At 41.8% G+C, this 57329-nt stretch overlaps 1 protein-coding gene and 1 pseudogene across 3 annotated transcripts; one reads left to right on the top strand and one right to left on the bottom strand.

The window, feature by feature from the left end:
• The first annotated feature begins 6172 nt into the window (after positions 1-6172).
• LOC120026747 lies at positions 6173-6965 on the top strand (annotated as a pseudogene).
• A 3493-nt stretch (positions 6966-10458) lies between these two features.
• LOC120027311 (upstream stimulatory factor 2-like) lies at positions 10459-37652 on the bottom strand. 3 transcript variants are annotated; one of them, XM_038972234.1, is made up of 11 exons: positions 37254-37652; positions 21507-21547; positions 21275-21387; positions 20870-20989; positions 20527-20689; positions 19248-19335; positions 18925-18969; positions 18205-18263; positions 13950-14044; positions 13597-13725; positions 10460-13328 (listed from the first exon to the last, which is right to left on the bottom strand). In XM_038972234.1, exons 1-11 carry the CDS (start codon positions 37289-37291, stop codon positions 13239-13241), a joined length of 981 nt encoding a protein of 326 aa, XP_038828162.1. In that variant the 5' UTR covers positions 37292-37652; the 3' UTR covers positions 10460-13238. The 3 variants fall into 3 exon arrangements, with proteins under 3 accessions (XP_038828161.1, XP_038828162.1, XP_038828163.1); XM_038972233.1 differs by lacking the exon at positions 37254-37652 and having other exon boundaries at positions 10459-13328; positions 21507-21588; XM_038972235.1 differs by lacking the exon at positions 18925-18969.
• Positions 37653-57329: the final 19677 nt, after the last annotated feature.

Raw genomic sequence — 57329 nt, 5'->3', positions numbered from 1 at the left:
TCTGACCAGAGTACCTTCTTCTATATGTTTGGGGAGTCTCTTGGCTAACACCAAACGTGTTTGCTTATTTTTTTCTTTAAGCAATGTTTTTTTTCTGGACACTCTTCCGTAAAGCCCAGCTCTGTGGAGTGTACGGCCTAAAGTGGTCCTATGGACAGATACTCCAATCTCAAACTTTTGCAAGACACTGTATGTAAAATGGCCCCGGAGCAGAAAATGGCGGCGGAGCATTTTTTTGTTTGTTTATCTGCATTGTTTGTAACTTCTTTTTTTTACTATTTTTGTACATAATGTTGCCGCTACCATCTCTTATGACCGAAAATAACTTCTCGACATCGGGACTGCGATTACTCACCACGGACTAGCAGAATCCTTTTTCTTCTTTCACGACTCTGACCAGCCTGAGGTGGAGGATATATGGCTCCCTCGGGAACAGGCTGCCTTCTGAGGAGTAGGAGGCGATCGAATAAACCCCCATACCCCTCAATTCTGCTTGCAAACATGCAATCTTTGGACAATAAAATGGACAAGTTATTGGGAAGATTAAACTACCAACGGGACATGTGTGGAGCAAAACTCATGACTATGATTACATTTCCATTATTAGCAGCATCTAGGCTTTCCACTTTGAAGAGCTGAGACAGAATGGCTATATAAGGAATGGAACATATAGGACCAGGGCCCCGCTACCAATATAACCTATACAGCTGTCAGATGTGGGCGTTAACATGCAAGCTCTGAGATGAAAAGATAATAATGGAGAAAGGTCAAGGGAAGCTATTTTCATATAGAGGGAGGGGACTCTATACGTTATGCAAAGACAGAATCCTATAAAGGCAGGACTCTGTAATATAAGAATTGAGTCTCTTTCCATGGAGGGGCTCGGCTTTGTTACGTTTGTGATAGAGTCCTTCCATGGAAGGGCTCAGCTTTGCTACTTTGTATTAAAGTCTATATTGAATTCACAAGTTCTTGTAAGAGTGTTATATTTCTGAGACAATTTTCCACAACAGACATTAAAAACTGTAACATCTGGGCCTCCCGGGTGGCGCAGTGGTCTAGGGCACTGCATCGCAGTGCTAACTGCGCCACCAGAGTCTCTGGGTTCGCGCCCAGGCTCTGTCGCAGCCGGCCGCGACCGGGAGGTCCGTGGGGCGACGCACAATTGGCATAGCGTCGTCCGGGTTAGGGAGGGTTTGGCCGGTAGGGATATCCTTGTCTCATCGCGCTCCAGCGACTCCTGTGGCGGGCCGGGCGCAGTGCGCGCTAACCAAGGGGGCCAGGTACACGGTGTTTCCTCCGACACATTGGTGCGGCTGGCTTCCGGGTTGGAAGCGCGCTGTGTTAAGAAGCAGTGCGGCTTGGTTGGGTTGTGCTTCGGAGGACGCATGGCTTTCGACCTTCGTCTCTCCCGAGCCCGTACGGGAGTTGTAACGATGAGACAAGATAGTAATTACTAGCGATTGGATACCACGAAAATTGGGGAGAAAATGGGAGAAAATTTATTTAAAAAATAATAATAATAATTTTAAAAAAAATGTAACATCTTATGCTTCACGGAGTCGTGGATGAACGACAACAATATCAATGTACAGGCAGGATAGAACAGCGGCGTCTGGTAAGACAAGTGGCGGCGGTCTATGTATTTTTGTCAACAACAGCTGGTGCACGATATCTAAGGAAGTTTCGAGCCATTGCTCGCCTGAGGTAGAGTTTCTCATGATAAGCTGCAGACCACATTACCTACCGAGAGAGATCTCATCTATATTCTTTGTAGCTGTTTACATACCACCACAGTCAGAGGCTGGCACCAAGATAGCATTGAATGAGCTGTATTCCACCATAAGCAAACAAGAAAACGCTCACCCAGAGGCGACACTCCTAGTGGCCGGGGACTTTAATGCAAGGAAACTTAAATCAGTTTTACCTCATTTGTATCAACATGTTAAATGTGCAAACAGAGGGAAAATAACTCTAGACCACCTATACTTCACACACAGAGATGCATACAAATCTCTCCCTCGCCCTCCATTTGGCAAATCTGACCATAATTCTATCCTCTTGATTCCTGCTTACAAGCAAAAATTAAAGCAGGAAGCACCAGTGACAAGATCAATAAAAAAAGTGGTCAGATGAAGCAGATGCTAAGCTACAGGACTGTTTTGCTAGCACAGACTGGAATATGTTCCGCGATTCCTCCAATGGCATTGAGGAGTACACCACATCTGTCATTGGGTTCATCAATAAGTGCATGGATGACGTCGTCCCCACAGTGACCTTAAGTACATACCCCAACCAGAAACCATGGATTACAGGCAGCATCCGCACTGAGGTAAAGACAAGAGCTGCCGTTTTCAAGGAGCGGGACTCTAACCCGGAAGCTTATAAGAAATCCCGCTATGCCTTCCGATGAACCATCAAACAGGCAAAGCATCAATACAGGACTAAGTTTGAGTCGTACTACACCAGCTTTGACGCTCGTCGGATGAGGCAGGGCCTGCAAACCATTACAGACTACAAAGGGAAGCACAGCCGAGAGCTGCCCAGTGACACGAGCCTACCGGACGAGCTAAACTACTTCTATGCCCGCTTCGAGGTAAATAACACTGAAACATGCATGAGAGCACCAGCTGTACCAGAAAACTGTGTGATTAAGCTCTCCACAGCCGATGTGAGTAAGACCTTTAGACAGGTCAACATTCACAAAGCCGCAGGGCCAGACGGATTACCAGGACGTGTACTGCGAGCATGCGCTGAACAACTAGCAAGTGTCTTCACTGACATTTTCAACCTCTCCCTGACGGAGTCTGTAGTACCAACATGTTTTAAGCAGACCACCATAGTGGCTGTGCCCAAGAACACTAAGGTAACCTGCCTAAATGACTACCGACCCGTAGCACTCACGTCTGTAGCCATGACGTGCTTTGAAAGGCTGTTCATGGCTCACATCAACATCCTCATCCCAGAAACCCTAGACCCACTCCAATTTGCATACCGCACCAACAGATCCACAGATGATGCATCTCTATTGCACTCCACACTGCCCGTCCCATCTGGACAAAAGGAACACCTATGTGAGAATGCTATTCATTGACTACAGCTCAGCGTTCAACACCATAGTGCCCTCAAAGCTCAACACTAAGCTAAGGACCCTGGGACTAAACACCTCACTCTTCAACTGGATCCTGGACTTCCTGATGGGCCGCCCCCAGGTGGTAAGGGTAGGTAACAACACATCCGCCACGCTGATCCTCAACACGGGGATCCCTCAGGGATGCGTGCTCAGCCCCCTCCTGTACTCCCTGTTCACTCATGACTGCATGGCCAGGCACAACTCCAACAACATCATTACATTTGCCGATGACAACAGTGGTAGGCCTGATCACCGACAACAACGAGACAGCCTATAGGGAGGAGGACAGAGACCTGGCTGTGTGGTGCCAGGACAACATCCTCTCCCTCAACGTGATAAAGACAAAGGAGATGATTGTGGACTACAGGAAAAAGGGGACCGAGCATGCCCACATTCTCATCGACGGGGCTGCAGTGGAGCAGGTTGAGAGCTTCACGTTCCTTGGTGTCCACACCACCAACAAACTAATATGGTTCAAGCACACCATGACAGTTGTGAAGCGGGCACAACAAAACCTACAACCTTCCCCCTCGGGAGACTGAAAAGATTTGGCATGGGTCCTCAGATCCTCAAAGGTTATACAGCTGCACCAATGAGAGCATCCTGACTGGTTGCATCACTGCCTGGTATGGCAACTGCTCGGCCTCCGACCACAAGACACTACAGAGGGTAGTGCGAACGACCCAGTACATCACTGGGGCCAAGCTTCCTGCCATCCAGGACCTCTATACCAGGCAGTGTCAGAGGAAGGCCCTGAAAATTGTCATAGACTCCAGCCACCCTAGTCATAGACTATTCTCTCTGCTACGACACGGCAAGTGGTACTGGAGTGCCAAGTCTAGGTCCAAGAGGCTTCTAAACAGCTTCTACTCCCAAGCCATAAGACTCCTGAACATTTAGTCAAATGGCTACCCAGACTATTCACATTGCCCCCCCCCCCCCCCTCCCCTCTCCACACCACTGCCACTCTCTGTTGTCATCTACGCATAGTCACTTTAATTTACTCTACCTACATGTACATACAACCTCAATTAACCGGTGCCCCCGCACATTGACTCTGTACCGGCACCCCCCTGTATATATTGTTATTTTTTACTGCTCCTCTTTAATTACTTGTTACCTTCATCACTTATTCTTATCCGTATTTTTTTTAACTGCACTGTTAGGGGCTCGTAACTAAGTATTTCACTGTAAGGTGAAGCAGGTCTCTGGAGCAGGATTTCATCAAGGATCTCTTTACTTTGCTCCGTTCATCTTTCCCTCGATCCTGACTAGTCTCCCAGTCCCTGCCACTGAAAAACAGCATGATTCTGCCACCACCATGCTTAACCGTAGGGATGGTGCCAGGTTTCATCCAGACGTGACAGTTGGCATTCAAGCCAAAGAGTTTAATCTTGGTTTCATCAGACCAGAGAATGATGTTTCTCATTGTCTGAGAGTCTTTAGGTTCCTTTTGGAAAACTCCAAGAAGGTTGTCATGTGCCTTTTACTGAGGACTGACTTCCGTCTGGCCTCTCTACAATAAAGGCCTGATTGGTGAAGTGCTTCAGAGATGGTTGTCCTTCTGGAAGTTTCTCCCATCTCAACAGAGGAACTCTGGAGCTCTGTCAGAGTGACCATTGTGTTGTTGGTCACCTCCCTGACCAAGGCCTTGCTCAGTTTGGCAAGGCCGACAGCTCTAGGAAGAGTCTTGGTGGTTCCAAACTTCTTTCATTTAAGAATGATGGAGGCCACTATGTTCTTGGGGACCTTCAATGGTGCAGACCTTTTTTGGTATCCTTCCCCAGATCTGTGCCTCGACACAATCCTGTCTTGGAGCTCTACGGATAATTATTTCGACCTCATGGCCTGGTTTTTGCTCTGACATGCACTGCCAACTGTGGGACCTTGTATAGACTGGTGTGTGCCTTTCCAAATCATGTCAAATCCATTGAATTTACCACAGGTGGACTCCAATCAAGTTGCAGAAACATCTCAAGGATGCTTAATGGAAACCGGATGCATCTAAGCTCAATTTCGACAGTCATAGCAAAGGGTCTGAATACTTATTTAAATAAGGTATTTCTAAAAACCTGTTTGTCTTTGTATCAGTAAAAAATAGGGGTTATTCATAAAACTTCACCACAACAGACAATACACTGCTCTTTCCATGACATGGACTGACCAGGTGAATCCAGATGAAAGCTTTGATACTGATGTCACTTGTTAAATCCACTTCAATCACTGTAGATGAAGGGGAAGAGACAGGTTAAATAAGGATTTTTAAGCCTTGAGACAATTGAGACATGGATTGTGTGGGTAAGACAAAAGATGTAAGTGCCTTTGAACGGGTTATGGTAGTAGGTGCCAGGCAGACCGGTTTTAGTTTCTCAAGAACTACAACGCTGCTGGGTTTTTCATGCTCAACAGTTTCCTGTGTGTCTCAAGAATGGTCCACCACCCAATGGACATCCAGCCAACTTGACATAACTGTGGGAAGCACCGGAGTCAACATAGGCCAGCATCCCTGTGGAATACATTTGACACCTTGTAGAGTCCATGCCCCGACAAATTGAGGCTGTTCTGAGAGTAAAAGGGGTGCAACTCAATATTAGGTAGGTGTTCATAATGTTTTGTGCACTCAGTTTATTTATTTTATTTTGTATATTGTTAAAATTGAGTTAATTCTGAATTTATGCATCAATCCAATCTCTATTAATGATGTTACTTATTCAGAACACAGGTAATACATTTACATTAACTAAAATGTTATAAAAAGTCAAGCTGAGGCTTATATTTTTATACAGGTGAACAATCAAACACAAAATCAGACTAAAATATGGCTGACGAGTAGTGTTTCCTACTGATATGCAGACAGATAATGTCTGAAAATTAGTATCTCATGGGACATCACATGGGATATTGTTATGGGACATCTTTTTGGTAACACATTGCTGCAACAGTCCCAAAAGAGATATTACACATTCCAACACACCCTTTTCTCTTTCCAGCTGTGTTGAGTCTCCAAGTGTCTATAACTGATAGAGTAGGCTAATCGCCATGCCAATCATTCATCTGTTGCTGTCTGTTTACATTGTCACCTTCCTGATTGGGGTACCTGCCAACATCCTGGCATTCTGCAACTTTTGCCAAAATGTGCACCGCAAACCTGCCCACATTGACATCCTGCTACTCAACTTGGCCATCTTTGACCTCATCTTCCTCAACTTCCTGCCCTTCAAGATGAAGGAGGCTGCTGATGATATGAACTGGAACCTCCCCTTCATCCTGTGTCGTCACTAGTTTCCTGTTCTACTCCACCATCTACAACAGCACCCTCCTCCAGACCGCGGTGAGTGTGGAGCGCTAGCTTGATGTGCCCTTCCCTATCAGATACGCATCGTATGTTGGGTGGTGTCTTCACTGAACCTCAGCATCATGGACATTGTGCTATGCTCCCAGTGGATATACAATAATGGGACCGTAATGGATAATCCCCAGACAACGTGCTACCTGAACTTCACCCAAGACCAGCTCAGCATCCTTCTCCCAGTGCGTCTGGAGCTATTCCTGGTTCCTTTCCTGGTCTGCCTCTTCTGCTGTCAACTTCATCTGCATTTTGTCTCCGCTGCTCAACATCGAGTGGTTGGTGTTTGCCCTCTGGTTTGGGTCCTACAACATTCCCCATGTGGTGGGGTTCGTTCGGAAAGAGAGCGAGAGTTGGAGTGATGTAGCGTTGCTCTCCAGTACCATCAACGCCTGCCTGGACCTCATCATCTTCTACTTCTCTGCGTCTGTCAGAAGCATGCTCAGTCACAGCTGCAGGAGCTTCACTGCTGCCCCCCATTGGTAGCCTCCAAGACTGATAAATACAGAGAAACATGACCCCCTTGAGAGTGTGTATGAAGGTTTATGTATGTTTTTCGTGCAATTATGTATTCTGTATTTTATATGTATTAGGTGTATTCTGTTATGTTATGTAACTGTTGGAAAAGTTTGCGAAGTTAATTCATGTTATCAAAGTTCCTACCTATGATTGATTACGTTCCCAAAAGGAGTGCCACAATTATGGTACAACCATTACTCACGCATCAACAAACCACTGTATGTACAGTTCGAATAAATCGATCACCCTTATTACTTAAATTGTGCTCTAACCAGTAGGCTACATCCAATAAAAAATATACTTGCTTTATGGGGCTTGGAACAAAAAATTTAACCAGAAGCTGTAAGAGCCCAGAAGTGGGTGTGAAAGATGTCTAATATTGAGTTAATTTCATATAACAAGCGTGTAAAGCAGGATGTGCAAACATGGGGAGATTATACAGCGGTGTCACAGTGTACCAGGCTCCTCTATCCGGTGATAGGAACTGTAAACAAGACAGGGGTTCAGTGATGCAGAAGAACTGATAAGGACCGTTTGACATCCATTCAGCAATCATGAGCTCCCTCTCCAAGCTGTAATCCAAGCAAATAGACACCTGCACTCCTATGTGCTGGTCTAGATAAATACAGATAAACGCTCTTTATGAGTCCTCTATATTCAGTGAACGATGTATGTTGGTTATTAGTTTACCAGTTGTACACTCTAACATTATAGATACAATGGGATTGAATTCAGTTGGTAGAGAAATTAGTGCCTTGTTTGACGCAGCAGATTGGCAATTAGGGCTGACCCCATTTAATCAGTCAACTGGTCAATTGTTTAGTCAATAGACTGTTGGTTGGCAGATAATTTTTCGGTTGAGCTGTCGCATATTAATATTTTCTTCACGGCACACAAGACACCTGTCTGATTCGTGCCTGTCTCAGTGGACCAATCCAGTGACGGAGTGTGCCATCTTAGTGTGATCTCAAAGTCCATACAGTGCCTTCAGAAAGTATTTACACCCCTTGACTTTTTCCACATGTTGTGACTGGCCTACATACAATACCCTATAATGTGAAAGTGAATGATGTTTTTCAAAATGTTTACATTAAAAGCTGAAATGCCTTGAGTCAATAAGTATTCAACCCCTTCTGTTATGGTAAACCTAAATAAGTTCAGGAGTAAAGATGTGTTTAACAAGTCACATAATAACTTGCAAGGATTCACTCTGTGCAATAGTGTTTAACATGATTTTTGAATGACGACCTGTGGATGGAATTTATAGGTTTAAATGAATGATTAGAATACTCCACCCTGAAACCATATAATTGTATGAAATTGATTAGAATCATAATTAATTAATGATGGTTTTAGTCAGCAGAATTATATATCCGTGAGTGTAGTTTTTAGTCAGAATTAGGGTATAACAATATATCTGTACAATATGTCTATTATAGTATCTTAAAAACAGACTGTCTGAGCAAGGCTCGGTGCCGACCTTGGCTGGGGGCCACAGAGTACTTCCCAGGGTCACCCTATCTTGAGGGAGGACGGGGAGTGATTCTCACGGTATCCCCTAATCTTTGTCGGCTGGGTAGCAGGACAGTGTGTGCGTAGGATACCTAATGTTTGTGTGCAAATGTATGTGCGTATGAATTCTGTTTGTGTGCAAGAGTAGGTGCGTAAGGAGCTAGTATAAAATGAATGGTTTGTACAACTAACCAGCACTCTCGTAAATAAACTTTCTGACTATCGTAGCTGGGCCTCCGTCTGTTTCATTTCAACCAGTATCTTACAAATTCTGGGTCGCAGACTGAGTAGTTAATTGAATTGGGTTTATGAACATTGAGAACATAATTCTCGTGACACTACCTCATCTCTGTACCCCACACATACAATTATCTGTAAGGTCCCTCAGTCGAGCAGTGAATTTCAAACACAAAAGGGAGGTTTCCAATGCGTCGCAAAGAAGGGCACTTATTGGTAGATGGGTAAAAATAATAAAAGCAGACATTGAATATCCCTTTGAGCATGGTGAAGTTATTAATTACACTTTAGATGGTGTATGAATACACCCAGTCACTACAAAGATATAGGCGTCCTTCCTAATTCAGTTGCCGGAGAGGAAGGAAACCACTCAGGGTTTTCACCATGAGGCCAATGGTGACTTTAAAACAGTTAGAGTTTAATGGCTGTAATAGGAGAAAACTGAGGATGGATCAACAACATTGTAGTAACTACACAATACTAACCTAATTGACAGAATGAAAAGAAGGAAGCCTGTACATAATACACATATTCCAAAATATGCATCCTGTTTGCAACAAGGCACTACAGTAATACTGCAAAAAATGTGGCAAAGTAATTCACTTTTTGTCAAGAATACAAAGCGTTATGCTTGGGGCAAATCCAATACAATACATTACTGAGTACCACTCTCCATATTTTCAAAAATAGTGGTGGCGAAATCATGTTATGTGCATGCTTGTAATCGTTAAGGACTGGTGAGTTTTTCAGGATAAAAAAAGAAACGGGATGGAGCTAAGCACAGGACAAATCCTAGAGGAAAACCTGGTTCAGTCTGTTTTCCACCAGACGCTGGGAGATGTATTCATCTCTCAGCAGGACAATAACCTAAAACACAAGGCCAGATCTACACTGGAGTTGCTTATCAAGAAGACAGTGAATGTTCCTGAGTGGACGAATTACAGTTGACTTAAATCTCCTTGAAAATCTATGGCAAATCCTGAAAATGGCAATGATCAAGAACCAATTTGACAAAGTATGAAGACATTTGAAAATAATATATGGGAAAATGTTTCACAATCCAGTTGTGGAAAGCACTTAGAGACTTACCCAGAAAGACACACAGCTGTAATCTCTGCCATAGGTGCTTCTACAAAGTATTGATTTAGGGGTGTGAATACTTATGTCAATTAGATATTTCAGTATTTAATTGAATACATTTGCAAACATTTCTAAAATCATATTTTCACTTTTTCATTATGGGGTAGTGTGTAGATTGGTGAAAAAAAAGTAATACATTTTGAATTCAGTCTTTAACACCACAAAATGTATAATAAGTCAAGGGTTATGAATACTTCCTGAAGGCACTAATTGTGCTACTGAAATTGTATATGGTTAAGTTAAGAACAATGGTGTAACACTAATAAAAATATTTTATAACAAATGTGTTTTCCTGAATTGTATGGTGTATTACTAAATAACATATATGCCAAACATCCCCTTTCATTCAACTGTGTATCCGGCAGATTCTTTCCAGACGGCACACGCAAATGAGCCTAATCATAGCCTAAGATTTACCTATCGGTACATACAGTGGCTACTTGATACTCTAATTAGGCCTACTTAAGACCAACAAAAAGTAGAATGCAAACTGTGCAAATAGCGGTTTGCTCATAGTTCAACAACGAATATGACATACCACTTGAAAACAGTAAGTTAGCCTACTCCGTAGTTGAATTCTAAAACATTGACAGGTTTTATATGCTTGACAGCGGCCGCTGCAGTGGCACTCCCCAAGGTGCTTAACTGAATCTTCAGTGAGAGCTTTCTCCCGTGTTTTACTTGGCCTTCTCAAATATAGTTACAAGGCCTATTGTGTAGCCTATTACCGGCAACTTCAGGAGCGTAAAGGCAGAATCTGCAAAGGCCAGCAGCAGCGGGAGGAGAATCAGAACAATTTTTTCCCTTTTGGTTATCTTTATCTCTGGCTCCCTCTTGAGTCATTTGTGTCTTAAAGCATCAGACAAGCTCAGTGTATATAGTATATTTTATTAAAACACATTGGGTGTGTCTATATATGGAAAAATACACGTTTAAAAATGTTTGACCAATCGATTGGTCGAAAGAACAGCGGACTCTTGGTGGACCAAGAGTTTTTTTTCAGTCGGGGACAGCCCTATTGGCAATACAAGACTAATTGACCTACAAGTTCAAAATTACATGGAAACTATATTCTCCCTGCTAGCTCATGCTAATGAAACTAAAGTCTGTTGTCCATATTTGTTTCAGTTATATAGTATATTGTTGTCCCTATCCGTCTCAAAGGACCACTCTTTTTCATGGTCCTTCGAGCCAGAAAGGGATAATTATAGCGAGTAGTAAACATTAGGTTAGCCACTCCCCTGGATAAGGTGTTTTAAACAGACAAGATGCCCCCACATTTTTTTATAAGGGGGTAAAGGATTGCTTCACCATTTCTGAACAAATCTTTTTTTAATGTAAATAGTATGTTATATAAGTGTCCACTTTTTTAACGATTTCACTTGGTTCTGAGAAACTTAGACCACCCGCAATAGACTTCTCATTGCTCGTTCTGCAGTATAGGAGCTACGGAAAAATACATCCTTTCAGAAATGGCCACACTCTCAGTGTAGTGATGCAGGTCTTTAGATGTTGTACACTTCAGAATAACACAATTTCAACATTATATTCCATTTTATTAGACTCAAGCCATTTCCCCTACCAGCTGTACTGAGCGGGCTACATGGAGAAGCAGCATACTGCAGAACGAGCAATGAGGAAGTCTATTGCGGGTGGTCCAAGTTTCTCAAAACCAAGTGAAATTGCTAGCGTGTCTGGACCCCTCTACAACATGCCCTTTACATCAAAACAGATTTGGTAAAGAAATTCTGAACCAATCCTTTAACACTGTAGCTCAATTTTCCAAACCCACCTCTATCTCCAAGGCACTAGTATAGACCTAAAAGGATATGATGTAAGCAATACAGAAAATGTCACCTAGCCAATCAGAATGCAAGTTCAAACACCACATTGCTTACCTATCCAATCCAAGTGTAGGGCCTAGGGATCGACTTGGAATTGGGCATATAGCTCTTGAAAATGCACCTCCACCTTACTACAGAACCAATCCAATGATTGTGTTAATGCTATAGTATGAACATTAAAATGTTATTGTACAATTGGAATAAATCTTGCCAGTGGTTAGAATGCCATGCTGTGATTGCTTTCAGTGGAGATAAAACAAGGATGCTGACAACCTTCACTCACAAACAATTCCTTTAAAGCACTGCTGACCTGGGATGTGCTACAATTATCCTTCATAGCACTGGTTCCCAAACTTTTAAATTACTGGAGGACATGGTGAAAATCCATAATATACAACTCTCCCTCAGATCCTCAATATTGAGTTGAGTTACCCAGTGTCCCAAATTTGAATTGAATGCCTGTAAAATGAGCATCCCCTGTCATAGAGACTCAGGGACAGTTATCATCTTATACATGGCAACGCTGACACATGCTCCAATTAATGTATTGAATACCGGTAAGTGACCTATCACAAGCAGATACATACCATGATTTAATGCCAAATATGCATGATTACCATATAGTGAAAATGATATTCAGGTTAAATGATTTATTGTGCACCAGATGGGACTACACAAGAGATAAGAGAAATTAAGCAAGGAAGAGGGGACTGAAATTAATTTGGGAACCAATATTATATATTGTCCTAATGACCTGAGCTATGCTATCACCTACTGCCCTGATAGTCTGCAATGTCAGGCCTAGTGTCAATACAACAACCATACCTTTACATCGCAGGCCTTTAAAACAGCTTAACCAGTATTCTCTTATCTACCTCCACTTGACAATGAAACAACCCTTTGAAATGGTGTGCATCAAAGGATGAAGGTGCCTGATTTGTCTACCATGGTTTGTAATCGCTAAGGGAAAATGGAACAGCAAAGTTCAGCCCTATATTTGCACTATGATCCCTACCGCCACTGTCTTTTCATTCTGTATACACATTCATTGTAAACTAATACATTAAATGACAAACAAAAGGATTCATTCATGTCAGACATGGTAGTATTACTCACAACAAATGCCCCAAAAAAGCCATGGAAAACTGCAGCAGGTTAAAACAGAATAAATGTGAATTGTCATTGTCCATAACAAAAACAGAGTTAGGTGAATGCACGACATTTGAAGAGTTGGCTATTCTTTGAGCAGAGGTGGGGAACTAATTTAGTTACAGAGTCATGAATTTCAGCTTTCAGCCTTGGAAGAGAGTGTGTGTGGGGGTTGGAGGGAGCTTGATCAGTCAGCAGTCCACTTCTTCTTCTCAAGCACTCTGTTCTGTGTGTATGCGTGGCAATTTCTGATGATGCATGCACGTGAGCATGTGTACTTTCATGTATTCTATAAGTATTTGTATTTTACCAGTGTTCCAGTGAGTAAGTAAGAGTGTGTGTGTGTGTGTCCAGTAGATCACTGTGGTGTCGTATCTCCATTGATCTCTATGCCGTGCTGTTGTAGCTGAGCTCGAAGCAGTGCATTGTCATTCTTCATCTCCTCAATCTATAACATGATAGAACGTCGCAATTAAACAATGTTAACAACCAACTAAGACCTTCATACATAGGCATAAAACATTTCCAAACAAATGCAAACAGGCTGAAACAGGGAGGGACTAAAATAAACTTGTCCAATAAGCAATGATCTTTTTCGTTGCAAAATTGTTCTGTTGTAAAATGTTTTGCTACAATGTGAACCAATGAATACACCCGACGTGTTGTTGACACAGACAGCATAGTGGAATGTGCGAGTTACACATATAAGTGTGTACCTGTTGTTTGAGTAGCTCGTTGTCTGCCTGAACTCTCAACACCTCTTTGAAGCTGTCCTGCAATCGTTGGTTATTCTGTCTCAGCTCCCGGATGTAGTCACATGCTTTTGACAGGATCCCTCCTTTACTCTGGAGAGAAGAGGTTGCACATTACTTCTATTATAAGAAATCGTGATTTCGAACAATCTGCCAGATTCTCAGACACAGATTAAGCCTAGTTTTGGACTAAAAACCTATTTCAATAGAGAGTTTCCATTGAGCATGTTTTCTAGTCCGGGACTAGGCTTAATCGGTGTCCTGATAAAGTTGGTTCTATGGGACTTAATCTCTATAGGCAAATTGACCACACTCACTGCTCCAGTCTTAGTACTGTCTATGTTGCAGTCTGGGATGATCTTTGAGAGGGTGACAATCCAGTTGTTGATCTTGTCTCTTCTCCGTCTTTCCACTGCAAACACAATAATCCCATATTTTAGTTGTCAAAGCTACAGCATGAGCCATACTCCTGTGGTGGTAGAATTTGGGGTGAGCTGTTGTAACTTCAAGGGATACAGTGCATTCGGAAAGTACTCAGACCCCTTGACTTTTTCCATATTTTGTCATGTTACAGGCTTATTCTAGACTCTTCCTAGAGCTGGCTGCCTGGCCAAACTGTGCAATCGGGGGAGAATGGCCTTGGTCAGGGAGGTGACCAAGAACTCGATGGTCATTCTGACAGAGCTCCAGAGTTCCTCTGTGGAGATGGGAGAACCTTCCGGAAGGACAACCATTTCTGCAGCACTCCACTATTCAGGCCTTTATGGTAGAGTGGACAGATGGAATCCACTCCTCAGTAAAAGGCACATGACAGCCTGCTCGGAGTTTGACAAAAGACACCTAAAGGACTCTCAGACCATGAGAAACAGTATTCTCGGGTCTGATGAAACCCACATTTAATTCTTTGGCCTGAATGCCAAGCGTCACGTCTGGAGGAAAAATGGCACTATCCCTGCGGTGAAGCATGGTGGTGGCAGCATCATGCTGTCGGGATGTTTTTCAGTGGCTAGGAGACTAGATGGACCTGCTCCAGAGCGCTCAGGACTTCAGACTGGGGCGAAGGTTCACCTTCCAACAGGACAACGGCCCTAAAGCACACAGCCAAGACAACGCAGGAGTGGCTTCGGGACAAGTCTCTGAATGTCCTTGAGTGGCCCAGCCAGAGCCTGGACACGATCAAATATTTCTGGAGAGATCTGAAAATAACTGTGCAGCAACACTCCCCACCCAACCTGACAGAGCTTGAGAGGATCTGCAGAGAAGAATGTGAGAAACTCCCCAAATACAGGTGTGCCAAGCTTGTACTCAAGAAGACTCGAGGCTGTAATCGCTGTCAAAAGGTGCTTCAAGAAAGTACTGAGTAAAGGGTCTGAAAACGTATGTAAAATGTGATATTTCCATTTTTGTATGGAAGATTGACGAGGGGGAAAATACTATGTAATCCATTTAAGAAAGTGGCTGTAACATAACATAATTTGGAAAAAGTCAAGGGGTCTGAATAGTTCCCGAATGCACTGTAAGTCAGAAGGTTGAAGGCAATTACAGGAAGTTACTAATTGTTTGATTGGTAATAAGGGAAAAGTTAGTTGTGATACTGTATGTATTAGTAGGAATCGGATATACATAGTTTAGACTACTTTACAGCAGGAATCGGTTGGACTGCATTGAAGGTACGGTTAATGGAAGTTGGTAGAATTGTGTCGGTTGAGAGACGTAGTTGGATAAAGAGAGATGAAATTGTATGCGTGTATAATGCGGTTACTAGAGATTTTATAAAGTTAAAAAAACCAACAACAACAATATACACTTGTGACGTACGTAGGTGGTGTAAAAAGTATTCGGAGAAATGTTCAGTGGCCCCTTTACGGATCATTTGATAATGATAAGGTGAACGCACTGCATGACAGTCTAAAGGGTCTGGGAAATAAAGTCTTAGACAAAGGTTGGCACATGTTCTATGCTTTTTAAACAGCTTCCAATGAAAAATATCATTGCCACGTTAATCAGAGCCTTCGTAAAGAATGAAAGAAATACCACCCAATACCAATACATTCTGAAACAAAATCCATGCCCTGTTCAATAGGACCATTGAATGTTGAACGTGATTTTCTGTATTCACCCACGCAACCTTTTAACTTGATAGGTAGACTTGTTAACTTATGGCTACAATTTATTGTACTCCCGATGGAGTTTTCGTTGATATCCCCAGCAATGAAGTTCTAAACCAATTTGTGAGTAGGCTAAATTGAACCACTCCACAAGACGGAGTGGGAAACTGGCTCTGTCTCTCAGTCGATTCTGTCTCACGTACCAGAAACCTTATGGACAGAGCACTTCTTTGACAGTGGACTGTTAGGCAGTGCTAGCCCAGTTATAATAAATGTTGATCCCAGAAAGAAACTCAAGTCTCAAGGGCTACCTTAAAAAATGTCTCTCCATTTCTGAATTGGCCGATGTATTTTATAATTTCGGTGATATTAAATCTCAAAATAATAGACATTTAATGAGTGTGAGGCAGAAACTGAATATCCAACGGAAATTGGTAATAAATATATATAGAGTAACATTGCTAAGGTAGACTAAAATGTAAAAGGGGACAATGGCATCCCCCATCCATTAAACCTTACAATAGGGGTAAAAGCAAAACATTGTTTGAGAGTGATCCGTGTGTATTATCAGTAGTGATTGAGAGGGTTTTCCTATCGGGAAGAGTATAAGGATCCTAGTTGAAGGAAATAGATATGGAAACTCCCGAAACTAACAAAGACAGTGATAAAATGGAAAGATTTATGGTACTCATGGTTTATCAGTTGATGCTAAATGTAATGAGTGTTGACAGTATGTGAATGATATGTTATTAGTGGCTTTCAGATAGCACTCTAATAATGCCATATCTTAATAATTTGAAGGAGCTAAGGTTTCAATACAAGATCACATAAAGAAACAGAGGGATTAAGCCTCGGGTCAACACCATTTACACAATATACTCAACTGAACAAAAATATAAAAACACAACATGCAACAATTTCAAAGATTTTACTGAGTTACAGTTCATATAAGGAAATCAGTCAATTCAAATACATTCATTAGGCCCTAATATATGGATTTCACATGACTGGGAATACAGATATGCATCTGTTGGTCACAGATTTCTCCCCCCCCCAAAAGGAGGGGCATGGATCAGAAAACCAGTAAGAATCTGGTTTGACCACCATTGGCCTCATTCAGCGTGACATCTTCTTCACATAGAGTTGATCAGCCTGTTGATTGTGGCTTGTAAAATGTTGCCCCACTCCTTTTCAATGGCTGTGCGAAGTTGCTGGACATTAGCCGGAACTGGAACACGCCATTGTACAGGTCAATCCAGAGCATGCCAAACATGCTCAATGGGTGACATGTCTGGTGATTATGCAGGCCATGAAACAACTGGGACATTTTCAGCTTCCAGGAATTGTGTACAGATTCTTGTGACATGGGGCTGTGCATTATAATGCTGAAACATGAGGTGATGGCGGCATATGAATGGCACAACAATTGTCCTCAGGATCTCATCATGGTATCTCTCTGTGCATTAAAATTGCAATCGATAACATGCAATTGTGTTTGTTGTCCGTAGCTTATGCCTGCCCATACCATAACCGCACAGCCACCATGGGGCACTCTGTTCACAACGTTGATATCAGAAAACCGCTTGCCCACACGACGCCATACACGGGGTCTGCCATCTGCCCAGTACAGTTGAAACCCGGGATTAATCCGTGAAGAGCACACTTCTCTAGCTTGCCAGTGGCCATCGAAGGAGAGCATTTGCCCACTGAAGTCTGTTATGACGCTGAACTGCAGTCAGGTCAAGACCCTGGTGAAGATGACGAGCACGCAGATGAACTTTCCCGAGGCGGTTTCTGACAGTTTGTGCATAAATTCTTCAGAAACCCTCAGTTTCACCAGCTGTCCAGGTGGCTGGTCTCAGACAATCCTGCAGGTTAAGAAGCTGGCTGTAGAGGTCCTGAGTTGGCGTGGTTACACGTGGTCTACGGTTGTGAGGCCGGTTGAATGTAGTGATAAATTCTCTAAAATGATGTTGGAGGCGGCTTATTGTAGAAATTAACAATACATTTTCTGGCAACAGCTTTGGTGGACATTCCTGCAGGCATGCCAATTGCAAGCGCCCTCAAAACTTGAGCCATCTGTGGCATTTTTTTGTGAGAAAGCTGCACATTTTAGAGTGGCCTTTTATTGTACCCAGCACAAAGCGCACCTGTGTAATGATCATGCTGTTTAATCCGTTTCTTGATTAGCCACACAGGGATGTAAACGAATTTGTGCACATTTGAGAGAAATACGCTTTTTGTGCGCACGGAACATTTCTAGGGCCTTTTATTTCAGCTCGTGAAACATGGGACCAACACTTTACATGTTGCATTTATAATTTTGTTCAGTGTCATTTTTTTTTTTATTATACAAAAAACATTTCTTAAGGCTCCTCCTTTTTCTCTCTATGCCCATGGTAAATCTGAACTTTTACTTTCAAGTTTCCATTTGCCAGATAAATACTTTCTATAATCAGTTTACCTTCATTGTGTTGTGCTCTCCTTCTCTCATCCCTAGGTGCCCGTGGACCATCCATCTTCCTGCAAAGAGAGACAAAGACAAATAAATGATCACATTTTATGTCACCGTTAAGCACTGTCAAACCCACACTCATAAAAACAAACAAATTGACTGTGTATTCATATACATTGCGCAAATGTAATAATTTAGTCAGTCATTTAGCAGACGCTCTTATCCAGAGTGCATACATTTTCATACTTTTTTGTACTGGCCCCCCATGGGAATTGAACCAACAACTCTGGCATTGCACGTGCCAGGCTCTAGCAACTGAGCCACATGGGACCTGCATGAATCCACCATACTATCAACAAATTATCTATTGATAAGCAACTGCTTGCTAATGTTTGGGCTATGGTTAAAGTAAGGCTTAAGCTAAGGGTTAGGATAAGGGATAGGGCTAGGGTTAGTAGATTGTCAGCTGAAATGTTACTGACTGTAGAGTATCTATGGATGGACTATCCAAATAAAGTATTCCCGATTTGTTTCCTCGCCCCCATTGAAGAGGACTCCTTCGGTGAACTTATAACCCAAAGCTATATACACACACACTATACATCACGTTCACCTGACAGGTACACTAAGACATATGATTCATCACGACTAGTGGATTCACCACACATCTGCCAAGGATGGGAGGAGAGGGGGTTAGTTTTAGAGGATGCGAGCGAAAGTAGTCCTCACCAGTTTGAACTGCCATGCTGTAGTATCTCATTTTCACCGTGGTCTCTGGGGATGGCAGGTAAGTGGGACAGTTTTTTGTTTTCTCACGTTTTGATTTCTTTTGAATGTTTTATCATGATACACACAATCACAAACCAAATCATGCCAAAATTGGCGGGTAAATACAAAGAGGTGATCATTTCCTGAAGGTTTAGCTAGGGAAAGTCCATTCCAATGTGGAGTTGGGAGGGAGAAGTGAGATGAACCACGTAGATGGGGGAGCATTGGGGTGTGATGAATGTGTATGGAACACTAAACTGTGTGGCAGGTGAAGCCGTACTCACGTGGTGTAGGTGTGTGTGCGAGGGGCAATGGTCCTTGGTGTGCCAGCTTGCAACCCATCAGGTGGGCTCATCATCACATAGAACTGACCTAGTGTCAGAGGTAGTACAAATCAGGGATTTATATGATTCCCAAGAAAGACTATTGTGACTTAACGTCTCTGGCCCTATTGAGATAAAGGCAATAGTCAAAACTATATTCAGTCAAATATATGTATTTTTACAGACAATTATTTACTGTGTTGCATGTGGGACATATTTTGGAGATGGACCATTGCAAGGCAACAGTTAGACACGCGAGAGAGTGAAGGGAGGACCACCCTGTGAACTCCGTGAGCTAGCAAGACGGCTATTTCATTGTTTTAGCTATTGCTTTAAAAAGCTGTTGTAATGCGGTCTGAGTAAACCAAAGTGATGAACTCTTAGCTAGTCCCGCATCCCAGACCACCGTGAGGACAGCATTGGATTTGTTTTTGGTTCAACCATCATTGGATGATTTCTGCTTTTTCTCTCTCCGCTCAGATGCTCGACAGACAGATGCTGTGAGAGACTGAGCTCTGGGTGATTTTAGTAACGTTAGCTACTGGTTGTGGTAAAACAAGCGATGAACTGTAGCTATATAATTAGCTACATTGGGACCAGTCTTGATTATTCGAGGAGTACTGTGGTTTTATCCTTTTCAGAAGAGGGACTTTTTATCTACCGTGTTTGAATGGGACAGCCACTGGCCCGTTCGCTTCTCATCAGTCACGATCTGGATTTAGGGCTGTGAGTATCAGGTCCTTACCAATTAAGTATACATAGATGTAATTGAAATTATGCTGATAACTTTTGGTTAATAACTTGATTCAAGCTTGAGTTTTGGATTGAAACTGAATTGATACGTCTTGACTTTAATAATAAAGAATGACTGTACATCTTGTTTGTTGTGATCATTCTTTATCATAGTTCAAGGGGATATCTATTTGTGCCTTTTCTCCCTGTAAATATATATATTTAGGGGTACATTACTTATTAGGTGGAGGCACTGCACTACATTATTTATGGTTACACACACATTAACCTTCACATTCTGACTACAGACCACATACTCCAACACCAAGATACTAGGTTAAAACTGATTGGAACTCAGAAGAGGGTTACAAATGAATTTGTAAAAAAATATATATAAATTTATACAGTATATCTTTGATCAATACCATAACATAATGCTATGTATGAGCTGCACTAGTGAATGGTTACACTATATGTGGGTTTCATACTAGGATTGGTGGCTACTCACCTCCGGCCTGTGTGAGTGTTGGGTCAGCCTGCACCGACACTGCTGTGGCTGCCCCATCACTGACACTGACTGTGGCAGCAGGGAAATAGGCAAAACGCGTTTCCCCTCCCACCGTCTCCCCCGCTGGACTACCCCCATTACTGAAGGGGTTCTGAATAACAGCCTAGCGAGAGAGAGAGAGAGAGAGAGAGAGAGAGAGAGAAAAGGCAAATTAGACAGCACTACTCCCCTAAGATGATAGGGTATGCCATGCCCACACACACACACACACACACACACACACACACACACACACACACACACACACACACACACACACACACACACACACACACACACACACCTGTGCCACTGCTTGCTGTACTCCAGTAAATGCAGCAGTGGAAACCACACTGACTGCCCCAGTCCCGTCGCCTGCTACCTCTAGCTGGTCATCTGTCACTTGGACCACACGATAGGTCACCTGGAGTGAAGAAAGTCAAGGGGAGAGGTCAGGACAGGAGTATGCCAAACATTTCAGATATAAAGTTTATTCTGATTCTTCGCCAAGTACATTTGACATGTACCAGGAATTTGACCTGGAGAAATGGTGCCGACAACAATAAACAGAATATACAGACAAAATTATTTACACATAATCTACAGATTCTTCTTGTTATTTGTTCAGCCAGACAAGGGGGGTTTTGTGTTACTGTGGTAGTAAGAACTGTGTGTGTTCAAAATTGGCTAGGTCATTGATTGAGCTCACCTGTCCTCCACTGTTCTCTGTGCGGAACTGGTATTGAACATTATGATCTGCAAAAGCTGCAGCCTGCTGTACACTCTCTATGGTAACTGCAGTCTGCTCCTCTGTCCCCACACCTTTTGAGAAAAACACACTAGCATGTTAGAACCCACACTTAAGCGCTCTCTCTCACACACACACACATTCCATAATTACCCGTTTGAACTGAGTAAATTTCACACACCCCGATACCTACCTTCCAGTTGTAGAATCTCCTCTGTTTCCTGTTTCTCGTGACTGATGGAAAGAGAAGGGATTTTTTTGTTATAAACACTCATATTCAATTGATCAGCTGTGTGCTATAGGCTAATTAATAATAGTCCAGCAGATAAGAACGTAATATACCAAGATCGTTCCACTTTATGATACAAGTATCGAACTTGATACACTAATACTAAATACCTTAAGGAACATTTTAAAGATTGGAGGCAGTCTGGGAAGCATGTCAGTCAACCAGGGCGGCCATTTTAATAAATGGCTGCCAATCGGATTTCCTGTTAAAAGAAAATAGGGTAAAATCACTCCAAACAATGTTTTTATCTGCCCACTATATAAACCCCACAGATAAGAAAGACAATAATTCTGATCATAAAATAGCTTTAAGACCTTCATGGGGGTCATATTGAGGTTATTTTGATCATAGTCCAGTGTCGACGGGAAAAATTGTGGACTTTGTGATACAGCCACCAAATTTCACACACAGCTGGGGCATGTCTAAAGAAGTATTTTTTGGCTAGAGTCATCATATATTTTGTCCATTACCCCCTGGCGACCAAAGGCCACCAGGACATAATACATTCCCATGGGATTTTACATAAAAAGTGACGTGTACAGGGAAGGTTTGCTGTCATTTTTCTTAACATTTACACAAAACAGAATATTACATTACAGTGCCTTCAGAAAGTATTCATGCCCCTTGACTTATTACAGATTTTATTGTTGCTCAACTCCATTCTGTTTATTTTTCATCCTGAAAAACTCCCCAGTCCTTAACGAATCCAAGCATACAAATTATGATTGAAAATATGGAGTGGTAGTCACTAATGTGTTGTAGCCCTGACACAAACCTAATGCTTTGAATTGATGACAGAAAGTGAATGCTTTGCCACATTTTTTACAGTATTACTTTAGTGCCTTTTTGCAAACATGATGTATGTTTTTGGAATATTTATTTTATTACTACACCACCGGTCAAAAGTTTTAGAACACCTACTCATTCAAAGGTTCTTTATTTTTACTATTTTCTACATTGTAGAATAATAGTGAAGACATCACAATTATGAAATAACACATATGGAATCATGTAGTAACCAAAAAAGTGTTAAACACATCAAAATATATTTTATATTTGAGATTCTTCAAAATAGCCACCCTTTGCCTCGATCAGCGAACACCCATATTACTTTTTAAAGTGTTTACATGTCAACTACTAGAACTAGCCATTTTTTTGCCCACTTTTTCACCACTTTTCTACAAAAACATTTAAGGTTATGTATATATGGCATCTTATTTTGTTATCCAGGCCCCCCTCAAACATTTTCAACTATCATTGGGCTGTATGTACCAATTATTTAAGGAGATATGGCCATGTGAATCGTGCCCACAACGCCCCCCCCCCCAAAAAAAAATATGTTAGGAGCTTAAGTCATAACATTATGATGTCATGTAATTTCCTTGAGATACGGTGAATACGGAAGTATTCAGACCCCTTGATTTTGTCAGGTTGGATGGGGAGCGTCGCTGCACAGCTATTTTCAGGTCTCTCCAGAGATGTTTGATCAGTTTCAAGTCCGGACTCTGGCTGGGACACTCAAGGACATTCAGAGACTTGTTCCAAAGCCACTCTACGTTGTCTTGGCTGTGTGCTTAGTGCGTTGTCCTGCTGGAAGGTGAACCTTCACCCCCAGTCGGAGGTCCTGAGCGCTCTGGAGCAGGTTTTCATCAAGGATCTCTCTGTGTGCCTTTCCAAATCATGTCCAATCAATTGCATTTGGTCTTCATTATGGGGTATTGTGTGTAGATTGATGACGGAATTAAAAAAATATATATTTTTTCCGAATAAGGCTGTAACGTAACAAAATGTGAAAAAGTCAAGGCATGGTACCTTTGGTTTAATAGATTCATCCTTATCACCTTTACATTATGTTATGCAACCTGCTTATAATATCTCTCCTTTGTTGCAGAACCACAAACAAATCTGACTTCACCATGTCCAACCACATGTCCTTTATACATGTTGGAACATTGGCGTCTGCTTGCTCTCTGACTATAGCAGAGTATCCCTGGTGAAATCTATCCAACAAGTTCCCCCATCGGGTTTCTTTGCCTATTTTTCAGCGGCCATATTAGAAATGACCGCCAGGGGGGTAAAGGACAAAATCTGTGATGGCACTATAGCCTAAAATACTTATTTAGACATGCCCTAAGTGTGTGTGAAATTTGGTGGCTCTATCAAAGTCCAATTTTTTCCCCTATAACCGCTGGTCTATGGTCAAAATGACCTTGATGTGACCTCCATGAAGGTCTTAAGAGTACTTTATGATGATAATTATTGTCTATATTATCTGTGCGGTTTATTTAGTGGGTAGATAACATTACAAAGTCATTTTTATATTGTTTGGAATGACTTTACCCTATTTTACTTTGAACATGACATCCAGATTAACTGACAAGCTTCCCATACTGCCTCCAATCTTTAAAATGTTCCTTAATGTATCTAGTATTAATGTACCAAGTCTGATACTTTTATCATAAAATGGAACATTTATTTCACCTATTCGCTGGACTATAAGTGACTGTGTGTACTAGCGGTGCATGAGTCAGCCATTTTTTCACCTGCCCGCAATTGCTAATAAGCCATCCACCAGACTATATGTGAAAAAGTGAAAAAAAAAAAAAAAAGGAAAAAAATAAAAATAATAATAAATCGGCAGCCCGCACCCGACCCTAACCCGTTAATATAGAAAATGCGCTGAAGGCTACAGTCAGAGACGGCATAACTATTTTTTGACGGGGGTGTAGGAATTTGTTGTGACTGATTTTGATATGTTTTTGCATATCATTTCAACCAATTTAGTAGGCTATTTGTTTCATTAACCTCTCTTCTGTCATTATATATAAAAAAAATGTACACCCCTTTTTTCTATTTAGATCTTGTCCAACGGGCTCGGGAGGCAAACGTTTCGTCATGCGTCCTCCGAAACATGACCCGCCCAAACCGCGCTTCTTAACACCCGCCCGCTTAACCCGGAAGCCAGCCGTACCAATGTGTCAGAGGAAACACAGTTCAACTGACAACCGAGGTCAGGCTCCAGGCGCCCAGCCCGCCAGAAGAACTCGCTAGAGCACAATGAACCAAGTAAAGCCCCCTGGCCAAACCCTCCCCTAACCCGGACGATGCTGGGCGTCGTTGTGCGCCGCCCTATGGGACTCCCTATCACGGCCGGTTGTGATACAGCCCGGGATCGAACCCAGGTCTGTAGACACCTCTAGCACTGCGATGCAGTGCCTTAGATCGCTGCGCCACTCGGGAGGCCCCTTTTCTGTCATTATGATGCCCTAGATTACTAAATAAACCCTTGCTCACCAGAATAATGTCATAAATGATTGAAGCATTCATTCTCTCTAGTTGACGTCGGTAAAGTTACGTCATTTCTGGTTCTTTCATGGAGCAAAGATGCTTAGGGACTGGGGTGAAAATTTGAGCTATGACGGTCTTGGAATATGAGGTTACATAATTGGCCAGGCCAATGTACACGGTCACCGACATAACTGTTCGGGGATGGGGAAAGAGAAAAAAAATCTTTACATAGATATGCTTCTTAATAAAACCTATTTGAAACAAGCCAATACACTTTGTATTATCATGGCGTTACATTATTATTCAGGTTATTATTTATTAAATCAACAAATTAAGAAATGCCAGGTTGGAGAGAATCTGTCCCATTTTCGTATTGACAACATTAACAGAGTCCAAACAAAGACATATGCCTACCATGTCCTTGTCTGTTGGCTTTTCTGCATATAAAATAAATAAATAAATACAGATCCTATTTCGACGCACAAAACCATTCAAACAAAGTCTGATATGTATAGGTGCGGAGCTATTGTGAAATAGCACAGTTACAAGTGGAAATCAAACTGGATGGACAACAGAAATAGAGGAAGGACTAAGAACAAACAAGAGAGAACTATTATAAAGTAGACTGTGTCTGTAAAATGTGTATAAGATGTATAAATTGAAGGTAAAAACAGAAATGTTTATCAGTTTACTCCAATTGGGGGATCGGTGGTAGGGTTTGCGGGGAATAATAATAAAGGTATACTCTTTAAAAAAGTATGTATGTCTATGTAGGTATGTGTATGTATATATGTGTATATGTATGCATACGTGAATGGATATATATATTTACCCCAAAAAATATGGGGGATTGGAAATGATGCAGACAATTACATTGGAAGCAACATTCTTTCCGCAATATTAAGCTGATCCACCCCCCCCCCCCAAAAAAAATAAAAAAAAATAATAAAAAAATAAAAAGTCTGATATGTGAATATTTCGGGAAAAGTGGGAGAACCTAACGTCACAAACCCTGTTTGCTGTCATTCGATGGCATTGGCATATGTTCTTCAAAGAGAGGACACCGTAATCTGAGAGATAACGCAGCCTAAGCTACTGAAAATTGGTATTTAACAATATTAAAATCAGGACAAGAGCGTTTGCTTTTTAATGAAGAGATGGTGTCCAGACAAGATACTTTAGGAAACTTTCTAAATGGACATAATAGGCCTATAGAGAATCAGCAAACTCACACACCCCTGTAAAAGCACACATCAATCAAAGCCACCAACGCATGTCAGACTCAAGAGCAAATGTTTTGCCTTTCCTTAAAATGTATTCAAAAACCTAGGTCTACCTTAGGCTTTCCAAAAGTAGGCTAGAAGATAATGAATTGATTGACAAGTATGAAAGGGACAGCTATGCTATAGTATGAAGATGACATTGACAATCATTAAAATAAACAAATACACGCAACAGCATATTTATCAGCGATACTGATTATCAAAGGGGAGAGTGTTGGAAAGAATGCATGTCAAATATTAATATTATTATAATACTTCTACGGACTTCATTGTCTTACTGTGTGAGGTGAAGAAAATTTTAAAAATGACTGAGAAGCCCAAATGGGCACTTTCCTACATTTGACATTTACAAAAAGCAGGCCAGATACTTTTATGTGTGCTCAGGCACTTGCGTGCCATCAACACTAACAGGATAGAGAAACCAGACACATGCTCATTGCTCTCACATGGAGTGGGTAAATTATGGTATGAAATAAACCAAAACTTGTTTCTCACAAGTGGAGCAGGTTGTGAGCTCTGCAAACAACGTTTCCACTCCGACAATGAGATGGGTATATTACTGTAATTAATACATGCATTAACAGAAATGTATGTAACCAAATGACAGGGATTAACGGTATTCTACTTTGTGGGGATAGGAGGGTGTCAATTTTTGTTGGGCTCACCTAGGGTGGTATATCGGCCAGTCTATCAATTAAGAAAAGATTCTGTATGAAATAACACCATGCCAGGTTGGAGAGGAAATGTGCGCATTATAGGCCACAGAGCCAGAACAACCTTGTCGACTGCTGTTGAATAATTAATGAAGTCAGACAAACTTTTTTTATTTAAAGACCGATTTATTTACTAGCAAGCAATGGAAATGTGCATTGAATAAAATAAAGTCCACACATACATTTCTTTTTGCATAGTACTCTACACCCCGCGCATCTAGGGATGAGCTGCTCAAGCATCAAAGGAAAGTTGGAAAGAGGACACATAGTACGTTTAATAGCCAGACTAAGTTGCTTTTGTCATTAGTAAACACTTCCGCTATTAGGACATGTTGATCTACATGAAAATGAAGTTAACATTACATTTTTTTAAATCCTCAAATGCATGTAGGCCTATTTAAACGGTTTTGACGGTTATTTTATTTTCATGGCGGGCTTCATCCATAACCATCAATTATTCAATTACCGTCACAGCCCTAATGAAAATGAAACCCCCCCCCCCCAAAAAAATAACAGGAAAGATTTTCTTTGCAAAATGTCCATATGACATCAGTTTCCCCGGTTGTAAGGAAAGAGAAATCTGTGAAAATTACCCAAAATGTTTATGATAAGATTTCTGTTCAGCTTGGTTGAATAGGCCTATTTTATGTGGTTGGAATACTATCAGCTTTTATGATGCTGATAAACATAGCACCTTTACAGACGGTATAACTGTGCATTCACATTCTGTCAAGATGCTAAAATAAATACGGTTGAAGTTGGAAGTTTACATACACTTTAGCCAAATACATTTAAACTCAGTTTTTCACAATGCCTGACATTTAATTCTAGTAAAAATTCCCTATCTTAGGTCAGTTAGGATCACCACTTTATTTTAAGAATGTGAAATGTCAGAATAATAGTAGAGAGAATTATTTATTTCAGCTTTTATTTAATTCATTACATTCCCAGTGGATCAGAAGTTTACATACATTTAATAATTAGTATTTGGTAGCATTGCCTTTAAATTGTTTACCTTGGGTCAAACGTTACAGGTAGCCTTCCACAAGCTTCCCACAATAAGTTGGGTGAATTTTGGCCCATTCCTCCTGACAGAGCTGGTGTAACTGAGTCAGTTTTGTAGGCCTCCTTGCTCGCAGACACTTTTTCAGTTCTTCCCACAAATGTTCTATAGGATTGAGGTCAGGGCTTTTTGATGGCCACTCCAATACCTTGACTTTGTTGTCCTTAAGCCATTTTGCCACAACTTTGAAAGTATGCTTGGGGTCATTGTCCATTTGGAATACCCATTTGCGACCAAGCTTTAACTTCCTGACTGATGTCTTGAGATGTTGCTTCAATATATCCACATAATTTTCCTTCCTCACGAAGCCATCTATTTTGTGAAGTGCACCAGTCCCTTCTGCAGCAAAGCACACCCACAACATGATGCTGCCACCCCCGTGCTTCACGGTTGGGATGGTGTTCTTCGGCTTGCAAGCTTCCCCCTTTTTCCTCCAAACATAACAATGGTCATTATGGCCAAACAGTTCTATTTTTGTTTCATCAGACCAGTGGACATTTCTCCAAAAAGTACAATCTTTGTCCCCATGTGTCAGGACCCGGTGCGAGAAACAGTCACTAATAATCGTCAGAACCCAGAAGATGAGGCAGACACAGCAGTACTAGAGATGGTGGTTTAATTAAAGAACAAAATCTTCAGGCAAAGAAACTAAATCCACAATGTCCAAAAATAAAGCCAAAAGGCACAAAAATGGAAATCCTCCAAAATACAAAAGAAACTCCACAAAGTGGTAAAAAAGCAGGGAAAAAACAAACCTCAAAAGACTACTCAAATAATACACAAGAACTAAACCAGAGAACCTCTGGAAAATTCAACAAGAGAAATATCTGTATAAAACAAGGCTTGGGCTGGGGCTGGGTGCTAACTTACAAACACTGAGCAAGGAACTGAGGAACACACAGGGTTTAAATACTAACAAGGGAATGACCTACAGGTGCAAACAATAATTAGAGCAAGAAAAACAAAAGGTACAAAAAAGGTGCAATGGGGACATCTAGTGACCAAAACCCGAACAGTCTTGGCCAAAACCTGACAGAATCCCCCTCCTAGGAACGGCTCCTGACGTTCCTACCAGCCTTCTCAGGGTGGAGGGTCCTGAACTGACGAATGAGGTCAGGGTCCATTATGTCCCTGGCAGGAACCCAGGAGCGCTCCTCGGGACCGTAGCCTTCCCAGTCCACCAGATACTGCCAGGACCGCTGCACCCGGCGGGAATCCAGTATCCGGTGGACGGTATAAGCCGACTGGCCACCGATGACACGGGGCGGAGGGGGAGGTCTGCCTGCCGGGATAAGGGGAGAAAAAACAACAGGTTTTAATAAAGAAATGTGAAATGTTGGATTGATCTTAAGGGATCTGGGTAAGTGCAGGCGAAAAGTAACGGGATTGACTCTCCTGGCAATCTTAAAGGGACCGATGAACCTCTGGGACAGCTTGCGAGACTCCACCCGTAGTGGTAAGTTCTTAGTTGAGAGCCATACTCTCTGGCCGGGGTACAGGGTAGGACCGGGACGGCGACGTCTGTTGGCTTGTCGTTGGTACTGCTGAGAGGAACGCAGAAGATTAAGACGTGCCTTCTTCCACGTAAGCCGACAGCGTCTGATGAACCTCGAGGCTGAAGGCACTCTGACTTCTGCCTCCTGGTCCGGGAACAATAGAGGCGCATAGCCAAACTGACACTCATGCGGGGATATACCAGTGGAGGAGGAGCACAAGGTGTTGTGCGCGTACTCGGCCCAAACAATGAAGGATGACCATGTGGACGGGTTGTTGGAAACCATGCATCTGAGGGTGGTTTCCAGCTCCTGATTCATCCTCTCAGTTTGGCCATTGGACTCCGGATGGTACCCTGAAAATAAACTGGCCGTGGCCCCTATGAGTTGGCAGAAGGCCTTCCAAAACCTAGAGGCGAACTGGGGACCTCTGTCGGAAACCATATCTTGCGGAATCCCAAAGACTCGGAACACATGGTTAATCACCAACTCAGCTGTTTCCTTGGCAGAAGGTAATTTGGTCAAGGGAACAAACCTGGCCGCCTTAGAAAACCTGTCGATGATGACTAGGATCGTAGTATTACCATGGGACGGAGGAAGGCCAGTAATAAAGTCCAACGAGATATGGGACCAGGGTCGGTGGGGAATAGATAGAGGGTGAAGGAGTCCTTGAGGGCGGAGGTGAGAAGATTTGCCCTGGCAGCACACGGAACAGGCCTTGACGAAAGTGGCAACGTCTTCTTTTATGGTGGGCCACCAGAACTTACGCTGGATGAACTCCAAGGTGCGACCTACGCCCGGGTGACAGGTGAGGCGAGAGGAGTGCCCCCACAGAAGGACTTGGGACCTTGCTGCCTTGGGAACAAACAACCGATTAGCAGGACCTCCTCCAGGGCCCGGTTCGATGGCTTGAGCTTGTTTCACGGTATTCTCCACTTGCCACGAGATCGGAGCCACGATCTTAGCGGCCGGAAGGACAGTCATGTCAGTATCTTCTCGAATGGCAGGAGAGTAGATTCGTGACAAGGCGTCCGGTTTGAGATTCTTCGACCCGGGTCTATAGGTGAGGATAAACTGAAATCGGCTGAAGAAAAGAGACCATCGAGCTTGTCTGGAGTTCAACCGCTTCGCCTGCTGGATATACTCCAGATTTTTGTGGTCCGTAAGCACTTGAAACGGTTGAGAAGCCCCCTCGAGCCAGTGTCTCCATTCCTTCAATGCCATCTTAACCGCTAGGAGTTCACGATCCCCCACATCGTAATTCCTCTCGGCCGGGGTAAGCCGGTGAGAGAAGAAGGCGCAAGGATGAAGCTTCTTGTCTTCACCCCTCTGAGACAGGACAGCTCCAACCCCAACCTCTGATGCGTCTACCTCCACCACAAAAGGTTCATCCGCCGTAGGTAGTGTCAGGATGGGAGCAGAGAGGATGCGCTGCTTGAGTCCTTGGAAGGCCGTCTCAGCTTCTCTTCCCCACAGAAACCTTGTGTTGCCACCCTTGGTTACAGCTGAGAGAGGGGCTGCCACCGAGCTGAAGTTCTTGATGAACTTGCGGTAAAAGTTGGTGAAGCCCAGGAAACGCTGAACTTCCTTTACGGACTTGGGGGTGGGCCAATCCGCTACCGCCCCTACCTTCTTGGGGTCCATCTGGACTCGACCGGGTTCCACTATAAATCCCAGGAATTGTACTCGAGAGGAATGGAATTCACACTTTTCCGGCTTAACGTACAAATGGCTGTCTAGGAGGCGTTTGAGCACTTGTCTGACATGCTTAGTGTGTTCTTGAAGGGAGCTCGAAAAGATGAGGATGTCATCCAAGTAAACAAACACGAAGATGTTAAGCATATCCCTAAGCACATCGTTTATGAGCGCTTGGAACACAGCCGGAGCGTTGGTCAGGCCGAAGGGCATCACCGAGTATTCGTAGTGACCAGTAGGCGTGTTGAAAGCGGTCTTCCACTCGTCCCCGGGTTTGATCCGCACAAGATGGTATGCGTTCCGCAGGTCAAGCTTAGTGAAGACAACTGCTTCCTGGAGCAGCTCAAAGGCTGTGGCCATAAGGGGTAGCGGGTAGCGGTTACGGACGGTTATGGCATTGAGTCCCCGGTAGTCGATGCAAGGTCGTAATCCACCGTCTTTCTTGGCCACAAAGAAAAACCCTGCTCCCGCCGGCGAGGTAGATGGACGCATGAGGCCTGCTGCCAGAGCTTCCTTGATGTAGGTATCCATAGCAGCTCGTTCGGGAGGAGAAAGGGAAAAGATCCGACCCCTGGGAGGGCAGGTCCCCGGAAACAGGTCGATGGTGCAATCGTAAGGTCTATGGGGTGGTAGTTTGGTGGCCCTCTGTTTGCTAAATACCAGTTTGAGGTCATGGTAACACTCGGGAACTCGGGACAGGTCGATGGATTCTAGAGACTCGGAAGGGGAACTCGGGGAACTCGGGAAGATACAAGTGGCTTGGCACGTAGGACCCCACTGCTTGATAGTGCCCACAGACCAGTCGATGTGAGGGTTATGGCTGTGAAGCCAGGGATAACCAAGGACGAGAGGGAACTCGGAACAGGAGATCAGATGAAAGTTCATCACTTCCTGGTGTTGGGAAACTGAAAGTCGCAAGGGGGTAGTGGCACGAGTGACAAGTCCAGATCCCAAAGGGCTTCTATCCAACGTAGTAACCCTTATGGGGTCACTTAGAGGTTCAGAAGGAACGCCATTCTCCTTCGCCCAGACCCCATCCATGAAGTTACCTGCGGCTCCAGAGTCTACCAAGGCTTGAAGAGAAAACTCGTGGTCGTCCCAGGAAAGGGTAACTGGAATGAGCAGGCGGGAGTTGGATGGATGGGAGGAGGTTATGTTTCCCGTTACAGTCCTCCCAGGCCTGCACGGGAGAGTGCGTTTCCCTGGAGCCCGGGACACGTGGAGCGGAAATGGCCCGGTTTGCCGCAATATAGACAGCATCGCTCCCTCATCCGGCGGTCTCTCTCAGCCTGGGAGATGCGTCCAACCTGCATGGGTTCAGGTGGAGCCAGCGAGGATAAAGGTGGAGACTCGGAGCTGGAACCGATAGGAGCTAGGGTGAGCGGTCTACGGTTGAGTTCTCTCTCTCTCAGACGCTGGTCTATGCGTGAAGCCAACTTGATAAGGGACTCGAGGTTGTCCGGTGGTTCCCGAGTGGCCAGTTCATCTTGGATGGTGTCAGAAAGACCCTTCAAAAAACACACTGTGAGCGCCTCGTCGTTCCAGCCACTTGCTGCTGCCACAGTGCGGAACTGGATGGCATAGTCCGTCACGCTGCGCCGACCTTGGCGGAGAGTCAGGAGCTGTTTGGCTGAGTCAGGGCCGTTGGTAGGACCTTGAAACACTCGCTTGAATTCTTCAGCAAAGGTAGAGTAGCTGGCACAGCAGGGACTTTGGGCATCCCACACAGCAGTAGCCCAGGCTAGGGCTTTTTCCGACAGCAGGGTGATGATATATGCTATCTTGGACCGGTCGGTGGGAAACGACGATGGTTGCAGCTCAAAGGAGAGAGAACATTGGGTGAAAAACCCCTTACAAACACTCGGATCCCCTGAGAACCGTTGGGGAGGCGGCAGACGAGGTTCAGCCAGGGGGTTAACTGCCAGGGGCACTTGAATCGGATGAACTGGAGCAGAAGCGGTTGCCGGGGAAAGTCGATCCGAAATCTGCTTTATGGAAGTCAGCATCTCTGACAGAAGTTGAGAATGTCTAGCCATTAAGGCCTCTTGCTGAACCAGAGCAGCTTCGTGGCGTTGGACAGTCCCCTCGTGGTGGGACAGCATGGAAAAAAAATCCTGGGTACTGGCTGCCTCTGGGTTCATTATAATGGCTCAGTGTTTCTGTCAGGACCCGGTGCGAGAAACAGTCACTAATAATCGTCAGAACCCAGAAGATGAGGCAGACACAGCAGTACTAGAGATGGTGGTTTAATTAAAGAACAAAATCTTCAGGCAAAGAAACTAAATCCACAATGTCCAAAAATAAAGCCAAAAGGCACAAAAATGGAAATCCTCCAAAATACAAAAGAAACTCCACAAAGTGGTAAAAAAGCAGGGAAAAAACAAACCTCAAAAGACTACTCAAATAATACACAAGAACTAAACCAGAGAACCTCTGGAAAATTCAACAAGAGAAATATCTGTATAAAACAAGGCTTGGGCTGGGGCTGGGTGCTAACTTACAAACACTGAGCAAGGAACTGAGGAACACACAGGGTTTAAATACTAACAAGGGAATGACCTACAGGTGCAAACAATAATTAGAGCAAGAAAAACAAAAGGTACAAAAAAGGTGCAATGGGGACATCTAGTGACCAAAACCCGAACAGTCTTGGCCAAAACCTGACACCATGTGCAGTAGCAAACTGTAGTCTGGCTTTTTTATGGCAGTTTTGGAGCAGTGGCTTCTTACTTGCTGAGCAGCCTTTCAGGTTATGTCAATATAGGACTTGTTTTATTGTGGATATAGATACTTTTGTACCTGTTTCCTCCAGCATCTTCACAAGGTCCTTTGCTGTTGTTCTGGGATTGACTTGCACTTTCCACACTAAAGTACGTTCATCTCTAGGAGCGGTATGACGGCTACGTGGTCCCATGGTGTTTATACTTGTGTACTATTGTTTGTACAGATGAACGTGGTACCTTCAGGCGTTTGGAAATTGCTCCCAAGGATGAATCAGACTTGTGGAGGTCTACAATTTTTTCTCTAAGGTCTTGGCTGATTTCTTTTAATTTTCCCATGATGTCAAGCGAAGAGGCACTGAGTTTGAAGGTAGGCCTTGAAATACATCCACAGGTACACCTCCAATTGACTTAAATTATGCCAATTAGCCTATCAGAAGCTTCTAAAGCCATGACATAATTTTCTGGAATTTTCCAAGCTGTTTAAAGGCAGTCAACTTAGTGTATGTAAACTTCTGACCCACTGGAATTGTGATACAGTGAATTATAAGTGAAATAATCTGTCTGTAAACAATTGTTGGAAAAATGACTTGTGTCATGCACAAAGTAGATGTCCTAACCGACTTGCCAAAACTATAGTTTGTTAACAAGAAATTTGTGGAGGGGTTGAAAAATGAGTTTTAATGACTTCAACCTAAGTGTAGGTAAACTTCCGACTTCAACTGTACATTAATTATTCATTTTGGTTGCCTATCCTGACGTGAAGTTTGTTCTATAGATAGTATTTGACTCTGATGTGTGCCACAGAAAGTATCTGACTCTAGCCACAAAATTAAGGAAATTATTAGGGGGGGATTTCGGCAGGCAAGAAAATGGCCTTTCTAATTTCCTTAATTTTGTGGCTAGAGTCAAATACTTTCTGTTGCACACATCATAGTAAAATATTTTCTATAGAACAAACTTCACGCCAGGATAGGCAACTGAAATGTATAATTTATATATGTGTGTTATATTAAACATAGAGGAGGGAGTAAAATGTAGACAAGCAATAAACATTTCAGAACAACTACTAGTTGAATAAGGCATGGGAGAGATGACGAATTTTGTCAAAGAGATTTATTTATAGACTCATACACTTGAAACAAATAGCCAAACCAAAAACTGCAGACATTACTAGTGCGATCAAACTGACATAAAAAATAAAATGAATCGCAGCCTAACGTGATCAGAAATCTCAACTAGCAAGGAAGTCCCAGCAATGAAGAATTGAGTGTGTGCGCGTTCACGCAAAGAGAGGGCAGAAGAGAGATTTGACACAACACCGGCAATGGTATCAACCCCCTTTACCACTTCAACAAATATTTCCCAAACATGACTTTTCTTGCCCTCCCTTCTCTTTATTTTCAACTCTCCATTTCACAGCTTTTCTAATATTAAACGCCGACATTTTTGCCTCCAAAAATCAATATTACCTTTTTCTGCCCATTCCCAAAAGCATTTGGGGATTGGTGTGTTTGGTATTTGGCGTGCGTAGTTAGGCCCTAAAGTTTAGGCTTACGCACCAATGCCAGATAGCCAAACATAATTAAAGAAAAACCTCAAGGTAGCCTATAGATATAAATGGCACAATATTATACCTATATGGACTTATTTATGTATTGTTTTCTCTTTATTCAACCCGCCTGCCCCTCATCCACACAATATTTAGCCTAATGACCCTAAAACAGTCAGCCCTGCGGATATAACAGGAGACTGCGGGTTAGGAGTCAATCCGTACATTACTGTGTACTTCTTATACCCTGACTACACCACTCGCGTTGCAAAATAAATGTAGGTATATATGTTATTCAATTATTGCACCCAAACTGCTTGTGCCGCCAACAAGCGTCTGCTTTGCCAAGGGCTAAAATAGAAGTCATTCCTATTTCTGAGGCAGATCTCGCTGCAGTCCTGCCTCGCCCATCTCATTGGTTTATAAAAGCAGGTACCCACGTGCCATCTCCTCATTGGTTATACCCACGTGGGTGATTGAAAGATGTACTGTTTTGCCTGTTGTCGTGGTATTACTATGAAAGTGTAGATGCCGAACGCCTGGAAGGAGGAGAGATAACTAGAAATGATTCGGTTGACCGTTTTATGTGTGGATAATTTTCGGAGTAGAAGACCTTGTGCATTTCAGGTAAAATAGCAACTCAATGTTTATATCCCAGGTCAAATTAGCTAGCAACAGCAAGCTAGCTAAATAGGACAAATTAGCTAGCAAGTGCAAGCTAACTAGCCATGCATGTTTAATGCTTTTCGACCTGTCCCCAAATTAATGTCATTGCTTCAGAGTTTGTTTTGATATTTTAACCTGCGTGTCGTGATCGCGTTTGGTGTACGGGACAAAATAAATGTATGCACGATAGCGCACGCGCGCAGCCAGTTTGTGTTCCGTGTGTACACTGATATCAGTAGCAAGAGTGCCCCTGGCGTTGTGTTAGCGGAAAAAAGATGACATTCGAAATGTGGACTCATCACCATACTAGACTGCTAAAGTTGAATTAGTAAAATTTACGCATATTGGCTGACGTTTTTTTTGGTAATAAGAATACAATTTGCATGCATCAGCAGGTCAACACTAGACTTTCAACTTTCCCTCCACTTCGAAAACGTTGACAAATTGGTAACGCCCACTTAATCCTTCGAACCGAGGCTAAAACATTATTAGTCTCTGTCTAAAGCACAGCTCAAGACCGTGCTGTTCAGAAAAACTTTCAAGGATTGTATGCGCCTTGGGTGTGAGAACGCGCTTTACAAATTAGATAAATTATTATTAAACCAATAGTGGAATATTGCAAAATTATAATGGAATCATTGAAGCAAATGCATTATTCAAATGTAGCCAGTTTCATGTAACCAATAAATGATATTATAATTGCTGTTCATTATGGGCTGCAAACAAACAAATCACAGGAGGATAATGTAATTTTTTTTACTGGCGTAACACTGAGAAGTATAGAAGTTGTGTATATACATCGTGCATTATTATGAATCTTACTTTGATGCATTTCTCAACAAAAAAAGCGGCATCATACCCTTTCTAATCACATCACTGACATTAAAACCGTTGTAATAATTTGACAGTTACAGCTACATAGTTGACCTACAAGACTGTCGCTGGTCTCGCTTGACTGAGTCGAGTAAATAAACCATAGCAATAATAACTGAATACAAAGCACGACATATTAAACAAACACGGTAAAAGATATTGGTCTTATGCATTGGATTTACAAAACTAAATATATTACAGGAAATAAAATATTTGTTCATATAGCTAGCGCTAATGTGTTGCAAAGATGGTGCCTAGGCCTGTGAAGCTATTGTGAGCGGTGAGCGTAGAATGCGTTTTCTTACCCTGTAGAGCTGTCCAAACTCTGTTCATGCATATCCATGAAGGTTACAGTTTAAAATGTGATATTCAGCGACACTGAAATACGGAGTTGGAAGTACTGATCACGGGGACAAACAAGGGTCATGTGAGAAAGACCGTCCAGAACACGTGAGGTACCGACCGGGCAAACAGTTAAAATGGAGACCGCTGCAGAGCTGGAAGGTGGTTTCGTTCTGTGTGTTCTTTTGACTCTATCACGTCCCCCTCTTCTTGGAAAATCCGAGATTCGGTTGTCAGAATTGGCTACTGTAAAAGCTTCTAACGAAATTTACCGTAGGATTTATAGATGGGAATTGGGCAGATATTTCCGTGACTAACTGGTTTATTTTGTACCTTCTATAAATGTTTTATTTATTGTTCCCTGGTTGGGCTATTTGCACGCATAGTGGTGTTAAATGTATCCATCCGCAACGCTGCGTCTAAAGTTGCCTTGTCGTTGTCGATAATAAAGTATGGAGTGGAGTCTATTATAAACACGGGTTGACTCTTGATTCCGCTGAACTTGTGAAATTAAAGTATTGTATCCAAATCATTCTTGCTCAGCCTTGAACAAAAGTTTGTGTAGTCATTGCTGGACTGACTGAAATAGGTGCCGGTATTCATGTTGGGTCTATGTACTGTTTGTATTTTGGTGCAGGAGCTCCACAATACTTTTGAGCTAATATTCCATAAGAGGAACAGAAGCTCAAGGAGTATAACATTTGGGGTGCCGGTACTCAGCTCCTGTGAGCTCCTGCCATAGTCAAGCACAGTGTCTAGTGCAATTGAAATCAGCAGCCTAACTTGATTACCCAATGAGCATGTTGTGCACATGCCCTGGGGCCCCTGAGCTCCACAGCCCCCCATTACTCAAAAAGTTTGCTGTCAAAGAAATACTGCGTCTAAAATATGTTTTTTTACTGCAGCAATTTTGCTGTGTAACTGCAGTCAGAGTGCAGTATAAATACAGAACGCTGCAGTTATTCCACAATTACTGCGTCCAAAATACCACAGTCGACTGCAGTTACTGCACTTTTATTGTAGTTTTAAAACTGCTATATTTTTTGTAAGGGCCAACAGACATTGTTTTGGGGGGTTGTGGGTCCCCTGGAGGTTGTGGGCCTGTCATGCCAAATAATGGCCCCCAGCCAAAAAGTGTCCCGTGGTCACTTTCGTTGCTGTAGCAATGGTATGATGACCTAATGATTTGAGTTTTGGAGATCATTACAGCCTAAATTATGTTATTATCTTCCCTGCTATGCAAATAAGGCTGATTTCCCCAACAATTTAGCTGTTGCAGTTGTGTTTAGCTAATAAAATGAAAACATTACTTCTAACTACTTTTGGGCATCTTGTTAACATTACAACAACATGACATCCATGTCTTAAACGTTGCAACATTTCGGAAATAGCAAAGAAAAAGAATTACCTTTATTTAACTAGGCAAGTCAGTTAAGAACAAATTCTTATTTTCAGTGATGGCATAGGAACAGTGGGTTAACTGCCTTGTTCAGGGGCAGAATAACCGATTTTTACCTTGTCAGCTTGGGGATTTGCTCTTGCAACCTTTCGGTTGCTAGTCCAACACTCTAACCACTAGGTTGCTGGAACTAATAAATACCATCAAAGAATACTTTACAACAATGAACACCTTGTGAAACAGCTGTGAAAACTAACCTGGCAGTATTTAAGATTGTTATATATAAACGTTGATATTTTTTGGGTACAGTTGTGTCATTTTTTTTACACTAACATGGCAATCATAGACTAAAATACTACATTCTGGTGTGTGGAATATAGAGGAGGTGGTTGCTGTGTGGGTGGGAGGTTATGACTGTCATTTGTTCTCAACAGGCAGCCAGTCTCTGAAGGGGGACTTGAAGAGGGAGACTGAAAAGTCCAGGGCCTGCTGCTCTCTTTGTTCTCAGTGTTTGTAGTACTAGTGTTATCTCACATATTATGTGCCCAGTATGATAGAGCAAGAACTTTCTTGGCAGATAATAACATGACAATAACAGTAGCTGTAGATGATGTAATGAAAAGTTGGAGGGTGGTTGGTAATGGAGGACATCAGGTGGATCCACGTCTGGGTGTTGGGCAGAACCCCTAGCTCCTAGAAAAACCAGTCCAGATTTAAAGGGAACAGGGTAGGAAACAGAGACGTAAACAAGCAAACACACAGGTTACATTTTACTGTGAGAAAATTTGATGGATTAGTACAGTGTTGTAAATGGGAGATTTGCACTTTTCAACAGTTTTGGAAGGTATAGCCTACCGTAAGCTGGTCCCCAGGTCTTGCCTTCCTTTCTTCCTTCTTCCAAACCAAGTAATTTGCCCGGATGTCAAAGCACTTGGTGTCCTTGATTCTCCACCGGTAGCTCTCCTTCTGTTTCTCCTGTGCCTTGTCGATTCAGTGTCACATTGATTGATAACAGGAATATATGCAATTATATTTCATATTACAAAAACATTTCTTACATATCTCTTGGAGGGCCAGAAAATATATTAACAGCGGACAATCATTTTTACCTGGTCAAAAACCTCCACATCCTTCTCAGTCCGTGCCAGAATGTTGTCCTCGAAGGTGTTCTGATCTGGTTTAACAACAGTGATCTGAAAGTACATTATAGTCAATCACAAATTTGAAAGACTACAGTATATGCAATAATTGTATGTACAATTGCATTGTTTACCTCAGTCAACAGCTGCGGCTCCCGTCCGTACTCAGTGGAGGCCTGGATGCTTCTGTTGTGTGCAAAGAGAATTACCTTCAGGTTGTTCTCCCACCTTTCCTGGTACCAATCAAGGGACTTGCCCAAGGCAGTCTTGAGGGTCTGGTTGTCCCATTCACCAAACCTGGAGGAGGGGGTACGAAAGCGAGATCTATTGACAATGCAAGATACTGAAATATGTATGATTATGTACCATAGAAAAACAAAAACAAATTGTAAAAAATAAATAAAACAAACCATTGGTGTCAGAATATAACCTATTACATCTTTAACTTGTTCCAGCGTTCATGACCTCGGTCACTCAAGATGACCTCAGGAAAACCGTGGATGTTGAAGATGTCCATCATCGGCTTGAAGGTGGCCTCGCCAGTCTCGTCCTTGATAGGTATCATACAAAACAGAAATACATTTTTGGTTCCAAGCACCCTTTTTAATGGGTTACAGAAGGGGATTTAGAGTTAAGCACGTTCTCTTCCTTTACTGACCTTAATGGTGTTGCCTCCACGCACTTGGTAAAGTGATGATTTGCCATCAGACACTAGCTGTTGCCATTGCTGGATTTCGTGAAGGGTCCGATGAGGTCCATCCCTAACATTTACAGAGCTAGAGAGAAGATTACTTTATTCTTACCCATATCTGTGTCATACAGTATGCAGATTTTCATATTTCTAAGGACACACACACACACACACACACACACACACACACACACATTCTATAATATTGAACTCTGCTGTGGTCAACCATTACAAAACAATTTATCAGGGCAAAATTTGAATTGGGACACTTCCCGATCATGTGTCATGGTGAAACAACTTTGATGGGCTTCAACTCCGGCACCACAGTCTTCACCCTCTCAAACTTCTGGCAGGCTTGACAGGTACTGACTTATAAGCACAAAGTGAAAAATTGAAACATTGTGTCCTCTCTGATATGACATTAATTGATATCATAATAATTTCAGATACAATAGAATGTGTTTGATAAACAAAAGGTTGTTTCACTTGCCGCTGTCCACCTCCTTGACAATTCCATGTCAGAAGAAGCTTGGGTTGATTTTGGCAATCATGCCCTTCACTCCGAAATGGCCAGCATGCATCTTGGTCAGTACGGCCTTCTCCTCCTACTTAGTAAAAATCCCTGTCCTGTGTGGCTGGCCATCCTTCCCCCATAGGTACATGTGATTGCCTAAAAAGTTGGAAGAGACGAGTTGTTGAAATACTGAAGCCTAAGTAAATTTGCACTGCTGTCTCTCTCCATCTTCCACTCTCTTCCCACCTCTCTCAATTTCATCCTTTCTTTCTCACTTTTTTCCTCTCTCTCCCCCCGCTCTCTCTGTCTGTGTTCGTCTAGAGTAGACACCTAGTTAAGGGCATTTGGAATTACCATAAGTGCTTACACCTATCCATTTGATTGATCAGGTTTAACTTATAGCTAGATACCTCAATATGACAGAGATATAACTATATATATAGCGAGCATTTTGTTACGTAACAGTTTCTTCCACCCTCATCAATCTACACACAATACCCCATAATGAAAAAGGAAAAACATGTTTTTTTAAAATGTTTGCAAATTTATTTTTAAAAACTACCCAGAAATATCACATTTACATAACTATTCAGAACCTTTACTCAATACTTTGCTGAAGCCCATTTGGCAGCAATTACAGCCTAGAGTCTTCTTGGGTATGACGCTACAAGCTTGGCACACATGTATTTGGGGAGTTTCTCCCATTCTTCTCTGCAGATCCTCTCAAGCTCTGTCAGGTTGGATGGGGAGCGTAGCTGCACAGCTATTTTCAGGTCTCTCCAGAGATGTTCGATCAGGTTTAAGTCCGGGCTCTGGCTGGGCCACTGTTAGGAATTTTATGAATAATGACTAAACAATTTCTACATTTAGATAAAACTATAACTAATTTAAACTCTACCCTGTATTATTATATCTGATTAATAATGTTAATTCATAAGGAAGGGATTATGTAGTATGAACAAGGAGTAATTAAAACATAATAAACACCATTCCAACTTAGTTAGAGAGGTTTGTGCTGTGGGTTATAAAGTAAACAAAAAGGATCGTTAAACTATGGTTGAACCGACCCAACTTAGCCCTGAGATGTTTAGATAAGGCAGTGAGTAACTTCTTAGGTCTTCCATTATCTTTATCTTGAGTTGTCTGCTAAAGTGGTAATAAATATAGTGAGCCTTCAGGAGAATAAATGATATTGTGTGTCATGTGTGTGCGCTGGTGAGTTGGAATGAACTTTCGAACCTGTTTTATCTTGGTCAAGAGGAGGAGCTTTATTCTGTAACCAATGACGTCATATTTTGTATATAAACTGTTGTTTATGGTTAAATGGGAGCGTGCTCCGAGAATAAATACTATTATCTATTTTTAATAAGACTGTTCCCTGTCTATTTTATGTTAATAAGGATCTTACAAATTCTTAGAAACAGACAGAGTGATTTTAATTAATGAGCACATAAAGGAATTATGAAATTCCTCTAACAGCCACTCAAGGACATTCAGAGACTTGTTCGGAAGACACTCCTGCGTTGTCTTGGCTGTGTACTTAGGGTCGTTGTCCTGTTGGAAGGTGAACTTTCACCCCAGTCTGAGGTCCTGGGCGCTCTGGAGCAGGTTTTCATCAAGGATCTCTCTGTACTTTGCTACGTTTATTTTTCCCTTGGTCCTGACTAGCCTCCAAGTCCCTGCCGCTGAAAAACATCCCCACAGCATGATACTGCCACCACCATGCTTCACCGTCAGGATGGTGACAGGTTTCCTCCAGACGTGACACTTGGCATTCAGGCCAAAGAGTTATGGGTTATTGTGTGTAGATTGATGAGGAAAAAAACTAATCTAATCAATTTTAGAATAAGGCTGTAACGTAACAAAATGTGGAAAAAGTCAAGGGGTCTGAATACTTTCCGAATGCCCTGTAGATGACCAATTAGCTAGATCGAAAATAGTTGTTGAAAAAGAGTTGTACATAGCTAAATCGATCCAGTTATCTAAAAAAAGTTAACTGCTTAACGCTACGGTGAATTGTGAATTTCTCTGAATGCTGCGCCTCTTGTCGAGATCAGTGGTGCCTTCATAGTACTTTGCCAGGAAAGTACTATGGTGACAGAAAGCAACAATAACAGTTACAGTAGCTAGCTAGCTAACGTTAGCAAAATAAAACTGTCTGCCTAGCTAGCTGGCTGAGTAAGAACAGTAGCTAGCAACACCAATCTAAAAACAGCTTAAATTATTTATTCCTATTTAACAATATAAAGACAAATATATGGTAAAGAAAGAGTTCCCTTTCCAGTTTTTTTGGTCCTCTGAAGCAATAGGTAGTCAGCAGGTAGTCACTGTCAAAAACACCGTCCAGATCTTTTTTTATAACAAGTACCTGTTAAAAGTTTTAGAACACCTACTCATTCAAGGATTTTTCTTAATATTTTGTATTTTCTACGTTGTAGAATAATAATGAAGACCTCAAAACTATGAAATAACACATATGGAATCATGTAGTTACCAAAAAAGTGTTAAACAAATCAAAATATGTTATATTTGAGATTCTTTAAAGTAGCCACCCTTTGCCTTGATGACAGTTTTGCACACTCTTGGCATTCTCTCAACCAGCTTCACCTGGAATGATTTTCCAACAGTCTTGAATAACTTCCCACATATGCTGAGCACTTGTTGGCTGCTTTTCCTTCACTCTGCAGTCCAACTCATCCCAAACCATCTTCATTTGGTTGAGGTAGGGGGATTGTGGAGGCCAGGTCATCTGATGCAGCACTCCATCACTCTCCTTATTGGTAAAATAGCCCTTACACAGCCTGAAGGTGTGTTGGGTCATTGTCCTCTTGAAAAACAAATGATAGTCCCACTAAGCCCAAACCAGATGGGATGGCATATCCCTGCAGAATGCTGTGGTAACCATGCTGGTTAAGTGTGCCTTGAATTCTAAATAAATCAGACAGTGTCACCAGAAAAGCACCCCCACACCATAACACCTCCTCCTCCATTCTTTACTGTGGGAAATACACTAGGGTCTTCCATTCCTGTGGCAACCTTCATGAGAGACAGTTTCATCATAGTGCTTGATGGTTTTTGCAACTGCACTTGAAGAAACTTTCAAACTTCTTGACATTTTCCGTATTGACTGACCTTCTTGTCTTAAAGTAATGATGGACTGTCATTTCTCTTTGCTTATTTGAGCTCTTCTTGCCATAAAATGTTTACCAAATAGGGCTATCTTCTGTATACCCACACATACCTTGTCACAACACAACTGATTGGCTCAAATGCATTAAGAAGGAAGGAAATTCCATAAATGATCTTTTAAGAAGGCGCACCTGTTAATTGAAATGCATTCCATGTGACTATCTCATGAAGCTTGTTGAGAGAATGCCAAGAGTGTGCAAAGCTGTAATCAAGGCAAAGGGTGGCTATTTGAAGAATCTCAAATATAAAATGTATTTTGATGTATTATTATTACAATCTTATCATTATTGTTGGAGTGGACACGTTGTTTGCAGAGCACACAACCTACGCTACACTTGTGAGAAAAAAGTTTTGCTTGCTTTATGTTATTCCATTTACGAGTTGTCAATTTATTCATTGTCTTTTGTTTGGAGCGCTCCTGTCAATCTTGAGTAAGGACACGCACCTGATTACGCATAGAAGTATGCCTAAACTACCTGGCCTGTGTGAAATCCATTTGAGGATCTGAAACTATTTCTGATTGTCTTAACTCACCATCACTGTGGAGCTTCTCAAACAGCAATTGAGAATGACAATAGTTCCTCAACTTAGCCTATTTGAAAAATCTTTCCAGCTCTCTCCCTTTCGATAACCATTTGGCATGAAAGGGGAAAAGAATGTAATGCTCTGATCCGGTGTAAACGTCATTAAATAAGCCTGCCTGATTACTTCTTACTTCTGAGGACCCAGAATATTTTATACAATGTTGCAAGTTTGCTAGCACCAGCTGCTTCAGACCATGTTAATAGTTTCTAATAAATTTTGAGATATGAAGATTTTATTATAAATTCAATTCAACTGTTCCACAAAGATGAGCATATGAAAATTATAACTGGCATGCAGATCAGTAGAAATGTTATGAGAACTTGGCACTCCAAATGGAATAGGTAGCCGACAGCTGGTGTGGTCTATTACCGGCAACTTCAGGAGAATAAAGGCTGCAAAGGCCAGCAACAGCGGGAGGAGGAGGGTAGAGAACAGGCCTTTTTCTTCTGGTTAGGCTATATTGATCTGTTTGGCTATATTGATATCTGGCTCCCTCTTTAGTAATTTGTGTGTGTTCATTTTTAATTGCAGTGCTTAAAGCATCAGACAAGCTCAGTAGCCTACATGTAGTTGATTTTATTCCAACATTTTTATTATTATTTTTATTTTTTATTTAACCTTTATTTAACTTGGCAAGTCAGTTAAGAACAAATTCTTATTTACAATGACAGCCAAACCCAGACAACGCTGGGCCAATTGTGCGCTGCCCTATGAGACTCCCAATCACGGCCGGATGTGATGCAGCCTGGATTAGAACCAGGGACTGCAGTGCCCTTTATCGACTAGAAATGACTTGGAGATCACGATCGACAGGTTGGTGACCACTCCTCTAGAAAATTGACTGAAATTCAATCTTGTGTGGCTGATTTTTTATTTTTTTTCTTAACAAATATCAACAAACAAAAGAGCAATCGTCACATGCATACAAACTATTTATATTGCCAGGAATATGAAATGTACCTAGTATTATTAGCAGTTGAATTAAATATATAGAATTTCTGAAATCATTTTATCAAAACCATTAAATAGTACAAACAGTCCTATTGTTTCTGTTACAAAATTCTGTATGTCAATCCAAAAAATTCTACTATAAATACAGGCAAAAAACAAATGCAAAATGGTCTCTTCCATTCCACAGAAATCACATTTATAGTCAATATTCAGCTTGAATCTTTCCAAAACATGTTTCACAGGATAAATTCTATGTAACATTTTAAATGAAACTTCCTTTACCTTGTTACTGATACAATATTTGTTAGCAATTTTCCATGCTTTCCCCCATTGTATATCATCATAGATATTTGACCAAAATAATCTTGCTGAGGGAGTTGTAGTATCACAAACAATATTCTTAATCTGTTTATTACTACATTTATCTTTGATGTTAATATTGCTAATTAATATATTTCCATGTAAATCTGTCTTACTTACATCAACCACAGAGGAATTTAAAAGAGATACAACCCCCCTTGGAATCGCATCAAAAACAATTGCATATTCTTTCAGGGTTATTGGAATTTTAAACTTATCAAGAAATTCCCCATATGAGAGTAGATATCCATCCTCATTCAGTAACTGACCAATCAAAATAATTTTATTCTCAAACCAGTTACGAAAAAAAAGAGACTTATTTTTAAATCGTATATCTTTGTTGTTCCATATAAAGTATCTGTGAGGGGAAAAATTGTGTTTATATGCTAACATCCAAGCTAAAATTGCCCGCTTATGGAATTTGGCCAACTTTACTGGGATTTTATCAACATCAAAATTACATCGAAGCAAAAATTCTAAACCACCAATAGAGTCAAATAAATACTTAGGGAAGACATTCCAAATACTGTTCTGGTTCTTAACATACTTCAGAATCCAATTTATTTTAAAAGTATTATTTAGAGTATTGAAATCTAAAACCTCAAGACCTCCTTGTTCTTGGGTATTAGTGAGAATATATTTTCGTAGATAGTGAGGCTTGTTCCTTCAAATAAAATGATAAAGAATCTTATCTAAGTCCTTTACAATTTTAAGGGGTAAGTCAAGTGATAACGAGACATAAACCGATCTGGATAACCCTTCAGCTTTGGACAATAAAACCAGACCGTATAACAAAATATCTCTCAGTAACCAGAAGTTCAATTTCTTCTTTGTTTTCTCAATAATGGGGTTAAAGTTTAATTCACTCCTTTGTTTTTCATCCTTGCATATAATCTTTAATTGGGATACCATATACTTCCCGTAAAACACAATCCTCGAGTGGAAATAAGACTGACTTATTGATATAAATTTTCAAACCCGAAACTAAGGAAAAGTTTCAATACAGGAAACTGCTTTAGAAACCTCATTCCTGTTTCTTAAAAATATGGTGGTATCATCAGCCAGTTGACATAGTTTAAATGCATTGCCAAGTGCTGAAACACCTTGAAAATTCCCTTTCTTGATATGAAGAGCCATAATTTGAGTAACCAATAAAAATGGACTAATTGTGCAGCCCTGCCTAATGCCACGGCCAATATCAAATCTTTGGGATGTCCCGTGAGCTAATTTTACAGAGCTAGTACAACCACTATATAAAGTTTGGACTGCTTTCAAAAAAAGTCACCAAACCCCAAAAAACGTATTGCTTTGAACATAAACTCATGTTCTACAGTGTCAAAAGCTTTATAAAAATCAACAAACATAAGATAACTACCATCAAGGATGAGGTCATTATAGTCAATCATATCTAAGCTCAACCTGATGTTATTACTAATGTGTCGACCATGCATAAAACCAGATTGTTCTTCATCAATTATATGATGCAAGCCTTGTTTCAAACTCTTAGCAAATACAGGGGCAAATAATTTCCCATCATTATTCAACAGTCTAATGGGTCTCCAGTTGTCTATATAAAGATGATCCTTATTAGGTTTGGGAATCAAAGTAATTACACCTTGCTTTAAGGAAGCCGGTAACGCCCCTTTTTCTATTGATTCTTGAAACATAGCAAGAATGATAGGAATCAATTTATCATTGATTTATAAAACTCACTTATTAAACTATCATTTCCAGGGGACCTATTGTCCTTAAGGCTTTTAATACAGTCTTATCTCAATTTCAGATAACTAATCATCACAAAAATCCCTGAAATCATTATCTATCTTCTTAGCAATGTTTGCTACATTGTCTAAGACAAGATCCATATTGGAAGTTGACTGGGATGATGTATACAGATTCTGATAAAACTGGGCAACATGCTGAGATTTCTTTTGGATTTTTATTGGGAGTATTATTGATCATTAATTTACATATGGAAGTCTTTTCGCCTGCCCTTTTTTCTAAATTAAAGAAACATTTTGTATTTTTCTCTCCCTCTTCCATCCATTTGTCTTGATCTTACAAACGCTCCCCGGGCCTTTTCCTCGTAGATACAGTCTAACTGCATTTGCAATGATGATAACTCCAGTAATTCCTGATTAGTTAGATCTTTTTTTTTTAGTATAATCCATTATTCACTTTATGGTGTCATATTCTTTCTCTCTCTTGGCACGAGCAATTTCTTTCCCCATTGAAATAGCCAAAAGCCTTATATCAAATTTCATTAGCTCCCAGTAACTTCCAAACGTATTCATAACACAGGCACAATTACAGTATTTATCAATAATTCCTGCTACTTCCTTCTTAAATACTTAATTCTCTAGGTAAGTCGTGTTCATTTTCCAGTAACCTTTACTAACTTTTTTTGTTGACAAACCATGCATATTTATCTTTATTGAGATCCCTTTGTGGTCTGTTAAAATCGATGGTTCAATCGAGACTGTATCAACCTTGTCAGCCATATCTTCAGATATCAGCCAGAAATCAATACGGGATTGTATAGATAAATATTTTGTACTCCATGTAAACATAATCTTATCTGGGTTCTTATGTCTCCAAATATCTAGAACACCTAACCTTAGACATATATTCCTTATCTCACAAACAGAATTGCTATCCTTAGGAGGCCATCTATATAGATTATCATGTAATACTGTATTAAAATCTCCACCCCATTTTACTTTGGCCAATGGAAATGTAGACATAATTTAACTTATTTTCCTCTCAATTTATCTAAATAAAATACAGTTACTTGACTTGTTATTGGAAGCATAAGTATTTACAACAATGAATTGAATGTGGTTGACATCTACCAATAGTATAATCCATCTCCCTGTATTATCTGCTTCATGACTCAATATATGACCCTTAAAGTTGCCTTTTAAAATAGCGACACCTGCTGACCGATTACCAAATGAAAACCAAATATCATTCCCCCATTGACACTTCCAATACGCAGTATCTGTGGAACAGGCATGAGTTTCTTGAATGAAATAAAAGTCGGCACTCTTACCCTTACAATACAAAAATAAAGATTTCCTTTTCAAAATATTACGGATTCCCCTGGCATTAATAATATAAAAAACAGAAATGGACATTTATCACAGTGACTATATGAAGATTTTTTTTCTTTTCTTTTTCTTTCACTTTTATTTAACCAGGTAGGCTAGTTGAGAACAAGTTCTCATTTGCAACTGCGACCTGGCCAAGATAAATTATAGCAATTCAACACATACAACAACACAGAGTTACACATGGAATAAACAAAACATAGGCAATAATAAGGTAGAACAAAAGAAAACAAAAAGTCTATATACAGTGAGTACTAATGAGGTAAGATAAGGGAGTTAAGGCAATAAATAGGCCATGGTGGCGAAGTAATTACAATATAGCAATTAAACACTGGAATGGTAGATGTGCAGAAGATGAAGGTGCAAGTAGAATTTATATAGTGTAACGACCCTGGGTTTATAAGCGCGGATATCGACTCTGCCGCTGGAGCATGCTTTTGCGGCACAGTCGATAGCGCGCTGAACTTCGGGCTAGAAGGTCGAGAGTTCGAGCCCAGCTCTCTGCTGTTTCATTACAATATTAAAGTTGTATAAGTTCACATGAATCGGTTTCTCACAAAAAGAAAAGTTCTTACTAGTTGCAAATAACAACAGTCATTTGTGGTTGACCTAAATTTTATACATATATTTTTTTAATACAATCGCAAATAACATTGTACCATAGATTGGTAAAAACGAATAGCCATCCAGTTAACATTAAGTGTCAGTGCGAATTTCACTGCCATAAAAAAATATATATATAAAAAGTTTGGCTCACACAAACAATGCTCTTTCCTCAAGAAATATAAAGTTTTATCAGATGTAAATAAAGCTCAGTCCTGCACAACTCACTTGATAAGTCCAGCAGTCAACAAGCTAGGCGTCAGCGTGAATTTCCCTTCCATTAACAAAAGCCTTAGCTCCCGCAAAGTATGCACTTTTCCCTTCCTTCCTTGCTCTCTCAATCATCGGCCACAGACGATTCCGAGCTTCTTTGTCAAATGCTGTCAGATCCTCAGGTTGTTCTTCTTTAAATAGTTATTTTTCTTTGCACTTTTCCATGTCATATCCCTTTCTGTCCCGGAGATGAATCTCATGATCACTGGTCGTGGTGGCTGGTTGTTTTCCCCATCTCTCAGCCTACCCAGGCGGTGCACTACATCCACAGAACCTGCAACAACATTTCGCTCCTCCTCCGGGACTATTGCCCTGCAAATGTCCTTCACTCTTGCTTTGATGTTCTCGTCAGATTTTTCTGCTATTCCATAAATTCGAAGATTCCATCTCCGACCATAACGGTTTACCTTAGACTCCATTTCAGTGAGTTTCTTCTCCTGCTTTGCAACCTGAATTTTCAATGTTGCGTTCTGCTGGTTCAGAGTTTTTACTTCCTCAGCATTGAAATCAATCGATTTCTTCAGGTTAACGATACTGATAGTGTTCTTTTTCAACAAATCCATGATGTCATCTGCGCTCTCTTTGATTTTAGTCATGAGGATGCGGACGACGTCGTCCTGTAGCTGGCTCATTGATGGTTCACTTCTCAGCTTCTTTGGAAGTTCTCCTTGGTTGGGGTATTTGGGTATGAATCACATTCACACCCCTTTTTTACACTGCAAGCATATGAGTGAGTTTCAACAATGCCTATTTTCTCCTTGGAAGTTTCAACATCCATTATCTCAGCAACAGTTTGGCCATGTCCTGATTCCATGCTACTAGCTATGAAGACGTTAGCAGGCTAACTTAACTACACACACTGAAACTTTTCGATAGCTAGCTTGTTCGTTGGAAATCGTCAAAAATATATTTCAATGGTTTGATTAATTACAAAATTATTCAAAATAGCTACATTGTATGGTTAGATATCATTTTTTGTAAAAAACAAACAAATTGCAACTGCAGTCTAAAACTGTAAACTTTGAGAAAACCCTAAAATTGTTCCTCAGCTAGAAATGTTACACTCTCTCATGCCCCCATTTTATTCCAACATAGGGTGTGTATATATGGAAAAATACACGTTTCAAAATGTTGACCATCGATTGGTCAACCGAGATTATTATTATTTATTTTTTAATCGGGGACAGCCCTACAATGGATGTGTTCATTTCGCATGGTCTGGTGCCCCAGTTAGGTGGAGATTTTACTTAAGGACCAATGGAATAGTCCGCCCAACCAATGTAGCCATTTATTTAACAAACTAACCAATATTAAAACTCAACATTTGTTGGATTAAACTAAAATTTATCCAACACCTCAACAAATGAAGCACGACCAACAGGCAATTGCCTTAGCAACTAAATTGAAATGTTTCTTACAGAAGAAATATGAAAAGCATATGCATACCCATTGTAGCAATTGAAAGGGAACAGTTTGGAGATTGAGAACATTCTTAGACCAAAGGTGAGGAAACAAAAATAGAAGGAGCAGAAATTAACAAAAGTGTCTCCAAGTGGCCACACCTCTACCAAGTGTGCACAGTTCCTAAGTAATTTCAATGCACTTTGACTCAAAGAAGTGTCTTCAACTATAAGGTGCTTTTTTGAGCTCTCCTAGCTGTGTCGTTGAGGAACTCGAGCAAGCAGACTTATTAGGTTTTCCTCGTCATCGCACAATTACTGTTGTTTAATAGGGCTGTCCTCGACAACAAAACAATCTTGGAAGACCGAAAGTTGTCTGTTAATACGACCAATCGATTGGTTGCAATTTTTAAACATGCATTTTTCCATATATAGCCGCACCCTATGTGTTTTAATATCAGGGCAGGCAGAATGGTCAGAACTAGGAAGACTAGAAAACAGAAACTGGAGATGCTGGGAAGACCTGACAAGACAAACTGGTAACAGACAAACAGAAAACGCAGGTAGAAGTACACAGGGGAAAATGGGGGGGGGGGGGGGGGATTGGAGACACCTGGTGCGGGGTGGAGACAAGCACAAGACAGGTGAAACAGATCAGGGTGTGACAATTATTCTCCCGAAATTGACGGTAATAGAGTACAGGAGGAGTCTGCAACCTTTTTCATGTGGAATACTAATGTATCTTACCATTTCTACCGACCTGCGTGCCAATTATGGTTTTCATATGCACATTTTTGTGGAACAGTTACATTTAATTTATAGTAACTTCATATCTCAAAATCATTGTCATGTGTTTAATCAGAATTCTAGCCAAATCTAATTGAAATAGATACAAACCTAAAGTATTGCCATTGCCAACTATGTAAAAATAGCCTACATAATGTAAACAAATAAAAACATTGCAGCCTGATAAATAAATATCCTGTAAATCACATTGGCTACACATGGCCTGTCTGCAACGAACTTGAAAGTTAACTTGGGTCTGGCCTGAAGCTTGCTAGAGCAAACTTGCAACTTTGTATAAAATATTCTGGGCCCTGGGGCAGACACAGCTGTAGGCTATTTGCGCAAGGGACAAGAAGCAGTGCTTGATTTGGGCAGGAGCTCACCGGAGCTGAGTTCCGGCACCTTAAAGGATTTACTGCTTGAGTTCCTGTTTCTCTTATAGAATATTAGCTCAAAAGTATTGTGGAGCTCCTGCACCTAAATATAAAAAGTACCAGCACCCAAAATGAGTATTGGAACCTTTTTCAGTCCAAGTCAAGCACTGATAAGAAGTAATCAGGTAGGCCTATTTTTTGACATTTCCATTGGATCAGAGCATTACATTTTTCCCTTTCACACTGAGTGGTTATCGAAAGGGATAGAGAGCTGGAAATATTTTTCTAATACAGTAAGGAACTATTGTAATTCTCAATGGATGTAAAACCTGACTTTGTTTGCTTGCTGTTTTGAGGTGAAGAAAATATTACTTTGAGAAGCATTAGTGGTGGTGCGTTAAGCCAATCTGAAATACTATCAGGTCCCCAAATGGGCACATTTATATGCCTACATTTGTGTGCAGGCCAGGTAGTCTATAGGCCTACTTCTATGTGTGCGTGTCCTTACTCAACATTGACAGGAGAGCTCCAAACAAAATACAATGACTAAATTGACAAAACTCTTATACCAACCGCCTAAGACCAAACAATCGACTAGTCGACTAATTAGTGTCAGCCCTGTTTACGCAATCAAATAAAAGAACATTTTATTTGTCACATACACATGGTTAGCAGATGTTAATGGGAGTGTAGCGAAATGCTTGTGCTTCTAGTTCCGACTATGCAGTAATATCTAACAAGTAATCTAACCTAACAATTTCACAACAACTACCTTATACACACAAGTGTAAAGGACTGAATAAGAATATGTACATAAAAAATATATGAATGAGCGATGGCCGAACGGCATAGGCAAGATGCAGTAGATGGAATAGTACAGTATATACATATGAGATGAGTAATGTAGTGTATTTAAACATTATATAAAGTGGCATTGTTTAAAGTGACTAGTGATACATTTATTACATCAATTTTTCATTATTAAAGTGGCTAGAGATGAGTCAGTATGTTGGCAGCAGCCACTCAATGTTAGTGATGGCTATTTAACAGTCTGATGATAGAAGCTGTTTTTCAGTCTCTCGGTCCCCGCTTTGATGCACCTGTACTGACCTCGCCTTCTGGATGATAGCGGGGTGAACAGGCAGTGGCTCGGGTGGTTGTTGTCCTTGATGATCTTTTTGTCCTTCCTGTGACATCGGGTGGTGTAGGTGTCCTGGAGGGCAGGTAGTTTGCCCCCGGTGATGCGTTGTGCAGACCTCACTACACTCTGGAGAGCCTTACAGTTGTGGGCAGAGCAGTTGCCGTACCAGGCGGTGATGCAGCCCGACAGGATGCTCTCGATTGTGCATCTGTAAAGGTGTGAGTGTTTTTGGTGACAAGCCGGATTTCTTCAGCCTCCTGAGGTTGAAGAGTCGCTGCTGCGCCTTCTTCACCACGCTGTCTGTGTGGGTGGACCATTTCAGTTTGTCTGTGATGTGTACGCTGAGGAACTTAACCTTCCACCTTCTCCACTACTGTCCCGTCAATGTGGATAGGGGCCTGCTCCCTCTGCTGTTTCCTGAAGTCCACGATCATCTCCTTTGTTTTGTTGACATTGAGTGTGAGGTTATTTTCCTGACACCACACTCCGAGGGCCCTCACCTCCTCCCTGTAGGTCGTCTCGTCGTTGTTGGTTATCAAGCCTACCACTGTAGTGTCGTCTGCAAACTTGCTGATTGAGTTGGAGGAGTGCATGGCCACGCAGTAATGGGTGAACAGGGAGTACAGGAGGGGGCTGAGAACGCACCCTTGTGGGGCCCCAGTGTTGAGGATCAGCGGGGTGGAGATGTTGTTACCTACTCTCACCACCTGGGGCGGCCTGTCAGGAAGTCCAGGACCCAGTTGCACAGGGCGGGGTCAAGACCCAGGGTCTCGTGCTTATTGACGAGTTTGGAGGGTAGTATTGTGTTAAATGCTGAGCTGTAGTCGAACAGCATTCTTACATTGGTATTCCTCTTGTCCAGATGGGTTAGGGCAGTGTGATTGCGATTGCGTCGTCTCTGGACCTATTGGGGCGGTAAGCAAATTGGAGTGGGTCTAGGGTGTCAGGTAGGGTGGAGGTGATATGGTCCTTGACTAGTCTCTCAAAGCACTTCATGATGACGGAAGTGAGTGCTACGGGGCGATGGTCATTTAGCTCAGTTACCTTCGCTTTCTTGGGAACAGGAACAATGGTGGCCCTCTTGAAGCATGTGGGAACAGCAGACTGGGATAAGGATTGATTGAATATGTCCGTAAACACACCAGCCAGCTGGTCTGCACATGCTCTAACTTCCGGCGCCGACAGAGATGGCCGCCTCGCTTCGCGATCCTAGGAAACTATGCATTATTTTGTTTTTTAATGTGTTATTTCTTACATTGTTACCCCAGGAAATATTAGGTTTTATTACATACAGTCGGGAGGAATTATTGGATATAAGAGCAACGTCAACTCACCAACATTACGACCAGAAATAGGATTGCTCCAGCAGCGCCTACAGTGCCACGGTACTGTTGGCTTTGGGTAATGTGAGAGGCAGTGGATAAAGTTAGAAGCTAGCTAGTTGTGGACACAAGCTAGTTGTGCTAGTGCAGCCTATCATGTAATGCCTGGACTGGCAGATAGCTAGCTCAATACATTTGTTTATCAAAAGTATCTAGAGGATTTGTGAAACGGATTTGTTTATACTTTCGCTAAAACCTAGCTTTTACAGTACCTTCGGAAAGTATTCAGACCTCTTGATTTTTTCAAAATGTTGTTAGGTTACAGCCTTATTCTAAAATTGATTAAATAGTTCCCCCCCCCCCTCATCAGTCTACAAACAAAACCACATAACGACAAAGAAAAAACAGGGTTTTAGAATTTTATGCAAATTTCCTGTTGGAAGGTGAACCTTCACCCCAGTCTGAGGTCCTGAGCGCTATGGAGCAGGTTTTCATCAAGGATCTCTGCACTTTACTCTGTTCATCGATCCTGACCATTCTCCCAGTCCCTGCCTCTGAAAAACTTCCCCACAGAATGATGCTGCCACCACCATGCTTCACAGTAGGGATGGTGCCAGGTTTCCTCCAGATGTGATGCTTGGCATTCAGGCTAAAGAGTTCAATCTTGGTTTCATCAGACCAGAGAATCTTGTTTCTCATGGTCTGAGAGTCTTTACGTGCCTTTTGGCAAACTCCAATTGGGCCGTAATGTGCCTTTTACTGAGGAGTGGCTCCATCTGGCCACTCTGTCGTAAAGGCCTGATTGGTGGAGTGCTGCATGAGATTGCATCTGACTCAGTTTCCCTACTAGAAAACATTCAATACCGTAAAGTGTTGTCTATTCGCGTACGCAAATTCAGGTGGAAACTGAAGAGCTGATGGCTTGACAGCATTTTGCAAGTGTCGGCTGACTTGACCGCAGTTTATGACTGCACTAGGTTATGGAGAAAACCACATGAGTACATGCCTCCATCAAGCCACATGTCAACATTGCATTCTGGTTGTGGTGGTGTGATGATGTGTTGTGTTTAAAAGGCACACAATGGCCCCCTCGATAAAAGTGGAGCAATGTTTGAATGCAACAGGATATCTGAACATCATTGCCAATCAGGTGCATCCCTTCATGGCAGCAGTGTACATCTGCAAATAGATTTTTGCCACAAGGCTAGGATTGTCCAGGAATGGTTCCAGGAACATGACAGTGAATTCAGTTTACTGTAGTGGCCTGTAGGGATTAATATCTTCCCGACCATGTGAAGGGAACCTTGGGAGAGGTGAGTGCTGAGAGGGGTAAGCCAGGACGCTGTAACCATGGATGAAGCGATGGTAGAAGTTAGAAAACCCCAGGAAACGTTGCAGCTGCACTCTGGATGTGGGTTGAGGCCAATCTACCACCGCTCTCACCTTGTCTGGATCCATCTGTATATGTGCTGCAGCGATGACGTATCCAAGGAAGGAGATAGTGGAGTGATGGAACTTACACTTCTCCGCTTTAATGAGAAGGACTTGTCTGACGTGGAGGAAATGTTTTTGAGCCGACCGGGAAAAGACCAGGATGTCGTTGAGGTACACAAACACGAACCGGTTCAGCATGTCCCGGAGCACATCGCTGACCTGGGCCTGGAACACCGCGGGTACGATGGTCAGCCCGAATGGCATAACTACGTACTCATAGTGCTGAAGGTCCAACTTAGAGAAGATGGTCGCTCCCTGAAGAGGTTTGAAAGCCGAGGAGCTGTGGTAGAGGGGCATTCTTTTTACCGTGATGTCATTATGGCCCTTGTAGTCAATACATGGGCGCAGGGTTTTGTCCTTCTCCACATAGAAGAACCCTGCGCCGGCGGGGGAGGCCGATGGGCGAATACTCCCTACAACGAGTACGTTTTCAATGTACTCTTCCATAGCCTTGGACTCCGGACCCGACAGAGAGTAAAGCCGCCACCGAGGGGGTGTAGTGCCTGAGAGAAGGTCAATGGCGCAGTCGTAGGGTCAATGCGGAGGGAGAGCGGTAGCATGGGCCTTGTTGAAGACCTCCCGGAGGTCCAGATACTCCGCGGGAATGGGGGAGAGGTCCAAGGCTTCTTTCAAGCCTGCAGGGAGACGTCCCGGGGCAGGCTGGGCCAACTTGAGACAATGAGCATTGCAGAACGGGCTCCAACCCAC

The sequence above is a fragment of the Salvelinus namaycush genome, chromosome 32, assembly GCF_016432855.1.
Source record: "Salvelinus namaycush isolate Seneca chromosome 32, SaNama_1.0, whole genome shotgun sequence".
NCBI classification, from domain to species: Eukaryota; Metazoa; Chordata; class Actinopteri; order Salmoniformes; family Salmonidae; genus Salvelinus; species Salvelinus namaycush.
The sequence above is the reverse complement of the archived record's forward strand: the minus strand, read 5'-3'. Positions and strand labels throughout refer to the sequence as shown.

Coding starts and splice junctions, on each gene's coding strand:
- LOC120027311 (XM_038972233.1), bottom strand. CDS start 21,588: ATGAGTGTTTATAACAAAAAAATCCCTTCTCTTTCCATCAGTCACGAG. Junction 20,690..20,869: donor TACAGCAAGCAGTGGCACAG/GTGTGTGTGTGT, acceptor CTCTCTCGCTAG/GCTGTTATTCAGAACCCCTT. Junction 18,970..19,247: donor CGCACACACACCTACACCAC/GTGAGTACGGCT, acceptor TGCCATCCCCAG/AGACCACGGTGAAAATGAGA.